Source organism: Cannabis sativa, chromosome 2, assembly GCF_029168945.1.
Source record: "Cannabis sativa cultivar Pink pepper isolate KNU-18-1 chromosome 2, ASM2916894v1, whole genome shotgun sequence".
In the NCBI taxonomy this organism is placed as follows: domain Eukaryota; kingdom Viridiplantae; phylum Streptophyta; class Magnoliopsida; order Rosales; family Cannabaceae; genus Cannabis; species Cannabis sativa.
The window spans coordinates 66,621,402-66,693,490 of NC_083602.1; the positions used below are offsets into that span (position 1 = coordinate 66,621,402).

The 72,089-nt window shown below is 33.7% G+C and overlaps 4 protein-coding genes and 1 long non-coding RNA gene across 7 annotated transcripts; 3 read left to right on the forward strand and 2 right to left on the reverse strand.

Moving 5' to 3' along the window:
- Positions 1 to 23,462: 23,462 nt before the first annotated feature.
- On the forward strand, positions 23,463 to 25,292 carry LOC115719431 (transcription factor MYB59). 3 transcript variants are annotated; one of them, XM_061110781.1, is made up of 3 exons: positions 23,487 to 23,727; positions 23,859 to 23,988; positions 24,097 to 25,292. In XM_061110781.1, exons 1-3 carry the CDS (start codon positions 23,610 to 23,612, stop codon positions 24,755 to 24,757), a joined length of 909 nt encoding a protein of 302 aa, XP_060966764.1. In that variant the 5' UTR covers positions 23,487 to 23,609; the 3' UTR covers positions 24,758 to 25,292. The 3 variants fall into 3 exon arrangements, with proteins under 3 accessions (XP_030504340.1, XP_060966764.1, XP_030504341.1); XM_030648481.2 differs by having other exon boundaries at positions 23,490 to 23,759; XM_030648480.2 differs by having other exon boundaries at positions 23,463 to 23,988.
- Positions 25,293 to 26,395: 1,103 nt separating this feature from the next.
- LOC115719383 (uncharacterized) lies at positions 26,396 to 42,707 on the forward strand. The gene is made up of 9 exons (XM_030648405.2): positions 26,396 to 26,699; positions 26,794 to 26,879; positions 26,968 to 27,015; positions 27,105 to 27,193; positions 27,713 to 27,766; positions 40,685 to 40,752; positions 41,476 to 41,525; positions 41,644 to 41,741; positions 42,391 to 42,707. The coding sequence occupies exons 1-9, from the start codon at positions 26,641 to 26,643 to the stop codon at positions 42,493 to 42,495; spliced, it is 657 nt and encodes a 218-aa protein (XP_030504265.1). The 5' UTR covers positions 26,396 to 26,640; the 3' UTR covers positions 42,496 to 42,707.
- On the reverse strand, positions 36,574 to 39,268 carry LOC115719384 (uncharacterized). The gene is made up of 5 exons (XR_004012152.2): positions 39,097 to 39,268; positions 38,711 to 38,821; positions 37,084 to 37,264; positions 36,913 to 37,011; positions 36,574 to 36,811 (listed from the first exon to the last, which is right to left on the reverse strand). It is a non-coding gene; the product is annotated as an uncharacterized LOC115719384 (long non-coding RNA).
- Positions 42,708 to 51,041: 8,334 nt separating the features above from the next.
- On the forward strand, positions 51,042 to 52,149 carry LOC133034020 (uncharacterized). The gene is made up of 2 exons (XM_061109050.1): positions 51,042 to 51,562; positions 51,818 to 52,149. Exons 1-2 carry the CDS (start codon positions 51,452 to 51,454, stop codon positions 52,058 to 52,060), a joined length of 354 nt encoding a protein of 117 aa, XP_060965033.1. The 5' UTR covers positions 51,042 to 51,451; the 3' UTR covers positions 52,061 to 52,149.
- Positions 52,150 to 66,774: 14,625 nt separating this feature from the next.
- LOC115718681 (aquaporin TIP1-2) lies at positions 66,775 to 69,669 on the reverse strand. Its single transcript, XM_030647502.2, has 3 exons — positions 69,418 to 69,669; positions 69,061 to 69,311; positions 66,775 to 67,293 (listed from the first exon to the last, which is right to left on the reverse strand). Exons 1-3 carry the CDS (start codon positions 69,542 to 69,544, stop codon positions 66,919 to 66,921), a joined length of 753 nt encoding a protein of 250 aa, XP_030503362.1. The 5' UTR covers positions 69,545 to 69,669; the 3' UTR covers positions 66,775 to 66,918.
- Between the last annotated feature and the right edge of the window lie 2,420 nt (positions 69,670 to 72,089).

The following is a 72,089-nucleotide window of genomic DNA, read 5'->3' on the forward strand; positions in this document are numbered from 1 at the left end:
TGCGTGGATTCAACGAAGAATTAATAAGTTAGTGAATTTTAGTGCTAAATTCTTGATCTACTTATTGGAAGCTCGGTTATATAGACCCATGGTCCCCACTTAGTTGAGATAATATTGCTTGTAAGACTCATGTAATTGGTTTTGATTAATCAATTATAATTCACGAATTAGACTATGTCTATTTGTGAAATTTTCACTAAGTAATGGCGAAATTGTAAAGAAAGAGTTTATAGGGGCATATTTGTTAATTATGATACTTTGTATGGTTCAATTAATAAATATGATAAATGACAATATTATTTAATAATTATTTATAGTTATTAAATAGTTAGAATTGGCATTTAAATGATTGAATTAGGAAATTGGCATTTTTGAGAAAATCAGATACAAAAGGTGTTAAAATTGCAAAATTGCAAAGCCCAAGGCCCAATCCATTAAGTGTATGGTCGGCCACCTTTGTAGCTTTTTTAAATGATTTTTTCATTATTTTAATGCCATATAATTCAAATCAAACCCTAGAGGAATGCTATAAATAGATAGTGAAGGCTTCAGGAAAATAACACACTTTCTGAATCAGAAAAACCTGAGCCTCCACTCTCTTCTCTAGCCGCCACTCTCTCTCTCTTTTCTTCCTCAATATTTCGAACCTCTCTTAGTGATTAGAGTAGTGCCCACACACATCAAGTGATACCTCAATCATAGTGAGGAAGATCGTGAAGAAAGATCATCAGCAAAGGAGATTCAGCATCAAAGATTCAGAGAAAGAGATCCAGGTTCAGATATTGATAATGCTCTGCTTTCTGAAAGGAATCAAGGGCTAGATATCTGAACGGAAGGAGTCATATTATTCCGCTGCACCCAATGTAAGGTTTCTTAAACTTTATATGTGTTTATTTTATCGTTTTAGAAAGTTCATATTTAGGATGTTAATAAACATACTTGTGAGTAGATCTAAGATCCTGGTAAAATAATTTCCAACATAACTTACATTAGAGCTAGTGATCTAATCTGATCTTTTAGCTTAACATGACAGAAAACAAATAAGAAACTGTACTTTAAAGTGGTCTTGCCGACCTGAGTACTTTGTTTCTGAAACCTTTGTGCGTAGTCTGCCCAGAAGGCCATTCATTTAGAAGCGAATGTTCATTTAGTACATTAAAGTGATCTAGCCGACCTGAGTACTTTGAAGTGGTCTAGCCAACCTGAGTACTTTGAAGTGGTCTAGCCGACCTGAGTACTTTGAAGTGGTCTAGCCGACCCGAGTACTTTGAAGTGGTTTAGCAGACCTGAGTACTTTGAAGTGGTCTAGCCGACCTGTGTACTTTGAAGTGGTCTAGCCGACCTGAGTACCTTGAAGTGGTCTAGCCGACCTGAGTACTTTGAAGTGGTCTAGCCGATCTGAGTACTTTGAAGTGGTCTAGCTAACCTGAGTACCTTGAAGTCGTCTAGCCGACTGAGTACTTTGAAGTGTTCTAGCCGACCTGAGTACTTTGAAGTGGTCTAGCCGACCTGAGTACTTTGAAGTGGTCTTGCCGACCTGAGTACTTTATTGGTAGTATTTCCTTAAATGTTCTCCATTCCAGTAACGTGGTACTAGAATGAGTTGAATTTTTTCGTCATACTTACCCAATTTGTATGCTTCGGAGTCGAGAACTTCGACCACCTGGTATGGTCCTTCCCAGTTAGGTCCTAGTACACCTGACGTGCTGTCTTTGGTGTTTAGGAATACCCTTCTTAGGACCATATCTCCCACGAAGAATTTCTGAGCTTTCACTTGTTTGTTGAAATACCGAGCTACTTTTTGTTGATGAGCTACAAACTTTAAGTTTGCAGTTGCTCGTTTTTCTTTGATTTCATCAAGTGATTCTGCAAGGAGTATGTGATTGGTACCTTGATCGTACGTCAATCTTCTTGGGAAGGTGGCTCGAGTTCGACGGGCAGCATAGCTTCATAAGCGTACGCCATTTCAAATGGTGTCTGACCGGTTGCTGTTTTTTCCGCTGTACGGTATGACCATAGAACTTCAGGGAGTTCTTCTGGCCAGTCTCCTTTGGCATCTTCGAGTTTCTTTTTTAGTGTATCCTTCAAGGTTTTGTTGACTGCTTCAACTTGACCGTTTGCTTGAGGATGTGTCACTGCGGAGAAACTTTTGATGATACCATGGTTCGCACAGAAATCAGTGAAAGATTGGCTGTCGAACTGCTTCCGTTGTCCGAGACTATTTTGTACGATAGTCTGAACCGGCATATGATGTTCTTCACTATAAAGTCTTGAACCTTCTTTGATGTGATGGTTGCGAGTGGTTCCGCTTCAATCCACTTAGTAAAGTAGTAGACTGCTACCACTGCATACTGCACCCCGCCTTTACCTTTAGGTAACTGTCCGATAAGGTCAATTCCCCAGATGGCAAAGATCCACGGACTTTGCATCTGTGTTAGCTCGTTGGGCGGAGCTCTTGGTATTTTTGAAAATCTCTGGCATTTAACGCACTTCTTGACATAGGCTCTCGAATCTTCAATCATCGTTGGCCAGAAGTAGCCTTGCCTTAAAATTTTCTTTGATAAGCTCTGTCCGACTGCATGATTTCCACAAAATTCGTCGTGAACTTCAAATAGAAGTCGTGCAACTTCATCTGGTGTGACACATCTAAGTAATGGCATCGAGAATCCTCTTCTGTACATGACCCCTTCTACTATGATGTACTGTGTTGCCATTTTTCTCATTTTCCGAGCTTCATTTCGGTTATCTGGGAGTTCCCCAGAGTTGAGATAGGCTGCTATTGGCGTCATCCAGTTTGGAGATGTGTCGATCATTTCGATTTCTTCCGTGCCAGTGATGCTAGGCTCTTCAAGGAACAAGATAGGGACCAGGTTTGCGTTTTCACTTATATTTCTGCTCGGCAATCGAGCTAACGCATCTGTCGTTGTATTTTATTCTCTTGAAATTTGTCTGAGACTGTAGCTTTGGAATTGTGTGAGCAGATCACATATTTTTCTCAGATATGCTATCATTTTTTCTCCCCGAGCCTCGTATTCGCCGGATACATGATTTACCACCAGCTGTCAATCACTGCAGATCTTAATGTGTTCGGCCTTCATTTCCTTCGCTAGTTTAAGTCCAGCGATTAGGGCTTCGTATTCGGCTTCGTTGTTAGAGGCTTTGAATTCGAATTTGACCGCTGCGTGGAGGTGTTGCCCCCCAGGCTTTCTGGATTTGACGAGCATATCATCCACGTACACTTCCATATTTCTGCCGATCTGGTCTTTAAACATCTTGTTGACCAACCTTTGGTATGTGGCTCCGACATTTTTAAGACCAAACGGCATGACTTTGTAGCAGTAGAGACCCATGTCTGTCCGGAAACTTGTATGTTCTTGGTTTGGCGGATGCATTTTTATTTGATTATAGCCCGAATAAGCATCCATGAAGCTTAATATTTCGTGCCTGGCTGTTGCATCGACGAGCTGATCGATTCTTGGAAGTAGGAAACAGTCTTTAGGGCATGCTTTGTTGAGGTCTGTGAAATCAATACAGACTCGCCATTTCTTGTTCGGCTTAGGTACGAGTACGGGGTTCGCGACCCAAGCCGGGTAAAAAGCTTCAATGATGAAGTTGTTGTTGCACAGCTTTTCAACTTCATCTTTCAAGGCTACTGCTCGTTCTTTATCCAACAATCTTCGTTTTTGCTGAACTGGCCAGATGTTAGGATCGATATTCAGGACATGTGAAATAATAGAAGGATCGATTCTGACCATATCCGCATGTGACCAGGCAAAAACATCTAGGTTTGCTCTCAGGAATTTTTATCAATTCTGATTTTACTTCGAGCAACAAACCCTTTCCAATTTTTAGCTTTCTGGCCGGGATAGTTGGATCGATCTCGATCTCTTCCAACTCTTCCACAGGTCCAACATTGCTGCTTGGTTCCCCAAGTCGAGGATTTACATCTTCATCCTCGCCTTGGGAAGTTTCCTACTTTGGAATGTTTTTTCCCTTGTCTGGGCTTTGGCTGGAGGATATTTCCTTCTTAGCCTTGGCCACTTCAAGGTTGTAACATTCTCGAGCAGATTGTTGATTCCCTCTAAGACACCCTACCCCATTTTTGGTTGGGAACTTCAGGCACAAGTGAAATATTGATGTGACAGCTTTTAAGTCATACAAGGCTGGTCGGCCAAGCATTATGTTAAAGGCTGAAGGAACATCCAATATTAGGAACTTTGCCATGATAGTTATGCTCGTCAGAGCTTTTCCAACTGTGAGGGGTAGCTGAATTTGCCCTAGAGGTGCAACTCCTTGACCGGAGAAACCATAAACAGGCTGGAGGCATGGAGTTAGATCCTTGAGCTGGAGCCCCATTTTCTCGTAAGCAGTTTTGAACAAAATGTTTGAAGAAGCTCCATTATTAATCATGGTTCTGGCCACCATTTTGTTTGCTATCTGGACTTCCACGACCAGCGGGTCGTTATGCGGGAATCTGATCTGGACAGCATCTTCATCGTTGATAGTTATGGTTGGCTCTCCTGCGCGTGGAACTTTGGGCTTCCTCTCTTCCACGACCAGGATGACTTCTTCTTACTTGTGCTGAACTGTTCGGGCATATCTCTCTCGAGCTTTGCCCGTATCTCCAGTGATATGTGGGCCTCCAATAATGACTTGCAAGTGTCCATCTATCGGTGGAGGTAACAGATCCTGGTTGTTCTGACCTTGGTTGGCCTTGACATACTTCTGTAAGTGTGGTTTGTTTTTCTTGATCAGATATTTTATTTCTCGCTTCAGGTTGTAGCATTCGTTGGTGTCGTGGCCGTAGTCTCTGTGGAACCGACAAAATTTCGTCATGTCCCTTTTGTTGGTATCTTTCTTCATGTGCCCGGGCTTCTTGTACGGAATTAACGACTGAGTTGCCATATACACACTCTCTATATCTTCAGTTAGGATAGTAAATGCAGTGTGTTTGGCATGATCACGGGGAGTCTGTCCGGACTTCTCGGTGAATTTTCGTTTCTTCCCATTTTCTTGCTTGTGGTTGTTGCCTGAACGCTTGCCACTTGAATTGCTGGAATAATTGAGAAGTTCGGTGGATGTTCCAGTGGAAGGAGCCTTCGTTTTGCCCGGATTTTGCTCGCCTTCTGCTCGTTGAATGGCTTCCTCGAGCTTGATGAAGCCTTCAGCTCGGTCAAGGAAATCACTCATTGAGTCGACCGGTCCCTTTTTCCTTATATCCTTCCATAGTTCGCCAAGGACTTCAATGCCCCTCAGTATCGCGGATAACTTTCCATCCTCGGTTACCCGAGACACCTTGGTCGCTTCCGTCATGAATCCGGTGATGTATGCCAGGAGTGGCTCGCCTGGTCGCTGTTTTACTTCGACCAAATATCGCAGATGCAATGGGAGCTGACATGAGGAAGAGAATTGTGATGGAAATTATTTTACCAGGATCTAGATTTACTAACAAGTATGTTGGATTAACAGCCTAATATGAATTCTAAAACAATGAAAATAAACACATATAAAGTTAGAAAACCTTACAGTGGGTGCAGCGGAATAATATGACTCCTTCCGTTCAGATCTCTAGCCCTTGATTCCTTTCTGTAGCAGAGCATCACCAAGATCTGAACCTGGATCTTCTTTTCTCCTTCTTTGATGCAGAAGCTCCATAGTCTTACATACTATGATTGAGATACCACTTGATGTGTGTGGGCACTACTCATTCACTCAAAGTTTCGAAATTTCGAGAGAAGAAAAGAGAGAGAGGCGTGTGAGGCTTTTTCTGAGAGAAACAAAGTGATCAAAGATGTGTGTGTGTTTCCTCAAGCCAACACTTTCTATTTATAGAAAACCTTCTAGGTTTAGGTTAGAATTGTATGGCATTAAAATAATGGAAAGTACAATTGGAATTTCCTATGCATAGGGCCGGTCATACAAAGGGTATTGGGCCTCACTTTGCAACTTTCCCATTTTGTTATTTTACATTCCCATTTTCTCAAAAATGCCAATTTTCCAATTTAACCTTTTAAATGCCAATTCTAATTATTTAATAACTTAGAAATAATTATCAAATAATATTTCCATTTAATATATTTATTAATTTAGACATATAAAGTCTCTTAATCAATAAATAAACCTAAAATCTCTTTTCTTTACAATTTCGCCCTTGCTTAGTGAAAATTCATAAAGTAGACATAGTCTAACTTTTAGAATTTTAATTGATTAATTAAAATCAATTAACTGAGTCTTACAAGCAGTATGGTCTCAACTAGTATGGGGACCATGGGTCTATATAACCGAGCTTCCAATAAGTCGAATCGAATTTACCAAGTAAATTCCCTAACTTATTAATTCCTCATTGAATCCACACTGAGAACTTGGAATTGCAGTCTCAGTCATATAGAAACGCTCTATATGTTCCACGATATAGACACGTCATTAGTTATCCATTGTTATAACCCTAATGTGATCAATGATCCTCTATATAGATGATTTACACTGTAAAGGGATTAAATTACCGTAACACCCTACAATGTATTTTATCCTTAAAACACTTAACCCTGTATAAATGATATTTCACCTAAGTGAAATGAGATCTCCACCATTTATCTTCGTTTGGTTAAGCTCGAAGGAAATCATCCTTTACTTCTATTTGCCAAATAGAAGCTATAGATTCCATATTTATGTTAGCGCTCCCACTCAATTGCATTACCGTGTTCCCAAAATGTATGTATTACCCTGACACAAAACTTGGCTTAACTAACAAATCAAAGAACACGTATAACACTCTTGAGACTGAGCCTAACCATATCAGGATTGAGATCATTTGATCTAGGATCAACAGGTGATATTGAATTGAATAAATATTACGGTAAATTTTAACATATCTAATCAAAGTTCAATATCGGTCTCTTCCGATGTACACTCCATACATCCGATACTGGTAAACTTTGCCAATGTCCTGGAAAGGACATAACACTTTTTCAAGGTGTAAGAATACCTATCGCTGATTATACCATGTCAGTCTAAATCCAGTGTTCTGACAAATCAGGGAATAAACTTTTGAACATATAATTAAGATTATATTCCACTGTGCTGACAACACTATAATCTTTAACCAACTCATATGTTTTGGACTTAAAAAGAATTCATACATTATATACATATAATCATGAAATAAATCATGTGAACCATGCAACATAAAATGTTATTTCTGATCTTTATTAATAAGTAAATATGATTATATGAAATGAGTTTTATTTAGGGCATAAAACCCAACAAATTGTGCATGGAATTCCGAAGAGAAGGTTTTCCATGAACTAAACTTTCCAGGAGCCAACTTGAAATACCATTGTTGTGCGGCCTCCGACAGAGTGGCCGGAAAGATTCTGCAACATACATCCCCTCACACTCCCTATAAATCCATTTGCATCTCAAAATACTTGAGATGAGAGAGAGGATCTTCTCTCCCAGTATACATCTTCCATGTTGGCATTTTGAACTTGTGGGGCAGTGGCAGGAGATTGATCTCTGGTGAGAAGGGAGTTCCGCGAGCATGGTCTAACTCAAGATCATTGTTACGCTGTCCGGGCATGCCATGAAACATATTCTTCGATTCGTCAAGCTGGGCCTGTACGGCTGGGCTGACTTGATTGGCGTCTTGGTCGGTTTGGATTACGTCAGCGTCTTTCTGAGCGGGGATTTGAGTATGGGCTCCGGACTGCACGATCGTTGTAGTATTCTGCTCGTCTGTCCCCCTTCTTCTGTTTAGATCGTCCCTTAGGTCGTGGGTCGTTCCCAACCTATCAAACACAGAAGAGCCTGGTTGCCTTAGCGATTGATTCACTTGGTTGACAGGCAGAATGGTTCCATTATTCTGATTGGATACGTCAGGTATGGTTCCTCCTGATGAATTGCAAGACAAGGTCTGCCCGCCTACCTTTTGGCCCAAGAGGGGAACTTGTGACCGGGGATTGGACGGCTGACCATTGGTTGTCTGGGAGGCATTCATCGTCGGGTCATCCTCCATTTCTCCCAGGGGAATGACGCTCGGCGTTTGTTGGCCTACAGTTTGGTAGGATCTTCGTATCAGCACAGTAGCTTGTCGACTACAATCTTCGACCTCTGCATGGTGAGCCCTTAATGCCTCCATCTCTTTATCTCTCCATTCAGCGAACATACGCCTCTGTTCATCAATCACGAGATTTTCTGCGGCACGCAATTCCTCCTGATCATGATGCAGAGTATTGCTATGACCCTGCATGAGTCCGAGCGCAGCACGGAGATTTTGCAATTCAGTTGCGTCTCCGATTGTCGTTTGGGCGTTGAGTCTTGGTGGAATAGTCGTGTTATGAACGCACTGGCTGTGTGCGAAACTGTTATTCCCAGTCTCTTGCATGCCAGGCGCAGTTTCAATAACAGGATTTGTCCCACCATTCACCATATGCTTCCCGTCTGTCCATGATTGACAACGGGTGGAACCCTTGAACTCCCTGAACCTACAATGTCGGATCCAGCATCTGTGAATTTGCTGGGTCAGACAGGCCTCTACGAGTTTGCACCATCGTGTCGAATGAGAAAACATGCAGTTGCAACCGATTCCAACTTGGTGAATTACTGTGTGCTCATGCACTTGCTGTTATAAAAGAGATAAATTTGAATGTTTACAACTAATATTCAGGCTATTACACAACAAAAACATGGCTTGAAACATACAGCGGCTCAACATATCCGGTACACAATCACACAACATGGGATGTACCACAAAACATAAAAGATATCATTGTTCTGCCACCAAACCAGAAAATAAGATCTGGAAGACCAAGGAAACGAAGATTTTTATCTAAATGGGATACAAAAAAACATAACAGGTGCAGCAAATGTGGTCAACACCGGCACAACCGAAAGACATGCAATAATCAAGCAATAAAATAGATGCGGATGAATTATTTGAATTGTTTAATTCTGTGTGAGAATTCACACAGGTTGATACGTTATATTCGATACATATGGGATTTTATTTTTGAAAAATTTTAAATAGGCTGGTAATAGTTGCAAAATTGTTTTATGACAGTTTTGACACTTGTTAAATATTTACTACGAAAATAACTTCTTTATTAAAGTTTTAAAAAAAGTCAGATAGGAATTTTTAAAACATAATTAATAAAGGATAATGAAACAAGGGAAAAACAGTGAATAAATACATTGATAGGGAATTAAAATTAAAAGTACGCTGAAAAGTGGACATTGTTTGTATATAGTTGTATAATAGTTTCTATATAGTTGTGCGGCTGGATATAAAAACTTTAAAAATTAGAAAAGACATAAAACTTTTGCTGATACAAACATACAGAAAAAACATATTATAAGGATTAATGTCAAATATCCTAAAATTTTAAAACCAGATCCAGAGTATAAAACCAAATATAATACCTAGAAACATAAAATCACTAACAATTGTCTGATAATAGATTCAACCAATAACACCAAATTGTCACTAAATTAAAAGACCCTACTTTTTCAATTTAGAAGCCTTAGAAGACTTGCTTTGCTTCTCATCCTCGCTATCAATGCTTTCATCAATTTTCCTTTGGCCAGATGAGAAGAAAAGGGCAGCAAGTCGAGTATGATAAACTTTGATGTCAAAATCTGCAGGAACATCTTTGCCATGGATGAAGAACTTGGCAAATGCAGCCACAAATGCTCCGCAATCACTAAAAACCTGAAAAAAGGAAAAACAGTTAAGCAACTAAAAAACAACATAAAATAAACTTAAAAGAAACAACTCACTTGTTCTGCTGAGACAGAAGACCACTAATCTCCACAATTCTTAGAGGAGCTTTAGGGTCAGAACCTAAATCAGGAGCATTTGACCTATTCTTCCAAAATCCAAGGAGATCAAAAAACAAAGGGAGGAACACAGAATAAGCCTTCATTGCATTCCTAGCTGCAGCATTCATTTTGGCAGTCCTCAAAGAATTATAAAGGAACAAAATTCCCTCATTCAAGTCAAGACGACCAAACACCCAAGGACTTTCCTTCCTGAGATTTATGATGAATAACACATGATCGGCTTCATACCAAGGCTTAGAACACGAAATTCGCTAACCTCAAATGTAATGCGCTATTGGGTGGGCAGCATGTATGTGCAACATCTTAGTTTTCATTGCCTTGGCTTTGTTGAACTTTTGGTACAACGCTTGAATGGAATCATCAAAAAGACAATCAGTTGTCGCAAAATTCAATGTTACAGTAGAAGAATACTTACCTTTTTCCTAAGGTAATAGAATATAGTGCTCATATGCTGAAACAAAAACATGACCAAAAGACAAATCAAAAGGTTGAACAACTATTTAAATAGCAACTGAAAACCAACTATCATAAACTATTGGTGAAATGCCTAGCTTTAAATTCCATGAAAGATGCTCATCACTGAAACTGAATCACATGTGCTTTGCTGACGATCTATTGGTGTTCTGTCATGGAGATTTTATCTCAATCATGTTGATGTTAAGAGGGCTGAAACTCTTCTCTTCAACTTCGGGTTTAATGCCGAATGAGCAGAAGACGGTGGTCTATTATTCAGGCATGTCAGATACTGAAGTTGGAAGAATCCTGGAAGTCTCACAATTCAAAAGGAGCTCCCTACCATTCAGGTACCTCGGAATACCTATCTGCTCAAAGAAATTTCTAATTTTGAATGTCAGATCTTGTTAGAGAAGATGGTTAGTAAAATCAGAGGGTGGAGTTCTCAAAACTTGTCCTACATGGGAAGAGTAACTTTGATTAATGTTGTACTCATAGCTATACATACTTACTGGGCTCAGATTATGATATTACCAAAGAAGTTGCTCAAGGATATTGAGGCAATATGTAGATCTTACTTATGGAAAGGAACTCAAATGACGATGGGTCCTGGTTTAGTGGCTTGGGAGCATGTTTGTCTCCCCAAAAGTGCTAGCGGACTTGCACTTAGAGATATCCAGAAATGCAATACAGCAGCTATGACTAGATATGTATGGGACATAGCTAGCAAGAAAGATTGTTTGTTTGTCAAATGGATACATAATGTATACTTGAAAGATAGGTGCTGGTGGGATTATGAAGCCCCCACCGATTGCAGCTGGTTTTGGAAAAAGTTGGTTGGAGTCAAGAATCAGGTGAAAGCTAAAATTGATCGGGCTGCCTTTGTTATGCAGAAATTCAGCATATCAAACACCTATTCATTGTTGTTTAGCAAGCCCGAGAAGAAAGATTGGTGCAAACATGTGTGGGATAGACTTGTCATTCCCAAACACAAGTTTATCTTATGGCTAGTCTTGTGGGATAAATCGAAGACTAAAGACAAAATAAGCAAGTACAACACACAAGTGGATTTAACTTGTTTGCTCTGTGGGAAAGGTAATGAATCGGTACAACACCTATTTTTTCAATGTGAATACAGCAGCAGGTGTCTTGTAGAATGGAAGGAGAGGCTGCAATGGGGGACGAAAGCAACAGAGTTGCAGAAACTGCTGCAACATATCAGGAAGCTTAAAAGGATTTCAGCAACAAGGAGAAGCATGATGTTAACTATGCTGGCTGCCTTGGTAAACCAGATTTGGGGGGCACGAAATGATGTGTTGTGGAATCAAAAACAATGGCAAATCAAGATAATTGTCAACCGAGTACAGCAGGAGAGTAAGAGAAGAATTGTAGGGGTATGGCCAAGCAAAACAAAGGAGGTGGACAAGAATTGGGTGATGAAGTTGTAATTTGTAAATTTTTAGATTTATAGCAATAAATAGCTGGTTTATGTACAAAAACTTGAGATGTAATTGATAGTTTGAGCAATACAAGATTTCCTTATTCATCAAAAAAAAAAAAAAACTATCATAAACTATAATGGATAATAGAAACTTTACCGAGTCATTGATAAACATGTCACAGGTAGCCAAATGATAAAACCATGTTTTATCCTCAACATAACCAACACCTAATCTAAAACTCGGGGAAAATTTCTACGCACCATCAACATAACAATTGTAATACCTAAAAGAACAAACAAACAACAAAAAATCAATATTAAAATGAAATTTATAATAAAAAAAACGAAAATAAAACAGAATACAAATACAGAAATAATAAAAATAGTCACCTAGGATGTTTAAGCAAGCCTTGACCAATCCACGCGTCAAACTTTGCCTCAATTTCGGGAGAGATGGGATCAGCGAATGAATCATTAAGAGCATAAAGGCCTTTCACATAAGTAACCATCTTAAAATCCCTCTCATCCCCTGCTGATTGAGAACCTAAGGACATTACCTCCATTGGAGTGCTCCTCACATCAGCCGACCCGAAATCAACAAAAGGATATTTCAATGTCGGTGCACGCTTTTTCTTATCCAATAGAGGAGTATTAGAAACAGTGTCCTCAGTTTCTTCATCAATATGAATGGCAGCTAACTTTTCACCAACAACATCTGGATTGGGTTGTGGGACCTAAAGAAACAAAGTCTGAAATTAAACAGTTACAAAACTAACATTAAACTGATAAGCAACCAAAATAAAACATAATTTTCTTGCAAACAAATTAAGATACACTTACATGGATTTTACGAACAACCTCTAAGCCAGCCAACACAAGTTTATCATCATCAATTTCAAGCTGGCTTAACCCATCGAAAAAATTGTCCCCCTTTAATTTGGACTCATTGGCCTTAAACTCCTCAACATCCTTAGCCCTCTCATCACTGCCTCCAACGGCCTCAGATGGATTCACATCCAAAGCAGGAACATCATTAACAACATTATCAGCATCATCGGCATCACCACCATCTTTAACCAACTCATCACCATCATCGGAGTCAGAATCAATATTTTCAGGATCAGGCAGTTCCTTCTCATCATCCTCAGCATCATCATCATCATCATCATCATCATCATCATCATCATCATCATCATGATCAGAATCTTGAGTTACTAACTCATCAGATGACGTTCCCTGATTCAAACAACACAAATGCAACTTAAATAAAACAGTAAAGAAACTAAAACCAAAGCATGTAAAAATAGAAACAATAAACTATGATTAAATACCTCATCAGAAGGACAACGATGAATGGTATTAACCTTTTGCTGAATATCCTTAATTACAGTCATTACATACTTGAAATTAAGATCAACAAAACACCTTAAGGATATGAAGTCTTCATCCAATGATGCCTGATTCGAAATGACCATCTCCAACTTAGATTTCAACAAATCAATATCCTTTGAATCAGATTTTTTTGAAGATGAACCACTCTCAAATGTTTGCTTTGATATACCACGATCATCAATAGATTCATTAAGAAATAAACCTTCAAGTTGAAGCTTCTACCTCTCTTCATCAGTAGGACATTTGTTTTTGATCTTTAACTGAACATCATAATCAAACACAATATAAAAATGAAAAAAAAAAACAATTAAATAACCAAAATATTAACAAAAGCACAAAACAGGAAATAAATAGTAAAGAAACTGAATTTTACCTTGTTCAACGGCAAATAAAAAATCTTGCCCTTCAAGTCTCTAAGAGTTGGATTTTTGGTCACAATGGTGTTGCTCCAATTTAGAATCCTTAGAATCCTAGATGAAACTCTTACAGAAAGTGTTTACCATGGCAGGACAACATTCATAAAATCAAACAGTGAACAATCCCAACGACCGTTATCAACAACATCTAGATCAAACCTAGATACTTCTTTATCAGGAGTATTACTAAGAAGAAAACATTGAATAAAATACAACACAGTCAGTTTCAGTCCAAGAGACTCATCCAAACCCCACCTACTACCTAAAAAAGCATCCTCAATAGCTTTGTGGTCAATGGTTTTTACACTACGGAAACAAATTTCTACCAACTGATTTGATTCCTGTGAAAACAACAACTTGTTGCAATCACCAAAACAATCAATTCCAGTAATCAAATAAAACTCCTTAGCACTAAATCGTATGCAACGACCAGCAACCTTAGCCCAAAATTCTTTAGGATTGGGCTGGTAAACTTCCCTCAATAATAGACTATGAACAACTTGGGGATGGAAACATACTCAGGCATATCTAGAAAATGACCAAATTGAGTCTCAAGGAACATAGATAGTAAATTGACAGATAAAGTTTTCTTAATATTATCAGTAACAGAAAAAAGGCTAGTGCAAACACATTTAGATCTGTAATAATCAGAGGGACTAAATTTGTAGTCCTAGACCTGCAAGATAACAAACATGGCAACAATAAATATAAATTGCAAATAATCAAGTATAGAAACTATAATAAAACTATAACAAAACTAAAAACAAACTCCCAAATAGAACAACTATACGAATATAAACTGCAAACAACTGAAATCGTATTGATAACTAAAAACTAACAACAAACAACTATACCTAATAAAAATCCCAAAACACATCAAACATAAATAGATTAAACTATAAACAAACTAAGAGGAAACTACAACCCACTGATTACACACACTAAAACGAAAACAGAAGTTTCAAAATATCTAACAATAAATTATAAACACATACAGAACATAAAACACAAACAAACACTGTAACGAAAGTAATAATGATCAAATTAAAATGCCAAACCCACAAAAAAACAAAATAAAATTGATCAAACAAAATTAAAGACCTAAAAACTCAAACAATATCAAAAGAAAGTTTAAAATCGAAGCCCTAAAATTTCACAAACTAGAAGAAACAAAAACGTTGAAACTGGAAATACAATAAAATGTTCAAAAAGAGGGGAAACGAAAATGAAACAAAAACCAACCTTGGTTCGAACATCGGCAACAACACTAGCTTTTTCCCCAGAAACTTCATCAACCATTTTCTCTTCCACACTAAGCTTTGATTTCTTCTTAGGATGTGGTCTCCCACGCTTTGTTAAAGGAGGAGCAAAATTAGAATCCTCCTCTTCAATAATTGGACGTTTACCCTTAGCTTTATTAGCTAGAGATTTCAATTCCATTTTAGAATTTTTTTTTCTGAACAGGGGAAGGAGATGAGGATGAACGAGTCACAACCATTATAAATAGAGATTGGAAACAAAAGGAAAGAGGGAAACAGTTATAGGATTGCTTTAGTGGGAGTTGAAAAATTTTTGAAGAACAAAAATGAGAGGGAAAAAAATGTTGAGGAATTGTGGGAAGTTATGCTTCAACAATGGAGGTTACTTGATCTTTCAAAAAAAAAAAACTGAAAAGAAATCAAAAATTAAATGAAAACAAAAGGAAAAAAAAGAGAGAAGTGATTGAAAGTTGATTGATGGTTGATAGGGAAGCCACACTTGTCTGTGCATGAAATTGATGTGCAAGTGGTATATATGTAATAAAAGAAAGAGGAAATGTAAAAATGATAATGTAACCGTGTGTGGATTTTTTTGTAATAAATTGTATAAATTGTATTTTTGATGTAAAAATTTCTACAATTTAATATAAATTTTGTGTATTAAATAAGGAATGAGATCAAAAAAAAATTATTAGTGGAGAGCTAGTCTCTAGATAACATTTCAATGATCTCACCCACACGTGTCATGGAGTGAAAGACAAGCTGTAATAAAACAAAAGGGTCCTTATTTAACAAATGGGAAAACCTTACAAAAGATTAAAAAAAAAAAAATCGACTCAAAGTCACAACAAAGCTGTGTTTTTTGTTATAGTAAAGCTATGCAAATTGTACAGTGACACATTGGTGCATAGTATAACAGTAAGGATGGGTAATCATATTGAAAGCCACACCATCATATCAATCTTCAACTTCGATTATATTTGCCTTATAGTGGGTGACCTCATATCCATTTTTGTTTTTTCTCTTTAGAAAAAGTAATTTGAAACCCAACCACGCGCACACCACATGTATGGTGTGTTAGACTTTTATTTGGGCTTACATTAAATTTTATTGGTTTTATTAAAACTTGGGTTGATTGGATAGTTCTTTGCTGTATTAGCCCATGTTGTTGGTGATCAATTGTTAATGGGCTTAGCATCTGTGAGTAAAGTCTAGGTGAAGCAGAAGTGTGGGCTTTTCTAGTTGACTGAAGCCTTTGATGAGCAGGCCCAGCCCAACTAGGGTTTTGTAGCTAAGTCCCCTCCCTAACTCTATAAATACATATTGTCTCATCACAATTGTATACCTTTTGATAATCAGAGAAAATAAACTGCTTCTGATTTAGAGATCTAGGGAGGAAGACTTAGTTGATAGTATTGTACTATCAAATTGGAGTAACTGCTGTGGATCAATCAGAGATAATTGCTATGGATCAATCAGGTACACATACCTAATTATTATATTTTATTATTGTGTTCTATGTTATATACAAATAGATCTTGGGTTAATTGTTAATTTATATAACATGTGGTATCAGATTGCCTATTGTATATGATTTAGAACCTATAATTAGTATAATTAATTTGTATATATTAATTATCCATAATTTCATATTAATTTCGTTATTATTTTATGTGTAATTTTTTGTTTATAAATCTTAAAACTTTAGGAATTTTATTGATCGTTAAATTCTCTTTCAATTGATATATTATATGTTTGAATTCATAGTCTATATTAAGAGAATTTTAATTTTAAAGTTTTAGGGTTTATATGATTATAATGTGAAATTATAATTGTGTATTTTGATTTTATTGTTTTTAATCTAAAATTGATTATAGATATCTCATTATTAATTGTTTATGAATGTTCTTAAATGATTAATTTTGTATTTTGATTAAGATTGATATTCCAAATCAATTTTTTTATGTTCTTTATTTTTGGATAGCTTTTCTTTAGATCTATTGTTTTTTAGCAATTAATAGCCGAAATTAGACATTTAGATTGATTAGAAATCGATTCCCGAACAAAACCCATCAAGAATCGCGTGTTTTCGTCGATTTTTTGGCCGGAAAACACCACAGACCCGACTGGGCCGAACCGGGTCGCGTGACCCGTTTGCAGGAACCGGCTGGAGGAAGAAGGAGGTTCCAGCCAGCGAAGCCCACTCGCGGCAGGTGGCGCGTGGGGCGCGTGGGGCCTCGTCCGATGTCCGTTTTCGACGATTTTTTTTTCAGCATTATTAGAATTTGATTTCTGATTTTTTGGTGATTTTTAATTAATTTTTTGACTCCGTTTAATAATTATTATTATTTTAATGATAATTATGCAGTTAAAAAATTATTAAAAATAATTTTTGATGATTTTTCAAAATCCGTAAATCATAGAAAATTTTTTGAGTTTCTTCTCGTCCCATATGACATAGTCACTCTCTTGTTTAATTTATCTTGACTATGTAATCTCCACCAATATTCTTTATTTCACATTTTTCCATTAATTGTTGTTCTAAAATTATAAAACTTGATTATTTGATATAAAAATAATGTGTTATGGTGGACACTTTATTTTTTTTTATTATCAATATAATAAAAGCAATTATATATCTCTTTTGGAAATTTGGTTGAAAATTATTAATTTTCAATGATTGTTTTATCACCAAATTTCACATGTTGAAGAAAATATTATATTTTTGGTTGACTATATGTGTAATTACTTGCCCAAAGGTAGTATTTACATATATTAGTTCACATTCCATGAAGTGAGTTAATATTAAATGTATATATTTTAATTATTTGCCCAAAGGTAATAATTTAAATATATAAATTTATTATTATTTTTTGCTTGAATTAATACATATTTTTAAGAAATTTATTTGCCCAAAGGTAATAAAATTCTTAAATGATATGTATTTTTTCTTTGTTGTTAACTTCATGAAGGTAGATCATGTGTGTGTTATATTCTCACCCCAAAGGGGAGTTTATAATGACCAGTTGATTCTACAATATTTTCTAATACATTGCTCATATTGCTTATTCAAGTTTTAATTTTTGAATTTTTTCGATCTCCTTTTCGTGAACAACAATAATGCTTCCATCCATATTTTTAATGCTTCCAACTACAAGACATGGAAACGAGATGTGGAATTTACTTTAGGCAGAATGGATATGGACTTGTGCCTACGAGAAGAAAAACCTCGCCGAACTTATCGACTCCGGTACCGCCGAGAGAACTCATCATGCACAATGGGAAAAGTCAAGTCGTCTCGCCTTCTTACTATGAAAAGATCCATTCCCGAACATCTATTGAGTGGTTTGCCGTACACTACAAATGCCAAAGAGTTTTTCAATGCCGTAGAAAAATTATACGACACCGGTGAAAACGCCGAAGCCGGACATCTTATGGATGAAATGACAACCATTAAGTATGATGAATTAAAAGGAGTGCGAGATTTTATTCTGAAATTGGTGAATGTTCAGTCCAAGTTAAAAGATCATAATATTCCTCTTCCTGACTCTTTCATTATTCATCGAGCTCTTCATGCTCTTCCTGCCTCTTTCAGCCTAATCAAGACAGCATACAACACTTACAATCAAACATGGACTATCAGCGACCTAATTTCTCAGTGTGTAGCTGAAGAAAGCAAGCTTAAAAGGGAGAAGAATGAATCTGCTAACTATGTTTCTCACCTCAAGCCCAACAAAGGAAAAGGAAAATTCAAGAATAAAAATGATGGTGCTACTAAACAGAATGGTAATGGTAAGGAGCATAAGAATAAACAGAAGAATAACAACGGAAAGTCCAAATACTCTAATGTGAAGTGTTACTTTTGTGAAAAATTGGGGCATCGGAGAACGATCGTCACAAATTTAAGACTTGGTTAGAAAAGAAGCAAGCACAATCAGGTAATCCATTGGCATGTGTTTGTTTTGAATCTAATCTAGTTGATGTTCCTATTGATTCTTGGTGGTTAGACGGTGGTGCTACTGTTCATGTTTCTGCTTCCTTACAGGGGCTAAGGGATCTCAGGAAGCCAAGTGAGAGGGAGTCCAAGCTTAAAGTGGGCAATGATGTTGGAGTTGACGTTATCTATGTTGGAACATTTATTCTTGAATTACAGTCTCGTGATAAGATTATTCTGAACAATACTTTTTATGTTCCTACTTTTAAAAGGAATTTAGTTTCGCTTCCGCTTTTGGTTAAACAAGGATATTCTTTTCATTTTGCAAATGATAATGTTGACATTATGCTTGACTCTCGAATTATTGGAAATTGCTATTATTCTGATGGTCTTTATAAGTTGTCATTGGCTCCTTTAGATTCCTCTTTTAATGTTGTGAATTTTGTGGGTAAAAGAGCTTATATTAAGGAAACATCCTTATTGTTATGGCACAAAAGATTGGGTCATATTTCCAGAGAAAGGGTTGACCGTTTAATTAAATCTGAAATACTTCCTCCTCTTGATGCTTCTGATTGGGATACTTGTGTTGATTGTACTCGTGGAAAATTGACTAAAACAAGAAAGAAGACTGCAAATCGCAGTCAATCTTTATTGGAAATTATCCACACAGACATCAGTGGTCCTTATTCCACCACGTTGTGCAGAAACAAGTATTTTATCACTTTTATCGATGATTTTTCTCGTTATGGATTCACCTATTTAATTAAAGAAAAATCTGACGCCCTTGATAAACTCAAAAATTTTCGAAATGAGGTTGAGAAACAATTAGGAAGAGTCATCAAAGTTGTTCATTCTGATCGTGGAGGAGAATATTATGGTCGTTATACAGAATCTGGACAACACATGGGGCTTTTTGCAGAGTACTTACAAGAAAATGGTATAGTTGCTCAATACACTATGCCTGGTTCACCTGAGCAAAATGGCGTTGCTGAAAGGAGAAATCGCACTCTCATGGATATGGTTAGAAGTATGATGAGTAGAACAAATCTTCCAGAGTTTTTATGGGGTGAAGCACTTATGACCGCAACTTATATTTTAAATCGTGTTCCCGCAAATCTGCTCCCAAGACCCCTTTTGAGTTATGGACCGGGCGGAAGCCTAGTCTTAATCATCTTCGAATATGGGGTTGTCCACCGAAGTAAAGATTTATGATCCTAATTTGAAAAAGTTAGATCCGAGAACAAATCGCCGTTATTTCATTGGTTATCCAATGCGCTCAAAAGGCTATCGCTTTTCAGTCCCACTCGTGGTACGCGAATTGTTGAATCTCGCATCGCTAAATTTACGGAATTTGATGTTCTTGAAAAATTCCTTCAACATCTCTTGAAATGGGGGAGTCATCTAAAGGAATTTGTATTCCTATGTCATTTTCAAGAGATGATAATAGTAGTCTCCATCCTACTCTAGTTGGTAATGCTCCCAGTGTTGATGAATATATTGCTCCCGATATCGAAGATGATGAAGGTCCTATTATTGATGAAGGGCTTGTTAATGATGAAGCTCCTATTGTTAATGAGAATCCTGTTATTGAAGAAATTCCAGTTGTGGAAGATGTTATTCAAAATAATGATCAACAAAGAGAAGTTATTCCGTAAGTACCTCCTCTAAGAAGATCTCGTAGACAAAAGAAGTCAACAAAGTGTCATGATAATTTTGTTTATCTTGGAGAAGGAGAATATGATATTGATCATTTTGTGGATCCCGTCACTTTTAGTGAAGCACTTAATAGTCCACAATCTTCAAAATGGTTAGCAGCTACGGATGATGAGATCGACTCCATGAAGAAAAATGGTGTATGGGAGCTAGTGTTATTACCTGATGGTTTTAAACCAATAGGTTGTAAGTGGATTTTAAAGGCTAAAAGGGATAAAAAGGAATGATTGAAAGGTTTAAAGCGCGTTTAGTGGCTAAAGGCTTTACTCAAAGAGAAGGTATTGATTACACTGAAACTTTCTCACCTGTTTCCACTAAAGATTCATTCAGAATTATTATGGCCTTAGTTGCGCATTTTGATTTAGAGTTGCATCAAATGGATGTTAAAACTGCTTTTCTGAATGGAGAATTGAATGAGGAAGTCTATATGTCTCAACCTGAAGGCTACAAGGAGAATGGAAAAGAACACTTAGTTTGCAAGTTGAAACGATCCATTTATGGTCTCAAACAGGCATCTCGCCAGTGGTACTTGAAGTTTGACAAGGTTGTGACATCGTTTGGTTTCGTAGAGAACAAGTTTGATCGTTGTATTTATATGAAGATCGATGGGAGTCGTTATATTTTTCTTGTTCTTTATGTAGATGACATTTTACTTGCCGGCGGTGATTTGTCACTCCTAAATGAGACCAAAAATTTTACGTCTTCCAATTTTGATATGAAAGATCTTGGAGAGGCATCCTATGTTTTGGGGATTGAGATCCATCGTGACAGGAATCGAAAAGTTCTTGGCTTATCTCAAGAAGCTTACATTAATCGTGTGCTCAAAAGGTTCAACATGGATTTGTGTAAAGCTGGTTCTGTTCCTATTCTGAAAGGGGACAAGTTCACTAAGCAACAATGTCCTAAGAACGATTTGGAAAGAGGAGCAATGAAGAACATCCCTTATGCAAGTGTAGTAGGGAGTTTGATGTATGCCCAGGTTTGCACTCGACCTGACATAGCTTTCGTAGTAAATGTTCTTGGGAGATATTTATCTGATCCTGGCCTTGATCATTGGGTTGCAGCCAAGAAAGTTTTGAGATATTTGCAAAGAACGAAGAGTTTTATGCTTGTGTATAAGCATGTTGACAATCTTCGAGTTGTTGGTTATTCGGATTCGTATTTTGGTGGTTGTGTAGATGATTTAAAGTCAACTTCGGCTATATTTTCACCTTGGCGAGTCTTGCTATTTCTTGGAAGAGTGTCAAACGTACTTTGATCACGTCATCTACTATGTATGCCGAGTTTGTTGCATGTTATGGGGCATCTTTGCAAGCTTTGTGGTCGAAGAATTTTATTTCGGAGATACGAGTGGTTGATTCTATTTCCACACCTATGCTAATCTATTGTGATAATAATGTCTTTGTTTTCTTTTCAAAGAATAACAAGATTAGTAGTGCTTCTAAACATATGGAAATAAAGTATCTCACTGTCAGAGACTTGGTCAAGAAAGGAGACATTGTCATTGAAAATTGCAAGACCGAGTCAATGTTAGCTGATCCTCTAACCAAAGGGTTAAGTGCCGTGCTGTTTAATAAACATGTTGTTAATATGGGCATTTTAGAATCTTTTGATCTTTTGGGTTAGTGGGAGTTTTGTTTTCTGTTTGTTTTTAGAAATTATTATTTATAATTTTCTGAATAAAGTTATGAACTACATTTTATGTTTCAATATTTTTTATTATTGAATGGATATGTTTTCAATTATGTTTTGTTATATTCTCGAGAATGATTGAATTGAAAGCATGTGGTTCATATTGTTGTGATCATTGTCTATTAAATTTATTTGCTTATTGACAATGATATGTTATTGGCTTAATTCTTTAAGCAAGTTTAGTGACACTTACTTATTTTAAGTGGTGTATGTTTAATTTCACTGGCTTATTTATTAAGCATCACGGTATCAGTGAAATTGAGGACTGATAAGGATATTATGTTATTTTAAATTGATCACATGTTGATCAGAATCCTCCTCTTCAATAATTGGACGTTTACCCTTAGCTTTATTAGCTAGAGATTTCAATTCCATTTTAGAATTTTTTTTTTCTGAACAGGGGAAGGAGATGAGGATGAACGAGTCACAACCATTATAAATAGAGATTGGAAACAAAAGGAAAGAGGGAAACAGTTATAGGATTGCTTTAGTGGGAGTTGAAAAATTTTTGAAGAACAAAAATGAGAGGGAAAAAAATGTTGAGGAATTGTGGGAAGTTATGCTTCAACAATGGAGGTTACTTGATCTTTCAAAAAAAAAAACTGAAAAGAAATCAAAAATTAAATGAAAACAAAAGGAAAAAAAAGAGAGAAGTGATTGAAAGTTGATTGATGGTTGATAGGGAAGCCACACTTGTCTGTGCATGGAATTGATGTGCAAGTGGTATATATGTAATAAAAGAAAGAGGAAATGTAAAAATGATAATGTAACCGTGTGTGGATTTTTTTGTAATAAATTGTATAAATTGTATTTTTGATGTAAAAATTTCTACAATTTAATATAAATTTTGTGTATTAAATAAGGAATGAGATCAAAAAAAAATTATTAGTGGAGAGCTAGTCTCTAGATAACATTTCAATGATCTCACCCACACGTGTCATGGAGTGAAAGACAAGCTGTAATAAAACAAAAGGGTCCTTATTTAACAAATGGGAAAACCTTACAAAAGATTAAAAAAAAAAAAATCGACTCAAAGTCACAACAAAGCTGTGTTTTTTGTTATAGTAAAGCTATGCAAATTGTACAGTGACACATTGGTGCATAGTATAACAGTAAGGATGGGTAATCATATTGAAAGCCACACCATCATATCAATCTTCAACTTCGATTATATTTGCCTTATAGTGGGTGACCTCATATCCATTTTTGTTTTTTCTCTTTAGAAAAAGTAATTTGAAACCCAACCACGCGCACACCACATGTATGGTGAAGATTCAAAATCATTATACTATGATCATCAAACAGTAACATCAAATAACCAATCTTAGTGGTATAAATATTAGTCGAGTACACCTAGCTCTTCCATATGTACTAGAAAGGTAGTTTAGTAAGAGAGACATAACAAAAAGAACTCCCCCTCCTTACCCTCCCCACCCCTACCCCAAAAAAGAAGAAGAGAAATAGAAAAGAAAATGGTTCATCAAGAAGAAGCCAGGAAAGGTCCATGGACAGAACAAGAGGATTTCAAACTAGTCTGCTTTGTGGGACTATTCGGAGATCGAAGATGGGATTTCATAGCAAAAGTTTCAGGTTTGAAGGTGGAGGGAGACAAAATAAAATAGGTATGGTTATTCGGAGATGGCGGATTATACAAAGGAGCAAATTTTTAACCAAGTTTTGCTGCATATTTTTGTTTTTGTTTGTTATGTTTATATTTGTAGGTTTGAACAGAACAGGCAAGAGTTGCAGGTTACGTTGGGTTAATTACCTTCACCCTGGCCTTAAACGTGGCAAGATGACTCCTCAAGAGGAACGCCTTGTCTTAGAGCTTCATTCCAAATGGGGAAACAGGTTTGATATTACATAATTTATATATTGATCTTGATCATGAAACCACACCCCCAACATATATTTGTTAATTTCTATGTGACGATGATTTTATTATTAATGGGTACGCAGATGGTCTAGAATTGCTCGGAAATTACCGGGACGTACGGACAACGAGATTAAGAATTACTGGAGGACCCATATGAGAAAAAAAGCTCAAGAGAAGAAGAAATCAACAACAACAACAACAACATCGAATTCATCATCATCATCATCATCTTCATCGCCACCACCTGATCATGATGTGTCGTCTCCATCTCAATCTTCATCCTCATCGAACATTACGACCGTGGAATCCTTACCCTTCCCTGACAGCACCACTGGAGTGGAGAGCTTCTACGACACCGGGGGTCGTGTCGTTTCAGCCTATGATAATCGTGGTCACGACAAGATGAAAACAGAGGCCAAAAACCATATTGAAGATGAGCAACAAACCGCCGCCGCCGCCGTTGCAGGGTGTTACTCTATGGATGATATATGGAAGGAAATTTCTTTGCCTGAAGAGGGTGTCTATAACTGCAACAATCTTACCTCTACACCTTTAATAGCGGTGGCGGAGCCCTCTCCGCCAGCGTGGGATGAATATTACTGCTCGGACTCGCTTTGGATAAATAATTTGGATGAAGAAGTGAGTAATAAGTCCCGAGGTTTTACTCAAACTACTGCTACTGCCATTAATGACCCATTCAATTACGCTTGCTTCGACTATGGAGGAGCGTTTCTAACAGGCTGATCTTTAGGATTTTATTTATTAAGATTTGTTAATATAATATGTAAAATAATAATAATTAAAAAAAAAAAAAAACACAGTATCGATCGTAAGTAGCAAGGTCTAAGTCCAAGACTAGTACTAGCTAGTACTACCACTACGTCGTCGTTTCAACTCTCGAACTGTCATATTATGGGCTAACCTCTATATGGGTTTTCTTTCTCAGTCATATGATAAACTCTGTCAGCTTAGCTTGGCTTCTTCTTCGGTTCAACGCAGTGGGCAAGTGGCATATGCATAGTAGTTTTAAGCAGTTTAAATTCTCTGTATTCGTATCAACATTATGCTTTATTATTGTGTGTACGTATTCAGTTTAGTATTTTTTTTTTCTTTTTTTTCCATAGGGGTTTTGTTTTAGAGAAGGGAGAAGCAAGTTCTTTCATCAAGAAAATCCCATCTACTAGTTTGGTCTATAAATATCAAAACTTCATGTAACATTGTATGATACACGTCCTTTATAAGTTAAATCTTAATGTATAATTATCTTTTTAGTTTAGAATTATCTTCTTCTTTTTATTCATTTATTTTTTTTACTAAAAAATCATATTTTTTTTTTTTTATGTTAATTTAATATGGCCAATACATGTGTTAGAATATTCTTTAAACCACTAAGTTACTGATAATGAGAGTATATGCTAATCCTTTGACGAGAATATTTTGAAAAAATATATATTTTTTATTGAGGATATTTTGTGAGTAGAGGTAAATTTCTTCTTATTGGTTAAGGCTGCTTAAATAAAATACTGTTTGTTTGCGCATGCAAATAAATGAATAATCAATTAACTTTATATGTTTATAGATTTAACTTTGTATGGGTGGCAGAGCAAGTGTTTTATTTTATTAATTATTTTATATTTTATTTTTAAGGGACCAGGAAAAATGATTTAAATGGGAAAGGGATTTGTGTAACAAAGTTTAAAAAGTCTCAAAGAGAGCTGAACTTATATTCCATGCCCAATTAGGCCGATTCCACATTATTAAATAAACAATCCAACTATTAATATTCTTTTATTTATCAAAATAATAATAAAGCTAACCGCCCAATTTGATAACATCTTCGTGATTGAAATGTTTATCTACTGTATTTTTAATAAAGATTTGTACTTAATTATTTTTTTTAAATGTATGATTAAGAACCTTTTCAGTGATTAGTTATTGAGTTTACTTTATTACAAAAACAAAAATGGGAACACTAAATGCTGACTTGGACGTATTGATCCAGCAACGCATCGCCCATAACGAATAACTCGCTCTTTAGTGCTAAGGGCAATATAAATTTCAATAATAAAAATATTGAAAAAAAGTTTGGTACAAATTTTTTCATTAAATAAAACAAAATAAACCCTTAATGCCATTAGATACAGAATCAGTTGAGCTAAAGTTGCTTTTAAAAAATGAAATTTAATTTTGAATAATCCATATCATATGAGAAGTAGGTGAAGAAGAAGAAATGAATTTAATGGAAAATTTTAGATTGGAATGGTTTGTCACAATTGGAATTGGTCCCGCAATTTATAGCGTCGCTCAGAAATAATTGATTGCTAATGCTGGTGAAGTTCTTTTTTACGGTTCATTCTAGAGAAATAACAGGAAAAATAATAATGGACACAACAAAGCAAATAAAATGAAATATTAACCAGTAGATTGACATGGAAAATCATCGTAAAATACAATATAAAACATATAGAAAAAACACGTTATTTGAAAAGCTTTGGCAACCAATTTCAGTAGCTTTTTTAATGTTGGGCTCGTGGCCCAACCTAATTAAGGAATAAGGGCCTACAGAACTCCTCATTTGAAGTCCAATTATACCATCGAAGCAAGGTCATCAGAACCTTCATTTAGAGATGCCTCCACCATCGAATCTTTATCTCTTTGGTTACAATTCTCTTCAGGCGTTTGGATGGTAAAGGTTTTACTTACTCCTTTTCCCCTTTTTCTCTCCTTTTCTTATTCTTGATTCGAAGTTCGCTGAATTTTAAAATTTATGTAATTCACAGGGCAATTGCTATCTTTAGAATCCTAAGCAATTTCATCTCCACTGGCTCCTTTTATGGGGGATACGCTTCCGCAGGAGACCTAATCTGTCAGTGTTTTATGTTTTTTTTTTCCTTTTTTGCTGGGAATTTGTTTGGATGCCAAGAAATTATTTTTCTATTATTATTTATGTGCAGGTTTGCTGCAAAGTGTAGCGTTCTTGGAAGTTATCCATGGAGCAATTGGTGGGCTATTTAGTTAACTTTTTTTATATAATTATTTATTTTATCAGATAAAGAAAAAGAGATTAAAATTAGTGGCATTATATGGTCAGGTTTGGTGCCAAGTGGAGTGGTGCTTCCCTTGATGCAATGGGGAGGGAGGACTCACTTTCTATTGGCCATTGTTCGACAAATCGATGAGGTTCGTTCATTTACCTCACTTAATCCTACGAGCTTTGGTAGAGGTGGCGATTATTGGTTAGCTATATTTTATAAAGTTAATAATAAATTAAATTATATTAGACCGACTCTGAATTTTAATTATGTTAGAAGCTACTACACACTATTATTATTTTTTAGTTTTTTTTTTTAATCTATTTATCAATGTTTTTAAGAATTTTTTTATTTTTATACTTTTAAAATTTTATTTTATTTTATTTTTTTTGGTATTTTTATAAAATTCTATATAGAAATTTCTATTACAACGACCAATGCAACTTAAATTCTAACAAAAAATCGTATAAAAATCTTTATTGCAACTAGCGCTGTAACCATTCTAAAAATTCAAACCGTAAATTTAAAAAAAAAAAAAAAAAATATATGGGATAATTTCCCTTTTTTTATTTATTTAGAGATTAAAATTCAATTCGCTTAGTAATTTAATTGATACTAGAGTTTTTTTCTATATAATTATTTTAATTATATAAATTTATATATACAGGTACAAGAGTTACCGGCAGTGTTTATTACCTTTCTTGCATGGAGCTTAAGCGAGGTAATTTTTATTCAATCAATTTTACCTTTTCAAATTCGTATGTATAGTGAATATTGTCTATATATAGTGAGAGAGCATCACTTAGTATCTTGTACTTGTAGAGGATAGGGGCACCTCAGCCTAGCTCAAATAGCTGTTGGGTGTGTGAAACACACTAAAGTTTACTTATTTAGCATACGAATAATTAAACTAAATAAGTGATACAAAATTAAAATATAATTTACCTAATAAAGAAAAATATGTTCTAATAATAATTTACTAAAATGTGATATAAATTTAGGATATAAAAAATGTTTGTGATAAATATTTATACTGTACGTTAATAAATTATATAGGTTTTGGCAAATTAGTTCTCAAATTTTATTTGGGCTATTTTTAAAAATATGGGAAAAATTATTAAGGTTATGATAAATATGGCATAAAAAGTAAATGCCACTAAATATGGCATTATCTAACCAATCAAACTAAAAATATGATTTTTTTTTTAAAAAGAAACCATATAAAACATTAAAAAGAAATCTGAATTTAAAATTCATACAAAAAAAACTTAATTAAATTACCATAAAAAATATTAAAATTCCCTTCATATTTATTTTTTTTAAAAAAATAAAACAAATAAAACTATAGTGATTGCCGAAATTGTCACTCATGCTGGAAAAGTCACTAGAGTTTACTATCGGCACCGGAAAAGTCGTCGCAGTAGTCGTTGGTGCCGGAAAAGTCGCTGGAGTTGCTGCCGGTGCCGAAAAAGTCGTCAGTATTAGCATTGTCGCTGGAAAAATCACCAAGAAAGTGATTTTTTCATTAAGAAACTGGTTTCTTCACCAAGAAAGTGGTTTGTTCATCAATGAACTAATTTTGTTACACAACAATAATAAAGATTATGAAAACAAAACAAAAATGATATACACTGAAAATAATTGAAACCAGTTTCATCAATCAACCAAATAGAGAAAAAAAAAATACAAAAAAAATTGCCAAGAAACCGAAAAAAAAAAAACTAATTTCTTGGTGATTTTTCTGATAATTTTTCCGGCAACAATGCCAATTCTGACGAATTTCCCAGAGTTTACTGTCGGTTCTGAAAAAGGTCACCGGAGTAGCTGTCGGTGTATTAGTCGTCAGAGTTGCTACCACGCTAGAAAATTCGTCAGAATTGTCATTGTCGTCAGAAAAATTACCGGAAAAATTACCAAAAAACTGGTTTCTTCATCAAGAAACCAGAAACCAGTTTCTTGGTAATTTTTCCAGCGACTATGCCAATTCTGATGACTTTTCTGAAGTTTAATGGCGGTGCCGGAAAAGTCGCCGGAGTAACTGCTAGCGTCAGAAAAGTCGTTAGAATTGGCATTCTCAACGGAAAAATCACCAAGAAACCGGTTTCTTAGACTTCAAGAAACCGGTTTCTTAGTGATTTTTCAGTGATTTTTTCGGCGACAATGCCAATTTCGACGAATTTTCCGGCGCCGACAGCAACTCCGATGACTTTTCCAGCACCGACCGCTACTCCGGCAACTTTTCTGGCACCGGTAGCAAACTCCATTGACTTTTCCGGCATCAATGACAAATAAAACTTCCAAGACAAATAAAAACATTAAATATGGGATTTAGAAACCTAATTACATATATATATGGCATATCAAATACCATGCAAAAACCTAAAAACAATAAATACCATATAAATTGGCCAAACTTAAATGTGCCATATTTATCATAAGAACTTTTAAAATCCCATACTAAGTGTAATTTCCTCATTTTTTTGGTAAGTTAGTCCTTAGGCAAATTGGTCCTCAAACTATATAAATTTTGGCAAGTTAGTCCTCAAATTTTATTTTTTAGGGAATTGGTGTCCAAACTTTTATTTTCTTAGAAACATAAAGTCTTCATTCTTCAATGATGGTATTTTATTTATTTTTTTTAATTAATTTTGTATTAATTTTGAATATTTTTATGTTGATATACATTATCAAATTAAAAAAAACCAAATTTTTTGTTTACATGTATTTTTTAAAATATGATAAATTAAGAAGGAAAAAAATAACATATTTTTGTAAGATACACCAAAATAAGAAGAAAAATATATATTTTTATGTTTATTTGTATTTTTTTTTAAATCAATTAAGACATATTTTAAACATTACAAAACTATAGATATATGTGAACTACTAATTTATCTTTTTATGAACAACACTTACACAAAATATTTTCGCTACTGAATAATTCTTTTGCACTTCAAGTAAATATTCATTCTCATCAAATAGTTTCTTAAATATATGTAAGAACTTAATATGAAACCTATTTATATATGTAGTAAAATATGATTTTGTGTTGAACACCACAACATATGATAACATAATGACTTTTATTATTGCAAAAGTAATTACACGAAAACTTGAATACAGTACTGTTAGGCCTTAGGATAAATAAAAAAAAAAGAGTATATGGGTAATTGTAATTGGAGTATTGAGATTGTATATATAGGAGAGTAGTAGAAGGGTTTTGGAGACAGGGGGAATCATTTTAGTTAAGTGAGCTTTAATTCTTGGGAGAGAGTTGGGTCTCTCGAATACCCAACAACTTGTTCTTTTTTCATTTCAATATCAATATATCATTTACTATTTTCTTCTTTGCTACTATTTATCCTAAAGTGCTAAGAAATTCAAGTGGTCTCAGAGCACGTCGATCTATGGGGCGATGTATGATGGAAATTCGATTGGAGTTTCAGCAAGCTCCCAACCAATTGGAACTGATGAATTCAGCTCTCGAGGTTATGATTGATCCCATCGTGAAACGGTTGGACCTGATAATTGATCGGATACAGAAATTCGAAGAGGCACGAAACACCAATGACACCTTAGTGGCGACCAAGGACGAACATCTAGATGATGCTGCTAAGGTTGAAACAATGGTGACTTTAGATGTAAAACTGGTGTCAAGTGTAGTCCCAGCCAAACACCACGAATTGGTGTGTCACATGTCGTCTCCGAAGCCCAATCGTGGTGCACCATAGATGGAGAAGAAGGAGATCGATCCACTACCTGAAGTTAAGGAGATGTCACTTCTTGATGGCAAACATCAACGAACTTTTCCATTCCAGCACCAACCGGAAGAGCCAAAGTTACGATGTGGTCGCGAAGAGAGTGAACCTCACCAAGTCCTCATAAGTCACAGGAAGATCGTACGGCTTGGTGGTGAACCACCGCTGTTGTCCATGGTGGTCGATCAGAAAGGGGTGTAGCAATTCTTCTTCCTCTACCACGATGCTTCTGCGTCCCATTCTTCATCACCTGCCTTTTCTGCATTTGACGTGGTGGTATTTCCTTACATAGTTTTCTTCTTGAACCAACAATTTTTAGCCATGTGGCCATACTTTCTACAGTTGTAGCATTTTTCATCAAATTTATTATTATTCTTTGATTGGCCACCCCGTTTGTCTTTCTTCTGAGCTCCCCCTGTTTGGGAGCTTCCATGATGACTATGCTTGTCATCATGTTTTTTAGAATTTCTACTAGCATTCAGTCGGGGTCGACCTTTCTTATTACTACTAAATAGTGCTTCTTTATCACTCTTTAATGAGACTCCAGATGTTTGCTTAGCTAACGGTTCTTGGTTCGCTAGCAATTTTTCTAATTCAATAAGAGATGGTTGGCTTGTTCAACCTTATATTGCAATAATAAAAGTTCTAAATTCTAGCCTTATCCACGAATAGTTATTCTTCTAATTTTAGCATCTGACATACCAACAACACAATCTAATGCAGAAATTTAGCGACAAAGAGATTTTACCTTGGTGAAGTATTGGTTGATCGCCATGTCTCGTTGCCTGATTGAGAAAAGCTCGTTCTCCAGAAGCTGCAATCTCATATCATTCTTCTTGGTGAATAGTGATGCGAAAGTAATGCTTCTTTTGGTGTCTTTGTTGGCCTGATGTGCTCCAACATTTTATCTTTGACTGTGGTCCGAATTGCAAACATGGCTTTGCCTGCTTTAATCTTCCATTTGTTCAAAGCTGATGCGTCCTCTGGTTGTGTGACTACACTGCCATCAACAATCTCCTAAAAGTATTGGCCTTAGAGATATGCCTCCATATGCATCGACCACGGGTTGTAATATTGGTTGTTAAGTTTCGTAATTCTACCGGCCACTTGAAGGTCACTCTAAGAAATTCAACAAATAACTCTTTCGGAACGAATTCGATTTGGCTCTGATACCACTTGTTGAACACCACAACACGTGAAAACGTAATTACATTTATTATTGCAAAAATAATTACAATAAAATTTGAATACAATACTTGACCACACTACACACTATAAGTACTTTTATTTTTACAAACACTTAATGCTCACAGTTAAATATTTATACACACTCTTTTGAGCACTTAAACTACCCACTTTACTATATGAGACACTTGGTTTTGGAACACTTACTTGAGCACACTTCCTTGTGCACTAAGATTTTTACTCAACTCACCACACGCATCACAAAGGACCAAGTCCGTATATATGTGCTTAAGGTCAGTTGTGATCGGTTAAGATTTTGCTAGAAATTTCTAGCATTTTCTTAGGATCAAAACCTTCCACGCCCCATGCTGGATTTACAGCTTGTACCCTTCCCGTTAGTCCATAAGGATCGGATAACCATATTCCAGGACCATACAATCCTGTTACATGAAAAGCGCCAAAACCAAAGCAAGCCACCCCTGAGAGAAATAAATGAATTCCAAAGATCTTGGGCAAATCCAAGGAGGGTTTTCCTGTACGTTCATCAGAAAATATTTCTAGATCCCAATACACCCAATGCCAGATAGCTGCTAAAAAGCACAAGCCAAAAAACACAATATGTGCACCAGCTACACCTTTGTAACTCCAAATACCCGGGTTCGTTATAGTTCCCCCTGTGATACTCCAACCACCCCACGAATTGGTTATTCCTAAACGAGTCATGAAAGGTATAACGAACATACCTTGTCTCCACATTGGATCAAGAACAGGGTCAGAGGGATCAAAAACTGCTAATTCGTATAGTTCCCTCAAGTGCTAGAAAGCACATAGTATATCTTGATTTTTCTAGATTTTTCAAAAGAGTTGGTGGTGACTTTCATTTTGTAGCCAAAATATTTTTTTATACATAAATTACCAAATAAATTATACTCAACGACAAACTTATAAAATTTTGCCAGCGTTGATACAAAGTTTAAATAATTAATACATACAATTAAAAAATTATGAAAATTAATATACTATATATTTATAAATCAGTAATAAAATATACTATCAATACTAAAATATAAAAACGTGAGGGGACTAAAATTTCTTTTAGGTTTTATATGGATTCGCCAGTGTTTACTTTTTTCTTATTAATAATATGTATAAAGAAAGTATATTTTAAATATTTTGATAAAAAATTAAATATTATATGAATACGTAAAATATGAAAATGAATAAATAAAATATATTAATAATAATTATTTTATCAAAATATTAAAATTAAAAAAAATAAAATTATTTGAATTTAACAAAAAATAAATTAAAGTAAGAAAAATATATAGAAAAATAATAAAAATATTAATATTTAAGAGTGAAGATTTAATGTTGCTAAAAAATAAATGTTTAAGGACCAATTTATCAAAAATTAAAGTTTGGGATAAGGCCAAAACGTATATAGTTTAGGAATCAATTTATTAAAAAATAAAGTTTAAGGATCAACTTGCCAAAAGCTATATAATTTAAGAACCTGCTGTAGAAATAAATTTAAATATTTTTCATGATACAAAATTTATGTTACTATAAATGCATTATTTTTTATTTAGTTTTATTATTTTATTAATATATTTAACTATAAAAATAAAATATAGATAGTTTATATTATTTTTAGGGAAATCACCTTGCTGTGCACGGGTTGGGTTGGCCGGGTTGATGGTATTTCAACAGGTCAACCCAATTAGATCGGCCTAAAAAATTCTAACCCATTCATATCATATTTTATGCACAACCCAACCGAACCCAATATATTATGGGTTGGGTTACAACCTTTATTTTTTACATTAAATTTTTTAGATCTAAAACGCATCATTCTTAAGTATGAAAATATCATTACAGTAATTTAAAGTCTTAAAATTATAAATAAAAATGTCTATAATACAATACTAATTAAATAGTGATTACAAACTTGATCAAAATAACATCTAATAGTCTTCTTCCTTTAGTGATTCCTTGCCTCAAGTTTACTGCCAACAATTCAAAACAAAAAATTACTCAAATTATTAAAAATAAAAAAGCATAAGACAAGAACAAATTTATTCATCACAGTTATAAACATACCAAAACTTCAATAATTAAATAATCTAAATAAAATTACCACATATATGTATAAACACTTAAAAAATAATTATATATCTACAATAACAGTGATAATATATATTATTATTATTATAAATATACATGTTGCATATGAGAAGAGAAATAAAAGAATTTGTTAAAAATAAAATTGAATTAATATAAACAGAGATCATTTCAGAATATATATATATATATATATATATATATATAGAAAGGGAAACAAAATGTTCATAACAAATATACCACAAGATGTCAAGATCAGTTTAGGTCAATCACAAGGTATTTAAGAATCAATAAAATCAATGATATAAATGAAGAGTCAAACCTTCTTAATCTATAAACAGGGTCCAAATATATAAATTAATTACCATAAAAAAATAAAAAGAAAAAAGAAAGAACACTTGTTTATAATACAAAGAAACACTAATATTTAAACATGAATTTTACAAAAAAAAGAAGCCTTGAAATCAAATATGTCCAGGTCTTCAGCAAATCTTCACAACTTCTACCAAGTGCCAAACGAGATGAAGAGAAAAATGATAGGAATTTCCTATCATTTCGGTACAAACAGTAGCAAAATAGATATAATAGAGATGATATATTGATATTAGGAGATAAAAGAACAAGGTTGCTGGGTATTCGAGAGAACTAACCACAGTCAAGTAAAGTCCGTTGGTAGCTCACTTAGAGCAAACTAACTAACTGACGATAACGACTTATAACTGCCTAACAAACTAAACTAACTATCTGATAGTTAGATTCTGTTATTCTTGATTGCTTAATATTCATACTGAGTATTTCTAACATCACCAAGAGTTGTCTTGAACACCGTCACCTTATTTTTTTTTTGACAATGAACTTTCATTGAAAATACTCAAAAGTTTATACATAGAGAAAAGATGAAAAATCATCTATCCAAATTAGTTTATCATCCACCCTGAGTGCACGAACTGCTAATTCATGTGTACAATAAACATGAATCAGAGATGCCTCAGGAAAACTGGATAGCAAACTAGCAAAAAAATCTAGGAAAGATCCTACTTTAAAACAAAGAAGAAGGATCTCCTAGAATATACAGTAACTGAAAATAATCAACTAGACTCAAAAGATTTATTAAGTAGCCCAATGCAAGAGACCAATCCAGTGCAACCACTAAAGCTACATAAGTTTAGCTTCTGCTAATCTGCTGTGAACCTCCCTACAAAACCAAAGAAAAGTAAATAATAATTAGAACATATTATACCAATGAAAATAATAATAATAATAATAATGTAATAGATAAAATAAAAAAGATAGAAACTTATCTCCAACTCGAATACTTGAAGAGAGATATTGTTCAAACTCGTTAAATTTTTGCCAACTCCAAAACATAAAATCTTACGTAATAAACTAACATAACATAATAATATCACCGTACAAAATAACACAACAATATATAAAAAATACTAACAATATTAAAACAAATAAAAAAACTTATTAAAAGAAAAATTGGATAAAACTTAATGACATAAATGAAAAATTGTAAAAGTGTCATAAGAAAACGAAAACTAAAATAAAATTTTGAAGACTAAAAATTGAAGCAAAGAATATTTTCGCAGCATTTGAGTTTATATTTTATCCTCTATCCAACCACTAAATTAAAACTATATTTGAAAATATTAAATATAAATCACCAATTGAAAAATAAATGATAATTATAAATAATTGATAAATAAAATAATTAATGCAAAATTACACCAATTTATAATAATTAATTCATAATAAAAAAACCAAAAAAAAAAACATAATACTACTATAATATAACTGCTAAAAAAATAAAAAATAAATAAAATAAGAATAATTGATATTTATAATTTTCTTAAAAAATTATAGAGGGTAGTTAAAAACAAGAATTTAAAAATAAATAAATAAATAATAATTAAAAATAAAATAACTGCAAAGGTCAATATTACCATGTTACCATATGATAACCGCAACCACCACATCACCATATAGCTTCCGTCAACCACCATCACCACACCAACTACACTATATTCACTACTAGAAAATTGAGTTTTAGTGACACTCCACACGTGTCACTGAAACCTTTTAGTGACACTTCAACGCGTGTCACTAATGAGGCTGACTGGAAAAGCAGTTTTTAGTGACACTCCACACGTGTCACTGAAACCTATTGCACTCATTCTTTGCGCGTCACTGTAGGGATATAGTGTCAGGTTTTGCCAGACTAAAAAGGTAACAGCCACACACAAAATGTGTCACTATATCTTATTTTTCTTTTTTTTTTTCTTTTTTATTAATATTTTTAGAGTTATAGTGACACACCAAAAGTGCCACTATATTAAATATTTTTTTAAAAAAATAAAATAATTAATTATTTTAATTCAAATTTTATATATTATAAATAATAATTTATATTAATTATATACAAATACAATTAAATATAACAATAATAATTTTAATTGACTAAATAAAAAATATATAAATTAGACCATTATAATAATTCACATCAACAAAATTAATAAATATTACATATTAGTTCATTATACTAATAAATCCATAACTATAAAATTAAATAATAACTATTGGTCTATTAAAACAAAAAACAACTAACGTCGGTAAGTTTGAATAACCGATAACATCTCACTTGCCCAATACTCTTTCACTTCATCAATTTCTTCTTCTGTATACTTTGCATCGTTTAACTACAAAATTTAAAGATAAATAATATATTAAATAAAGTTATCATCATATGCATTCTTAATAATAATGTATGACATGTTTATATAGTTTGTATGTTATGTACCTCGGCCAAAAAGTGTTTCCGATTCGAAGCTTGAATTAAATCTTTCATCATCTTCATTACATAATATCCACATTCGGTGTCTTCCGGTTGATGTAGACACTAAAGATTTTTCTTTAAATTAATAAAGATCTTAATAAAATATAATTGAAATTTAAAATAAAGAATACGTACAGTTGGGAGTCGAACTTTTAGCTTCGGTGGAATTTCTTTCCTTATCGCCCTGTAGTAAGTTTGAAATGCCAATGTGACCGTTTCTCTAATATCAGGTCGATTACTCAAGTGTGAGTTTTTAGGATCTATGAAACATAACCAATAAGAGTCGGGCACCAATAATATCAACATCCAATGCTCACTATGTAATCCAAAAAAAGAAAACAAAAAAAAGTTAATTAGATTGAGTATTAGATCACTTTTTACTTAATAACCGAAGTTATAAGTGTTAGTAAATTTTATTTTCAATTTTTTTATTTAATTAAAGCTGAATATTATTTTCAATTTTATTATTATTATATATATTTACTATGTTATTCAACTGAATACTCATTCGTTTTCACATTTTCTTACAAAGCTTGAAGCTCTTGCCTGAACTATAAATTTTAATATATTACCTTTGTTAGAGTCACAAATGAAACATCAAGAACATTAAAGCAACAAATATTAACGGCTAAAATATTGTAAAAAAAATGAAGTATCTATCAAACTATAAGGGTTTTTCTTTCTTTCTAAATTCCTTCTATACTCTGATCACTGAGTAACTAACTCTAAATTTAAGGCTAAAGAAGCAAATTTACAGTGAGCTATAAAAAGACAACAACATTTCACTTATATGATATGAATGAGAGCTACTGCTATTGGTAACTAGCTATATAAATGCAACTCCATACTTGTCATCTTCTAAAAGTTAGGCTTGGCTTTGTTTCACAGAAAAGAAAGTTGAAATAAAAAAATAAAGGGAAATCTATGATCTAACAAATTTGATGATAAATACTCTATATTTAGATGTGTATTTGGAAGAGAAAAAATAAATAAATAAATAGAACAATGTAGATGTACTAGAACGGCAGTCCACAAAGACAGTCTCTTTATCCTTAGTTTCAGAGTTGTTTTTGTAAAATAATTAATGAATCAAACAAATTAATCTTAAATTGTTGAATCTATATTGAACCAAACCAATTTCGGACCATTATTTTAGTCATAAATTATCACTAAAATCAACTATGAAAGTTAATGAAAAGAAAAGAAATTTTGAACCATTATTTTAGTCATTATATATAGAACAACATTTATGCAGAGATGAGAAGAAATTTTTTAAACAAAAGGGTATAGTACATTTCTAATTGCTTTATTCATTTAATGTTATGAAGAAGTTTAATCTATAATTGTAAAGAGTAGAGTGCAGATGCAAGCTAAATGATACATTGTCATATTTCCTTGATGCATGAGAGAACTGAGAGTGCTACTAATAGTTCTCTATCGTACTCGAATTAATTAAGCATAACATATATAGTTAAACTTGAAGAACTATAACACTATTGTGGCTGAAGAAAAACCAGTGTAAAGAGCATGGGATTTGGAACATCACTTCTCTCTGATTTCTCTACAATCACAGCTTAAAATTATACAAGAAACTTTTAACCAATTTCTTACCAAGATAGCTATGAAGCCAAGAGAATAATACCTAAGACATAATCATGGAAGTAAACTTAAAGAAAACTATATGATTCTGAGTAATGTTACATACTCCAGTCTCATGTTTGACTAAAATTGTAAAATCGAATCTACAGGCCATTGAAGTTACCTTCGATACGTCGTCTGCTAGGAAGAACTTTAAGAAACTCGGCTCAAAGCTTCTCGACGTTAATGGCTTTCTCAATGTCACTCAGCCTCATGCTCTCAATAAACAAGGACCCTAGAATAGAATTTGGATTAATTTTTTTAAAATATAAAACACAAATACCCATTGTTTAATATTTTTTTTTAAAAAAAAAACCCATTGTTTAATATGATTATTCTCTGCATTTTCTTAGAATCCCATGAATGATTAAAACATAAGAGCAAATAAGAAGACAGAGATGTGAAAAATTGCAAGGCATCAACAACTACGGTACTAACGACGACAAAAGATTAAGCTGCCCAAATCTTAAAAATTAAGCACCAAAATGAATATAACGAATCGTTGCTCACCTGGTTCAGCCGTCGAGTCTGCTGCGCGTACGGAGAAGCACCGGCCTCCGCCTGAGAGGGAGGACCTCGCGCCAGCCTCAGATGGGGAATTTTTTTTGGGTCTGGTTGGGGTAATCGCACGAGAGAGAGGGGTAGGTGTGGGCACTGGGGAAGAGGATGAATATTGGGCTGATATATTTTATTTTTTTAAAAAAAATAAAATGGCCTATGGTGACGTGCAAAGCGTGTGACCAAACAGGTTTGCCCACGCTTTCTGCGCGTCACTAAACGTGGCTTTAGTGACGCGCAGAAAGTGTGGGGAAACCTGTTTGGTCACACGCGTGGCACGTCACCATAGGCCATGTTTTCTTTTTAATTTTTATAAAATTATATATTTTGGGTTTTATTTTTAGTGACACTCCATATTTTTAGTGACACACATTCCGCGTAATAAACATAGAACATTTAGAGTCTAATGTTGGGTGTCACTAAAACTCACTCTTAATTTTTTAGTGACATACACTTTTATGAGTGTCACTATATAGTGTCACTAAAGGCCTAATTTGTAGTAGTGATTAGACAGTAACCACTAGTAACTGTTCCTTGAGTAACTACCCTGCCCACTGGTGCCATGCAAACAACCACCAAGAGTTTCACATCCCATAGCGATTTGGTGATCACACCTTAACAACAATAGCACCTTTGATTGATGGCTACATAATTCTTCCCGGCCGACACAGAAGACTAAGCCGCACACAATCAATACTCCGACTTTGCTTTCACCGTCGACCGTGGAAAACATACTACCTATCCATGACACGCGTTAACCGCCTCTTTCTCTTCTATCTTCACAAATCTCAAACTTCTTCTCTCTCTTTCTCTCAATCGCAAGGGGCACGAGAACTGGGACGGGATGAATTCGGGATGACTTTTTTGCTCAACGATGGCGGTGAAGACAGAGTTTGTGGTTGATTTGCAAGTACCAAATCCAACGGCTGGAATTGAACGACCAGTACTGGAAAGCTTAAACGACACTGCGTTTTTAGCATCTTCATTTATCAAACTTGCATCATATAAAATTGGGGTTTTTAGAAATCGAAGCTGAGATATTATATGCCCTTAAGCCATTAAAACAAGCTCCTCAGTCCCCACGTCTACCATGCCTAATACCCTCAAGCCTGCCTGCCACAATCGCTTACAAAATCAACACCGTCACCTTATAATAACTTGAAAAAAACACAATATTGTACTTACACTTTTAAAATGCGCTGACATGATATGGTTGAACATTGCTTAGGCTGCCATAGAATTAGAAAACTTGTTTAAGTGTCAGAAAAAGGTTCATGTACTTAATGAATCAAATATGGAATTTCATCATGCAGTCGCTTTTTTTTAACACTTGCATCTAGAAAGCTGATACGAAGGTTTCGCTGGCTTTCTCAACTTTTATATTCCAAACATGTCAAGAAAGAAAGTACATACAAGAGAAAGAAAACATGTTGACTCTATTAATTAAAACTCTGAGAATCTGTAAAATCATACTAGCCAATGAAAATATAACAATTTTATGGTAAATTGTTCCATTTATTTCTGCTTGTTCTGCATGCAGGTAGTTAGATATCCCCAACATGCTTTTACTTGTATTGGAAGCTGTCCATATTGGATTACGTATCTCAGGTTGTTTGTCTCTTTTTTAATTCAAAATTTGTTTCATATATTATTATTTCACACTCATATAATATACTTACCCAATATTCTAGTTTGGAAATTAAGTATGAATATATTAGATTTGGTTAGGTAATTACTTATTAAAAAGCACATTAAAAATTAATAATCTACTGTAACTTAGTCCTGTTAAAAAATTTCCTTCCTAATTTTTACTTTCATATATAAATTTCATTGACGAAGTTCGTGTCTAATTTGTTTTTCTCATGACTTATTATTACTGACAAATTATTTAATTTATTGATTGTAAATACTATTTTGGATCTTGTGTTTTGTAAAAGTTATAGATTGGAGCTTATGTTTTGTTAAATGACAAAATAGATCTTATATTTTCAAAATGGTAAAAATAAGACCTTTAAGCTTAATTTTCGACAACTTTTTTTTTTTTAATATAACCAACTTGAAGATAATTCTTAACACGAACTGATACAGAAAATGTAAACAATTTTGTCATAACACATTTTGATCGGATTATTATTAAATTTTTTTTGTTATTTAAAAAAATAGAGAGTCTAATTAGAAACTTTTGCAAAACATAGAGTCCAAAATGATATATACCGTTCTTAATACTATGGTATATCGTTCACTTAAAACGTGATCTAGAAAATCAAATCGGACTCTGGAGGGAAGAAACAAATTGTTTTATGTAATTATTCTTATGTTTGTGTTCACCAGGTACACTGCATTTATTGTGCTTTATCCCGTGGGGTTGTTTACTGGTGAAAGTAAGTCCTTACTAATTAATTTTGAGCTGTAAATATATGCTATGACCTATGATGTTTAAACATTCTCCAGTTTGTATTTTTTCATTTCTGATCAATTGATTGGTCCAATTCCATGCAGTGTGGCTTATGTATGAAGCAGTTCCATTTATAAAGAAGAAGAATCTCTACGCAGATTTCTTCTCTGCATTTCCTTTCACTTATTATACTTTTGTTAGGGTAAGTTTGGAACTTTTTTTTCCTTGAGGTGATCAGGGCACATTTCCTATTCTAAATCTCTACACTACATTTTACTCTGTTTGTTCATTACTCACAACACATTCATTTGTTGGTCAAATATGTGATGCATATTCTCTTCTAGTTCAGTTTTACAATATTTCTAAGAGTTTGACTCTAATTTTCGGATATGATTTGAATTCATCATGTACTTATCTTTTAATGTGGTACTTTTTTTAAAACTATAACTACACAATTCATTATTGCGCTGCTTTGTTTGCCGTTGATAGACAGATTTAGCATATTTACATCTGTAATGGTTTTGTTATAACATATGATTTCCCAAAGGCCCAGACCGGCTTCAGTACCAATTTTACTTCTAGGATAGGATGTGAAGTGGGATATTATAACTTGTATGAGAGAATATTTTCTGAACATTCCTGTGAATTTGCATGTACTTTTCTTGATAATGGCCGTACCCGTATCTCTCTCATTTCTCTACTCTTATATGTTTACTCTTATGGCATCCTTGTTTTGCTCATCATGCTAGCTAGGTCCCATTTATTTACCTCATAAAGATTTCTCTTATTTGTTTATGACAGACACAGTATAAATATATGTAACCTTAATTCTTTTTTTATTCCTCTGTCAGGTTTTGCTAGTTTTATACCCTTTCCTCTGGTTGAAACTGTACCTGCATTTGTTCAAACAGCGACGATCAAAATTGAGGAAACACGATAAGAAGAAGATGAAGTGAAGCATTATTACTGTAATAAATCAAAACGTATTTTATTTTCCATCAAATTTATTGTAGATGACTATGCTCAGTACCCTTGTTTATTCTGCTGTACTGATACGACTATGGGAGCCAATCCATGCGCTAAGTTTTAGTTTTCTCGTCATACAAGTCGATACAAATTGTTCATACCATGAATTTGATGAAGAAAAAAATGTGGTAATTTGGTTAAAGATATTCACTATTAACAGTGTTTCATCCGCTGCTAATTCATGAGCCGAGAAAACAGATCCTTTAACGGTATCACGTTATTCATATGAAAAAGGAATGGTTGTAAAAATTAAACGCAAGAGACAGAGATGGAGAGAGAGATTTACACTCGCCCATTGTGAACCTTTTAGTTCTATCTGAAGGTGATTAGTATTTTGAGATAGATTACAAGAGTAATTTTGTCTTTACCTTGGGTTTATTTCTCAGCCTTTATAATGACTTCATTTTCAATCATTTCAGGAAAAAATATGAATAGAAGAGAGAGATACAAATCATTTGTAGAGAGAGAACTTTAAGAGCCTGTTTAGTAGGTTCTATTTAAGTTGAATTTTATTAAATAATAATACTATGGATAAAATATTTTATTTTATTAATTATTGCGACTATAAATTTTAATACAACGTGAGTTGTATTATTTAATATATAATAAATAATCCGTATTAGCTTATATTATAAAGTTTACAAAGGGTTTGCGGTTAACCCTTGGCCCTGAACCCAACCCTAGACCTTAGACCCAAACCCATACCCTTATAATGGACCTAGACCCGAACCTGAACCCTAGCCTAAATCTCGACCTCGAACACCGAAACGACTTGAACTTGGACCCCAGACTCGAGACCCAAATTCGGATGTGGACCCAGAACCAAACTAGGACCTGGACTCTAGCTTGGACCCCAAACCTTATACCCGGACTCGGACCTAGATGTGGACCTGGACCTCAGAACTAGACCACATCTGGACCGGGACCAACATTTGGACTGGAACCTATAACCAGAGCTGGACCAGGACCTGACCTTAGACTCGGATTCGGACCCTGGACTTGAAAGACAACCTGGACCCTAGACCTTAGACCTTGATTTGGACCCGGACCTTGGACCTGAACCACGACCCAAACCTCAAACTCAGATCTGGCCTTTGCTCTGCACCCAGATCAACCCCCGGTCTGGACCCGAACCCAACCCCTACTTTGAACCCAGACTTCGAACCCAAACTTGGCCCCAGCCTCGACTTTAGACTCTGAACCCAAACCCGGACCCGGACTCGGGATCCAAACCCTAAATTCAAACCTAGATTTGGGTTTGGGACTTGGGTTTCGGTTCGAGGTCTAGGTTCGAGTCCGAGTCTGAGTGTTTGAGTTTGGATCTAGGTATGGGGTCTGGGTCTGGGTCCGAGTTCAGGTCCGTTATCCAAGTTTGAATCCAGGGTCCGAGTTCGGGTCTGGGTCCAGGGTCTAGGCTGGGTCACGGGTTGGGTTTGAGTTTGGGTTCAACGCATGTTTTGGGTCTGGGTCGGGTTGGGGTTCGGGTCCGAGTCTGGGTCTGGGGCATGTTTTAGGTCCAGAGTTTGGGTTTTAGTCGGGTTCTGGGTCGGGGTCCGGGTCTAAGTCCTGCCCGTGGTCGAGATTGGGGTCGAGTTTATTGTAAAAAATTTATAATTTTACACAATTTATTAGTACAAGTCAATATTAAACAAAACATTGTATTAAATAATACAAATCAATACAATAAATTCCAACACAATACAATACATCATGGTGTTCTAAACGAGTCCTAAGAGATTGTGTTTGTAAAATACTTGGAGAGAATTTATAAGGGAAGTGTTTGAATCTTGAACAAGTGTTGGTTCAAGAACTCTAGAGTGAGAAGAGTCTCATGTTAAATGCATAAATATTATATATTTAATAGTGTACGTTGACCTCAAAAAGTGATCGATCGACAGCAGGGTCGTACAATTCTGATGCTTGCCACGTATTTGCACAAATAAGAAATGAAAAATAATAGAAAATAAAATTTGTTATAGAGGTTCGACCCCCTTGTGATAGCGGGTAATGACCTACTCCCCTTTTAGTTGTATTATATCAAGGGAAACACTATCTAGATCACTATAGGTGAGTTCCGCTATGACACTCTTAGGATTACAAGGTATGAATCCGTATTAGCAAAACTCAAGTGTTGAGATGTGCTAGGGTAGGCGTGTGTGAGAGAGAAAGTGAGGAATATATGGTTTATCATACAATTAGAGTTTAGAAGCAAGTTTCTAACTTGGAGGCAACTTAGGTTTTCAGCCTGAAGTTGAGGCCTTTATATAGGAGGCCTAAAATCCTAGGTTTACAGTTTAAATCCCTTAGTATTCGTATAGTTTGTTAGATATTTACAAAAGACCAAAGCACCCATAATTCTAGATGTTATTCAACCATTCTATTGGGCTTTTAGGGGTCTGATTCACAACCCATAGCTGTTGTCCACGTGTAGAAGTGTCTAGGAAAGCCTGCAGTTCACTCCTTGACTGGCCAGGCCCCTGTGGAGGCCAGGCTGGTCGGCCATGGTGATGTCCAAGGCTGGCTGGCCATAGGGGTGGGCGACCAGCTCCTAAGAGAGGGGGTTGGTCTGTCACTTGATGCCCGTTTGAGTGTACGGGTTTTCATTTGTTTAGATGCTGACTTGGCCTTCTTTTTGTGAGTTGTACTACCACGTGGTACTTGTTCTGTCCACGTAAGCATGCCACATCATGAGAAAAAAAATTAGGATAACATTTTCCCCCCAAGTCCCTGTGCGGATGTCTGTACAGATAGGAACTTTACAAGTTATGTTGATATTGTCGGGACTATCGTAACCCTTGCTGAATAAAAGTTGATGCACTTGTTGAAGCACTTTATCTTGACTGTGTAGTCTCATTGTAGTAGAGAAATAATTACTTTCGTTGCCTTTATGATGTGTAGTAGGGGTGTACATTAAATCTTTCAAACCGCTCAAACTGCCCGCACCACAAAAAAAATGCGATTTGAAATTATTTGCGGTTCAAACCGCGCAGTGCAGTGCAGTTTGCAGTTTTGAATTATTAAACCGCGATTCAAACAGCACCGCACCGCATGCTTTAAAATTTCAATTTTTATATTTATTTAATTAAGCCCATACATATGAGCCCAACCCAAGCCCATAAATCTTAGGGCAAAATCCATAACTCTTCACAAACTCTCTTTTCTTAGCAACAAACCCAAGCCCATACATGTGTATTGAAATTTGGAGTTGGAAGTTTGTGTTTGTTTTATTTTTAATCTATTGGTAAAATTATGTTAGTTGTACATTTATATTGTTGTTGGAATTTAATTAGTTTCAAGTTTGTTATTTTGATTTAGGTGTGTTGCTGAAACTTTAAAAAGATTATTGACTTATTGTTGTTGTTATAACTTTTATTAATCTCAAGTTGGTTGTATTTTCTTAAATTTTTTGGAATAATTATATTAATGATAGTTTAATTATTTTATGATGATTTCAAAAAAAAAATTATGATAGTTCAAACCGCAGAAACCGCACCGCATCATTTTTTGCGGTGCGGTTTTTGCGGTTTTTTAGTATCGCAGTGCGGGTGCGGTTTGGAAATTAGAAAAACTGCATGTGCGGGTTGGTTTGAAAAAATGGTTAAAAACCGCACCACCCGCACCGCGAACACCCCTAATGTGTAGGTGAGGTAAGTGAGAAAAAGGGACCCACATGCACTACATAAGTGACTTTTGGGGGAAACTCTTTGTTTTCACTTTCATTTTTTACTTTTACACTACTACAATATGGGCCTTTAGCTTCCCTTTTTTTAACCCATTTTATAAAAAGAGAAGCTAAAGGGTGTGAAAACACCCATCTGATTCGAAATTGACATTTAGAGGAGGTTTTTTGGTAAAAATCGTAGGTATATATATTAATAAAACGTATCTCGTCGGTTGGAAATCGGGAAATTTTGAGGGCTTTGGTGAAACCCTATGCCGTCAGTTCCTAGCAAAGAACCGACGGCATAGGTGCACACTTTATTGACACGTGTGCACCTATGCCGTCGGTTCTTTGCTAGGAACCGACGACATAAAAGAACTGACGGCATAGGGTTTCCCTAAAAAATCCTATGCAGCGTCTTCTTCTTCCCCACTTCTTCTTCTCTAGCATAACCAGCCACTCTACAGCATAGAGAAACCCACGAAAACCCTCGCCAACCACCTCTAAAAACCCCAATATCTCTCTCATTTCTTCACCATTTCACCCCATTTTTGTCTTAAAATTTTCTATTTTCAACATCTAATCCCATACACTAAAAAAGTTTTGTTTTTTCACCCATTTACACTGTACCCGAACCTATTTTAAAAAAAGGTGGTGGTTTAACTCCGGTCACCGATTTTAGCAGAGAAAACGTTTGATCTCAACGTTCATTAAGGTATAAATATAATTTCTATTCATTTTATTAATGTACATTGGTATTATTTCGTTTTTATAAAATTTTTTTGGGATTTTTTCATTTTATTAATATTATATTGTGTGTGCTATAGGTGGCTGGATTTTTGGTCGCAATTTTTTCGTCGGATTGCGTTTATAAGGTAAATATTTATTTACTTGATATATATATATAGGTATATATTTTGTATTTTATTATTGAATATGTGTTTATATATATGTTGTGTGTATATATATTGTGTATATACTATTTGTGTATTTTGTGTATTTGTATTGTATATATATTTGTTGTAAATGAGAATGAAAGGTAGTAGGAATTTAATTAGTTTAGAGTTAAAGTTTTTAAATTAATGGTAGTGTGATATATAATTGATTATATATGTATATGTTATTTTAAAAAAAAATTAACTATGGAAATTAGTAACTAGTAACTTGCTACTTTGTTTAATAACTAGTAAGTAATTTAATAATTAAAATTTTAATTTGGTTGTATATTGCATTATGTTATAGGTTGTGTGCTAATATTTGAGGGTCGACATATTTCGGTGTTGATCGGATTTGCAATAGGTATATGTTGGAATTTATTTTACCAGGATCTTAGATCTACTCACAAGTATGTTGTTTAAACACCCTAAATATGAACTTTCTAAAACGATAAATTAAACACATATAAAGTTAAGAAAACCTTACATTGATGCAGCGGAATTAATGTCTCCTTCCACTCAGATCTCTAACCATTGTATCCTTTCTGTAGCAGAGTATAATCAAGATCTGAGCCCGAATGTCCTTCTTCTTCAAGTTTGATCCTTCACAGTCTTCCAATCTATGATTGAGTTACTGCTTGCTGTGTGTGGGCACTTACTCTTTCACTAGGGTTCGAAATTGATGAAGGAGAAAAGAGGAGAGAGGGTTTCGGCTAGGTATAGAAAGTGGGAAAGGCTCAGTTTTTCTGAAGAGAGAAATTTCTGTCAGAAAACTTATGAAAGCTTATATTTTGACTGAGCCATCACTTTCTATTTATAGGCAACTACTAGGTTTAGGTTACGAATTATTTGGCATTAAAATAATGAAAATATTAATTTGAAAAACCTCATTAAGTGGCCGGGCATGGTGTTGTAGTGGGCCCCACTTGATTTTACAGTTTTATCAAATTTTTTATTTCTATTTTCTCAAAAACGCCAATTTTCTAATTCTAACCTTTTAAATGCCAAAACTAATTATTTAATAACTAAAATAGATTATTAAATAATATTGTCATTTAATTTAATTATTAATTAGACAAATAAAGTCCATTGATAAATAAATAAACCTAGAAACTCTTTTCTTTACAATTTCACCCCTGCTTAGTGAAAATTCATAAAATTAGACATAGTCTAACTTTAGAATTATAATTGATCAATCACGAATCAATTAATGAGTCTTACAACCAGAATGTTCTCAACTAGAATGGGGACCGTGGATCTATATGCTGAGCTTCCAATAAGTGAACCAAATTTACCAAGTAAATTCCTACTTATTAATTCTTCGTTGAATCCACTCTTAGAACTTAGAATTGCACTCTCAGACTTATATAGAGCATATTGTATGTTCCACGATATCAATATGCTATCTCATTTAACCATTGTTATAATCTTATTGTGATTTAAAGATCTTCTATATAGATGATCTACATCGAGATGGGATTTCTTTACCGTTCTCACCCCTCAATGTATTTTGCCCCTTAAAACACTTAGCTACCTGTAAATGGTGTTTAATGATCTAATAATTAGTCAGTTAAACAAGAGCTCATCCATTTACTTCTATTTGCTAAGCTCGAAGGGAATCATCACTTGACTTCTATACACCAGTAGAAGCTATAGATTCCATATTTATGTTCAGCACTCACATTCAATCATACTATCATGTTCCCAAAATATACGTATCACCCTGACCTAAAAGTAGGCTTAACTAATAAATCAAAGAACATAAATAGTACTCCTGAGTTGAGCCTAAGCATATCAGGATTTAGATTCTTTTAATCTTAAGATCAACTACTGATATTGACTTGGAAAGATATATATAACGGTAAGTTTGTAATATCTTAACTTAGTTGCAATATCGATCCAGTCCAATGTATACTCCATACATTCGAAACTAGTATACTTTACTAATGTCCTGGAAAGAACATAACACCTACTCCAAGTGTACACATCATCGCTGATTATCACATTAGTGTAAATCCAATAACACTGATGAAACATGGACTAAGACTTTTGATTCATATGATCACAATCACATTCCACTGTGTTGACGATACTGTAATTGTGAATAAACATATGATCTGGATTTAACTGATCTGTGCGTAAATGTAATAAACATATTTAAACCATTAGCATGTAGAATTCATGCAAACATCAATCACTTCAACTTTCTTATATTGATAACTAATCAGATTGTAAAGAGTTTTATTTAGGGCATAAAACCCAACAGTAGATCCATCCGCTAACATTTTGTTATTATAATTAATTATCAATGCATGCTTAGTTGAGTTTGAATATCTTAAATATTCATCCGTAGTGAAGTAGGTTCTGAGAATACATGTACAGCGATCGGATGGGTGGATAAATTTTGTATTGTTTATGTTAGTTTCTTTGTTATGTATTGTTATATTTGTTTTGTTTGTTACTTTAGGCACTTTTAAAATTTTTGGGAACGTCCAATTACAGCCGTTATGCTGCCAAAATTTCGGTAGAATTTGGATCAAATTTTATTATAAAAAACATAAATGTTAAAGGAAAAGTACATAACATAAATAACTAGGTTATTACTCACTAGTTGTAAGAAATTAGGTGACATAACACATTCATATAAGCTTGTCGTGTATAATCTAATCGATGTGTCCATGCATTTATTATACTTAGTAGGTCTTTATATTTGACTCAAAACATGTTCGTGTTAGTAGCATGATTATCAATGTCAAAGTTCATATTTGAAAGGTTCTCAAATTTTGTTTGTTAATGGTGTAGATATGGCCAACTCGGGTTCAGGATCTGATTCAGACCTAGAGGCAGAGTGTCCAACAGTAATACCTACAAGAGGGCCTACTCAAATGAATGAAATATCCAAGCTAATGGATCAAGGAAAAATATTGGCCCTCGAGGTTAATGACAAAGGACAATACTGCGGCAAAAGCTATGCCAAGCTCGTATCAACTTTAGGAGTCAAATGCTGTCAGACGATAGGATTGTCGTATAAAAATTGGAAAGAAGTCAACCCTACTCTGAAAAATAAAGTTTGGACTGATATCCAAGTAAGCAGTTATTTGTTAGAATTTTTTAATTAGTTTTTTTTTTTTTTATTAATTCAAATGTTCACTCTAACCGTGTTTGTTTCCCTTCAAATTAGACGGGGTTCATTATGCCGAATTCCTTCAAACAGGATTGTCTCATCCTAGCTGGGAAGTTAATGAAAGACTTCAAGAATAGGATGACAAAAGACATCATAATGCCCGCTGTGAAAGAGAAGGATCTGGGACGACTGACACAAGTCCCTGAAAAGCACCCCGAGATCAACCATGCTGATTGGTGCACTTTTGTTGAAAGTCGACTAACTCCTGAATTTCAGGTACGCTAATTATATTTGTACTAAGATAAACTCTTAAATATAAGTACATGTATCTAATGTATTTTTTTTGGCATTGTAGGAATTGAGTAAGGTGCAACGTGAACGTTCTTCGAAAATCCAATCCAGACATCGAAGTGGTCAGAGTGGAATGGTGAACGTACGGGAAGTTGTTGTAATTACAGAGAAGATAGTAAGTATATATTAATCCTTAATTGAGTTCTACTAATGAGTTAGTGTATATAATTTACATACTAATTGCTTGAATATATGCATGCATTAGGCTCAATTAGAGGAGAAGCTTAGTCATGGAAAAATTCAGGTCTAGGGCCAAAACGATATCCTGACGCGGGCGCTCCCGACACTAGAGCATCCTGGACGTGTCAGGGCTGCTGGGTATGCTATTACTTGAAATGTTATTTATTTAGTTACACAAATAACATCGTAGCTAATTTTCATTTTATGATTTGCAGGTTCCTAACCAGGGCATCTAAACTGTTCGGCAGGAAGATTGGGAAGTGTCTGATGTTGTGGCTCGGCAAGCGAAGGAGATTGAAAAATTAAAAGCTGAAGTCTAATCCCTTAAGAAGAAGAGAAATGTTGCCGAACAAGAGGAAGAAGGAGAGGTGGCTGGTGAGGCGTATGTTCCACAACCATATGCTCGTGAGGATGATGGACAACCACAAACTTATGCTGAGGAGTTTATTTCCCTCAACGACCAAGGTCTCCTGTACAATTTCGATGACCATGCGACCCTTAATCGGCAAGTATATCTCTGCTCTGACAACATCGACAACATTGTGGCTCGAGCGTATTTGTACGAGCATGTTGCTAAAATCACTATTCACTGCACGGACTACAATGATTCACATGCCCGGATTCTGGTTTCGGAAATGCTGCAAGAGGACGCTGAAATCCCAATCCCAATTGAAGGGTGTAGATATGTTAGGGACGTATCACAGATGTTCCTTCCTTGGCCTAAACACTTAATTCTAACATCCGAGGTAACTTCTCTTATAAATTAATTATTAATGATTAGTGGAGTTTGAATATCTTCAATATTCAACCATAGTGAAGTAGATTCTGCGAATATATGTGTTGCGGTGGGATGGATGAACAAACTACTGTTATATATGTGTTATTTGTCGTTATACAGGCATGTTTAGATTTTTTGGGGGCATTCAATTACAATCGTTATGCTGCTGAAATTTCGGTAGAATTTGGATAAAAATTGATATATTATGTTCTGTTTTGTTTAGGGTCCACTCGCTCAACCGCCTTCAAGACGTGATGCGTCGAAGGTGAAAGCTCCGATGCTTTCTCCACCAGGCGGTGGTGCACGGGAAGATGCATTGTTCTCAGAAAAGAAGATGAACTTGATCCCTAAATCGCTAAAATGGATGGTTGTTAAATTCCTGAACCTCAAAGATAAACGTGATATAATCACAATTCCTGTATCCCGAGGATTCATAGCACCGTGTACCCAGATCACGTTATCTTGAGAGGATTTGCAGCAGGTTGCTACGTGTGACTTCATCGGCAACCAGAGAATGCTATTTGGAATGATGTATACTCTTCTTTAATCTAATTAACCTTATATATCAAATATTAGTCAAATTATTATAAGACACTAATACTTAACAATATTTTTGGCAGGCACATCTGGGAGAGCATCAACGGTATGAGAAAAATTTTCAAATTTTACGACCCAGAGCTTCTCGTACTGCATGGGAAAACCGATGAAGAGAAGAGTCAGTCTTTTGACGATGCGGGAAGATGATTGGTTGATTGGTTATTATTGATGAATAACAACCACCAAATATTCTTTATTCCTTGGAATATCGAGTAAACTCTATTTAATTCTTTGGTGCTAATTGTTCATTTCTATATTATGACTTCAAATTATTTTTATACTATCTTACTTATATTCCAATATAATTTTGTAGTGCACATTGGACGCTAGAGGTCGTTACGCCAAAAAAAATTATCCATTTAGACCCTATACGTGGCCGCCCAATTCTCGAAGAAATTAATCAAATGATCGGAAAGTAATAATTTAATGACTTCTTATGTAACAAATTTAAATTAACTAATGAATTGAAATGCTAATATAACTTTTCAAAACAGTGCATTCAGATTTATAGGGGACGCACATGAGTATCTTGACCCGTGGCAAGGAATTTCACTAGCAAATTGTCCAAGACAACCTAAAAGCCAAGAATGTGGTTTTTATGTTTTGAAATACATGACTGACATCGTCACATGTGCAAACCCCAACCGTTACATACAAGATCAAAAAGCTGTAAGTTTTAATTATTGATTATAGTATTTATTATAATAAAAAATATATAATATACATATATATCAACTAATATAAATTTTTAATTTTTTTAACAGTTTCGGGGTAAGGGGAAATACGATCCAAAAACTGAATTGTTACCATTACAGCGAAAGTGGATAGAACGATTGATGGCGCTGATTCACGATGACGATTGAGGTTGAAAGGCCCAACAATTTTTCTTCAATATGTAATTTTTTTAGATTAACTTGTAATTAGATTTATTAACTTATTAATATTTTGGACTAATTTTACATTAATGTTTGTGTAATATTTAATTACTTTTATGAAATGAAATTATGTATTTTAGCCAATTTTAATATTAATTTAAATAATATTTAATTTACATTTTAAAAAATAAATATGTAATTTAAATTGAATAAAATCATATATAAATATAATTAAAATAAATTATATAAAATTAAAAGAACTGAAAAATGCTCGTTTTTGGCGTCGGTTATTAGTTAGGAACCGACGCCATATATACCCCTATGGCGTCGGTTCCTAGATAATAACCGACGCCATAGGAGTATAAATGGCATCAATTTTTAAAAACCCTTTAGTGTCGCCTTGATCAGCGTCGGTAGTGAATTTTGCCAAAACCGACACTGAAAGGGCTTAAAAACTGCCTCTAAAGGGGGTTTTTGTAGTAGTGTTACTTTCTTTCACTAGAAATTTGCTCTAGCAAAAGCTCCTCCTTCTCTCGAAATAGTCGAACCCACAACTTGTGCCGACCCTAGGCATAGGCGGGCTAGCCCCGCGCCTAGGGCCCGCTCATTTTAGGGGCCCAAATAAAAAAAATACCTTTTAAAAAATATACATATTTTTTAATAATTTTTAAAAAAAACCATTTATCTTTATAGTAAGGGCCCAAATTTTTTTTCGCCTAAGGCCCATTTTAACTCAGGGTCGGCCCTGCCTACAAGCACTATTCTTCTCGAGATTTCTGCGCTATTTCAACGATCCAAGCTTCCCACCTTCTTCTTCATCGAAATCTTATAGTGGGTAAGCTTTCTATTCCCGATATTCATTTGGTTTGATTGATTTTGCCATGAATGCATGAACATTATTTCTTGTTTTGAATATGTTTTGATTCTTACGTTAGATTGTAGTCCATTCGCTATTTTGATCTGCATGATAGCCTTAGGATAGAAATTGTGTGATTTCTAGACAAAAAAGAACTGAATCTGACCTTCGTTGTGATTATTGGCTCTTTGAGTCACGAAGAACATGCTTGAGTTCTTGATAAGACATGTGTTCTAATCCGTAATCCATGCAAATGCTGGCCAACCAAGGAGGCTTTGTTTGAAGCCTAGCCTGCATAGGTGGCCTTCATGGGGTTTGGCCGGCCATGGGGACTGTGTCCCTAGGCTGGCCAGCCTATGCCTGGAACTAGGGTTCCTGGCCAGCCACTGGATTGGGCCTTGGGGTCTCGTCATCCACTAGGACCTGAAACCCTAACCGGCCAAGGCCAAGGCTCCAAGTGGGCAGCCAATTTTTCTCCCTCTTTTGACCTCGACTAGGGGCTCATGACGGCCTTAGAGGCATATACAATTGTGGCCTTATGCGTGGTTTCTCTTGGAAACTCTGTATAAGGCTAGGTGGTGAGTTCATTTTTGTAACGCCCTAAATAATTAGGCACGTTACCCAAAATACTTATGAAACCCTAATCCCCTAGTTGGGATTACTAATCAAATTAGCGCAGAATTTAAACTTTTATATTAAACCAAATGAAAATAAACTTGCAATACATTTAAACTTTTAAACAGTTGGGATCCCAAAAATATTTACAAACTTTATTACAAGTCTTTTCTTTCTAGCTGACCTAAGCGGCAAAACAGAATTTCAAAAGTTCGACACTGGTAGACCCTTAACCCACTTGGTCTGATATGGCTCGAACATGTACATTCTTCACCCTGCTCCTGAAACTCATGGCTGATCAGCTAATGCCTTACCCTTTCCTGCACAATAGAGCACCTGTGAGCCAAGCCCAGCAAGACAGTATAAATCATAACAAAGGTAATATGCTCATCATACTATTTAAACAAATATGCCATTCATATATGTATGTATGACACAGACCTGCATATCATACTGACATGCCCATTTATGTCTACGTGGCATAGACCTATGTGTTGCGCTCACACATCTATTTAAATCTACATGACGTAGACCCATGTGTTGCTCTCACACGTCTAAATACATTAAGGCCTTAAAATTGGTTCATCTGGGTTATGCTTACCGAGTCCAACCTGATTATGCCTTGAGCGCATAATCCCTAAATCTCATTTCAATTAACATAGCATGGCATTTATACACATACATCACTAGGGTAATAACCCTAGGCTATTAGACCGTTCCTATTAGGGTAATAACCCTAATCCCGGTTACTAAACATTCATGCATATCATTCTCAATATAAGCGCCACTACGCGTACTCTACGTGCTAATCACTATCTTACTTGTTGTCCAGCAATGTCAGAGATTCTGAATCCCCGGGTGCTCCTGATCAGGTGTCGGTAATCCTAGTCACACAAATCTGAGATATTTCACACTTAGGGTTAACTCCTGGTTCCATACTCATAAAATTCAATCATGGCATTTAAAATTCAGATAATCATACAGAGCTTGGAACGAGCTTTCCAATGATATAAAGAACTCCCAAATCGGAGTTCGGAATCAAAAGTTATGAATTTTCGAAAGCCAACTCGAAACTGCCCAAAAACACGAGGGCGGACCGCGGTATGCCCAAACCATGTCGCGGCACCTGGGACAAAACCCAGGTTCCACCAAAAGGGGCGGGCCACGGCATGCTCCAGAGCATGCCGCAGCATCTGGGTTCCAAACCCAGAAACCAACAAGCCCTTCAACGAATTTCAGCAAGAAATATCAATCTTTTCACTCCAATTTCTCAACCAAACTTTCAAATTAACAAATAGGATTACTATCAATTAATAGATGCTCAAATAATTCACTTCATGCATCAAAATCCTCATAACAATACCAAAATTTAGATTGCTCAAAACAACACAAATCAAGCTTAAACTTATCAAGATTCAAGTTTAAGAACATGAACTGAAACCCAGCACAAATCCCTTAAAATCCAGCAGCAATCCTCATAAAAACACATGATTCTAAGCTAGAAATACCCTATTGTCTTAGTCCATGCTCAACAATAAAATTCTCAACCAAATCATGCAATAATACACTCAATTCATCAAAATCACAACAACACTTAAGAACATGCAATCACAAGAGAAAAACACAATTCAAGACATGCTTTTACCACAATAAATTCAGCAAGAAGTCATCATTAAATTCTACATAAACTTAGCAAGAAGTTACCTAAACCCCAAGCTCAAGAATCGACAATTCCAAAGCTTCAATCAACAACCACTTCAAGCAATTCTTCAACAACTCAAGTTGAAAATCAAATAGGGTTAAAGGGGGAGAGAGAGGATTCGGGTGAGAGGGAGAAAAATCCAGAAAATTTATCTATTTTCATAAAAAAAATCAACTTTTATTAAATGTAACTCAAATATTGTCAAATGACCATTTTGCCCCAAGGGCCAAAAAGCATACTCTTTAACACACAATGGCAATTTAGTCATTTTATACTCAAATATTTCCAAATAAATTTCAGATTATCAATTAACAAATAAAATTTCAACTAAACCAATCCCATTTGCATTTCGGGCCCGAACTCGGTTCGGCCCGAAATTCCCGATTGTGACTATACCGCGCCAACCTGTCAGAACACACCTGAAAGGACAACACAGGCATACTATATAATAATAAAATTCCATTAAGCACATAATTTAATTAATTTCATCATTTTACCCTTCTCGGGTCATAATTACCAAAATGCCCCTAGCTCACCAACGGGGTCTTAACATATTAAAATTCATATTAATTCATATATATTGAACTATATAATAATATAATTCTTCTATTATTCATAATTATTTAATTAGGGTTTTGCTAATCCATTTCTTAATTCCAGGGTGTTACAATTTTAGTCAATTGTACAACTTAGGACTCACTGCATGTCTTAGTGATTGTATCTAAGATAGTACTTGGTCGATTGTCGACCTTCTACACTTTATTTTACCTAGAAGATTCCCTTGGGTGTCATTGACTTGAATATATTTGTAGCTTTGTCAGGTTGCTTACCTCCCCTTATTCCATCCATGCAGGTAGTGCCGAGTGTTAAATTGGGGAGCTGACAAATGCGTAGGTCTCTTATTTACCTTGTAGTTATGGTTGATACAAAATAGAGTAATGGTAGAGTGACCCCGCATAACCATCATACGACCAGATTGGTTGTACAGGGTCATATCAAGATTGTCGAAGGGGTAACCTTGCCTCATGTTGACGTTAGCTCCAAAACTAACCAAGAGAATGAGAGACTCGTGGCTGAGTTCAATCGTGAGAAAGTTGTACCAGTTAAGAGGAAGAGACGCATGCCTTGTGTCATCCTTTCCAATTGTCCTTTACGTCATTATGATAGCGATGGTAATATGTTGAACAGGCTCGGTGAGCCTTCGGTACTCGGCTTGGACCAATCCCTTCAGCCTAAAATTCTCAATGCAAGTTCACAAGGAGACATGTGGAATTCCCCTGTTTAATCTCTCTCAAAAGACAGTTTTGAGAGAATGCAAGCTAATGGGCTAGTGGGCGGTATCCATTGTAAGATACCTCCTCTAGACCAACTAGCGCATAGGTTGGCTCTCAATTGGATGGCTTGGTCAGAGTACCACATCGATCAAGGAGCCGTACTACCTTTTCATTTATACTTTCGTGATATTGCCGCTTATCTTAGGTGTTGGATTTTGTGCCCTAAATAAAACTCATTTTAATATAATCAGATTTACTAATTAATATAAGATCAGAAATCATTCTATGTTGCATGGTTCACATGATTTATTTTATGATTATGTTTAATGTATAAATTCTATTAAGTCCAGTATATATGTAAATATATATATTTTTATTATTATAGTGTCGTCAGCAGAGTAAAATATAATCATGATTATATGTTCAAAAGTTTAATTCTCATGATTTGTCAATTCACTAGATTTAGACTGACACGATAATCGACGAGAAGGTATACTTACACCTTGGATAAGTGTTATGTCCTTTCCAGGGCCCATGGTCCCCTCACTAGTTGAGATAATACTGCTTCCAGACTCAGTTAATTGAATATAATTGATCAATTACAATTCTAAAATTAGACTATGTCTTATTATGAATTTTCACTAAGCAAGAGCTTAATTGTGAAGAAAAGAGGTTTTGGGGTCAATTTATTAATTAAGAGACTTTATATGGTCTAATTAATAAATAATATAAATGGTAATTATATTTAGTTATTAATTATAACTATTAAATTGTAACAAAAACGAATAAATATATTAGATCATTAAATTTATATAACAGTATGATATATTGTACCACTAAAAATTAATATACCGTAGTAATAAAATTAAATACCAAAAGAAAATTTTAACAATATTAAATTAATACTCAAAAAACATATATCACGTCAATAAAATTATATATACCACTATTAAAATATGTATACATATCAAAAAAATTTATATATAATAAAATAGAAACTAAATATCTTCTTAAATAAATGATATACTATAGAGATCAAAAACCATATACCATACAATAAAATATATGTACCTACAATAAAAAATAAAATAACATAATATAATATTATTAAAAAAATTATATATATCATATGAACAAAATTATATATCACTTTTATATATAATAATATAAAAAGTAAACATGCATGATCTAAAATAAAATAATATACTATACAATAAAACTTATATACCATATAATAAAAATATATACCTTACAATGGAAATATATATCTTTATATATTAAAAGTGCCTATCTAACGGCAATTCTTAGTTTAACGGTGTTTTAATTTTTTATACTGTTAAACTTAACTGAGATTAACCCTTCCGTTAACTTTAAATTTCCAATTTCAAAATTCAAACTGAAGCGTATGAATAGAAAATTTTAACTCGATAGATCGATTCAATGGTGCATTCTATTTTTGAATCAGAATCGATTTAAATTTGTTGTCGATTGATCACCTTCAGAATGGTCGATTGAGGCAAACACCGATTGGGTCGATACGATTGAAATACTCGCAGCACCGTCAATTCTTGCTATCTTTCGATCTCCATCTTTTAGTCTCCGTTCACGTCTCCATTGGCCCTTACAAGAGAAAACAGTCGGTGAGAGAGTGCAACAAAAAAAAAATCGTAGAGAAGATAGCTGTTTACAAATCTTGATCAAGCCTTGTGTCCCAAAAACTCACATCTTCGCTAGAAGGTCAGACGAATTCTTTGCTGTCAGATCAAGATCATCATCTTCATAATCATCATAGTCAGAGCTTTTTTGAATCAGAGAAAATATCGAAGCGTCCTGGTAGAGGTCGGCCTCTGGGTCATGATTCGATAGGGGATAAGATCCAAAGGTACAGAGGGATTTTGTTACTCGAATTTGTGCCTTTGCTTCTCGTTAAATTTATTGTTTACATGATGCCTGCAGCACTTAAATCTAAGGCTTCTTATAACGTTATTTTTTGATGTTATTAGCACAGGTAGGTCTATTCACGTATTTCATTTTGATGGAAACTTTGATCTGGTCTCCATTGGTGGCAATCTTGAGCTATTTTTACATGTCTTTCTTTGTTAGTATATTATTGTTTGAAAATTGGAATTTATGTTTTTAAAAAATTAATATAGTAAATTTCTCAAATGCAAATTAAACCAGGACTAAGTGCATATGCTGATAATCCTCATTATGTTGCTTAATCTTTGATTGGTCTTCTTGATAAAGTACAAGAGGCAGTTCCGATAAAGCTGTGTTCTTCCACTCCAGTTTGAGTTGGGGTAAGTTAATGACTACTAATCCATAATGGAATTGAGTTTTCAAAAGTATGAGAAAGATTAGAAATATGTTTTCCACATTTGAATACTTATTAGATTTTTTACTGAAATACAGGCAACTACTGGCTTGAGATCTTTGCCCAAAGATACGTCTGAACGCGTCTTGCAAGAAGTAATTTCTGGTCCTTAGTCTTATGTATCTGTTTATCTTTATTATTTGTGTAGCTTACTATGTGTTTAATTTATTTTAATAATATTCATAGTAATTCCTTAATATTTTTTATAAATAAAGTCTTAATTGTGGTTCTTAGATGTGATTCTTAATTAATGAAATTCGGTTCAGTATTTGCTAATCGAAGGAAAATTGACGAATTCTGGAAATCTGATTCTCAAAATAGCGATTTGTATTCGTAGGGGCTGTTCCGAATAAATCGAATTTTGAAATGATTATAGCTTTTCTTGCAATAACAATTGTGAGAATGGAAGATTCTCCAAATACGATAGACACTCCATAGTAAGGTTCTTAGCTTGTTCTCCTTCCCTATTTTATTTTTATATATTCTAAATTAATTCTTTTCACTATATATAATATATAAAGATATGTATTTATATGCGTGAGTTCGCATCTGTTTTTCTACTGTAATCGATGTGAGTAATTCTATGGTGAAATGGGACTTGTGAAAATGGATATTTATAGTGGATTGGATGGTAGAATGGAGAAGGTGGTTGAGGAGTTCGATAAGTTTTTGGAAGGTGTTCTTTATGACCATAGTCTCTGTGTCAATTTTAATTAGTATTTATATGTATATAATTTTTATGAGTTTTTTATATATGTATATATTTTTTTAGTGTTGTTTTGGAGGTAATAAAGTTGCATAGATTGGGAACGCTCCCTAGACCTTTGATTCCTCAACTGGTAGGTATCTTTTATTTTTGAACTCTTTGATATTATGAGGTTATCAATCATCCAAAAAACCTGGAGCTTAATTTGAAAATCTTATATGAACTCTCTTTTTGTGAAATTGAGGGCTCTTGTCCAAACCACAAAGAGGTGCCAAAAGGTATTAAAGAGGGTTCTATTCTATTTTATTTTATGTTGTTAAGATTGTTACTTGTTAGTCTTTATTTTTTAAAATTTACATTTTCTCTTTCTATATATACATTGTGTAATTATTCTTTTTCGTAAATTGCACTATGCTCTTTTTGGTAGAAAAGAAGATGGTTCTATTCTATTTTATTTTATGCTGTTAAGATTGTTACTTGTTAGTCTTTATTTTTTAAAATTTATGTTTTCTCTTTCTATATATACAATGTGTAATTATTCTTTTTCGTAAATTTTACTATGCTCTTTTTGGTAGAAAAGAAAGAACAACAAAACACTTGAACTTCAAATTTTATATATTATGAGAGCAAGCTTAATGGCTTAAAAAGTATCTGTGTGGCTTGAACTCTATGAATTGGGTGTTGTTTTTGATAGAGAACAACAACATGTTGAGTTGCTTGGTAGAGAAAAAATGATAACATTCATGAAAAATACAATGTATAGCTCTCATATCATGACTCTTTTCTTCACTACATTAATCAATCATCACCATTACTATTTTTCAATAGTCATTTTAGCCCTCGTATTTTCTTTTCTTCACTATATTAAAATGCCCGCAATACCGTTTCTCTATATATTCATGTATACGATTGAGCATTCGATTTCGATTTGTTGTCGATTGATCCATTTGAGCTTCGGAATGGTCGGTTTAGTTGAACTATTGGGTTGACACGATTGAGCTGTCTATATTTAATTCAAAATCGATTTCTTGTTGATTGGATTGTGGATTGGGTAAATTTGATACCAAACTGACATAGTAATGTTTTTCTTGCAGGCAGAGATGACTCTGAAGCAACTAGAAAACCTTAGCCCTCATAGCATTGCACTCATAGCTGTGGGAAATGAAATGTAAAAATGGACAAAGGATTTATGATGAATATTGGCCAATATAGGCGTTATAAGTTTGCCAATATTTGAGACTTGCTAAGAGTAATGCGAAACAAGTTGAATCACAGGGAGCTTTCAAAAGAAATTCAAGTTTATATTTTTTGCAAACTTAGGTTGATAGTTATTATGGATATACCTTGCCTTTCATTAACCCTCTCATTATTTTTAGACTCTAATTTATATACTATTATTAAGTCTTTGCGTGTAAGTGGATATGCTGGTGATTATGAGAAACCATATTTACAATATGTTAGTTCATTGCTTGTGTGTAAGTGAAGATGTTGCAAAAAATATATTGTCATGTACTACAGTTCAATTAAAGTCGTATTTGAATGTGATAAATTTTAACGGTTAAATATATATAAATTTATATATATAATATATTTTCGCAAATAAATGAATAATGAATCTTATCTTATTCTCATAAAAATAATATTAAACATTATTTTTGTAGAAACATAGATTGTTTGTCTAAAAAATTACGGAAAATTATCAGCCAAAAATAGAGAATCAAGTTGTATGTAGATACAAAACAAACGATCAATCCAAAATACAATCAATTCACCATTTAGAGAGCCGACTCGATGGAAGATTAGAATAAAGTTTCACTATGCTTTGATTAATTTTTCATAAGGTATTCTATATTAAGACTTTATTTTTTAATTTTTTTCCTCTATTAAGGTGCCACTTTTTCTTTATTTTTCGCTACATAATGTTTCTTTTAAATTTTGTAAAATATGTATACTGTTCCTTTGAATTTTTCAGAAACAAATAATAACTGTTAAAGTCAGATATTGGTATGACTTATCATAAATTATTTCTTCACATGAAGAATAACTACAATATTAGTATGTAAATATTAAAATTAACTTATTTTTTATTATTAATAACAATGTATATATCATAAATTTGTAGACACAACTATGTTTTATTAATCAAATACACGGACACAAATTTAACTTTTATAAAAACAAATCGCTCAAGATATTCATACCACTTTAAGTACCTAAATCTAAAAAAAAACACCAAACCTTAAATAAAACTAATATTTACGTAACTCGGCACGTAACTTCCATCTAATATATATATATATATATATAACAAAATATATACTAACAACATGATAAAAATGTGTATAATATACTAATCAAATTATATCCAACAATTAAAATATATATATATACCATGACAATAAAATTATATATCACTTTTATACATAATAAAATAAAAACTAAACATGCATGATCTAAAATAAAATAATATACTATACAATAAAACTTATATACCATATAACAAAAAAGAATATTGGTGGTTAAACCACCTGAACTTTATAGTTTGTAACAATTAACCACAAAACCAAAATTTTGGCGGCATAACTACCTAAACCCTGGTTCTGTTTTGCTCTACACACCTCTGTCCAAAAATTACAGTTAAGTGCCACGGTGGACTGTCCACGTGTACACACTTGTACACGTGGCAAGTTTTTTAGTGGTCAACGTAATATTAGCTTTAAAAAATAATTATAAAAATTTTAAAAAAAAATTAAAATATTTTTTTTTACTTTTTTTTTCTTTTTCTTTTTCTTTTTAAAAAAATAATTCAAAAATTACAAAAGTTAAAAAATTATAAAAATAATTTAAAAATTATAAAAATAATAAATTATAAAAAAATATTTTATTTTATTTTCTTTTTTTCTCTTTTTTTTTTTTTAACACTAACCCTAATTTTATCTCCTTTCTTCCAATCTCAAATACCTAGCACCACATCCACCCTCATCAACCATTAACCAGATCCACCACATCGCTCCTTCAGTAGACAATTCACCCACCAATCATCCCTCGACCCACACAAGACCAACCTCCGCTTCAGTTTCGGCAGGAAGTCCTCCCTAACCCCATTCGCTGGAGTCCATCCGATGACGATAACAAGCTCTCCGTCCCGGAGAACCTCGATTCCACCATGCAGCTACTCTTCCTCGCCTGCCGTGGCGACACGAAGGGCGTCGAGGACTTGCTAGACGAAGGCACTGATGTCAACAACATCGATTTGGATGGCCGACCTGCTCTCCATATTGAGAGAGAGAGAGAGAGAGAGAGAGAGAGAGAGAGAGAGAGAGAGAGAGAGAGAGAGAGAGAGAGAGAGAGAGAGAGAGAGAGAGAGAGAGAGAGAGAGAGAGAGAGAGAGAGAGGGGTTGTGCACCATGAGAGGGGGGTTGAGTGCTAGGGTTTGCTAGGATTTTTTTGTTAAGAAGAAGAAGAAGAAGAAGAAGAAAAGAAACAGGAAAAAGAAAAACAAATAAAGAAAAAATAAAGAAAAGAAAAAGGAAACAAAAAAAAAGAAAAAAAAATATTTTTTTTATAATTTATTTATTTTTTATAATATTTATAATTATTTTTTAAAAGTAATATTACGTGGACCACTAAAAACTTGTCACGTGTACAAGTATGTACATGGGAACAGTCCACCGTGGCACTTAACTGTAATTTTTGGACGGAGGTGTGCAAAGCAAAACGGAACCAAGATTTAGGTAGTTATGCCGCCAAAATTTTAGTTTTTGTGGTTAACTGTTACAAACCATAAAGTTTAGGTGATTTAGCCGTCAATATCCCTAACAAAAAATATGTATCTTACAATAGAAATATATATATATAATAACAACAAATAAAAATAAAAATATATAGAATGTTAATAAAATTATATATCATGTCACAAAAGTACAATAAAAAATAAAATTTAAATGTTATTTAAAAATATAATATACCGTATAACAAAAAATACATATATCATTCACCAAAATATATCCTAACGTGTATAATATACTAACCAAATTATATAAAATAATTAATATATATATATATACTATGACAATAAAATTATATACCACCATTGTATATAATAAAATAGAAACTAATTAAATATTATTTAGAATAAATAATATATTATACAATTAAAATACATAAAAATAATAATTAATATATGTAGCATGCCAAAATTATATACATACATTAAAATTTTTGTATTATACTAACAAAATTACTATACCACTATTATACGTAGCAACATAAATAAAATATCATCTAAGAATAATAATATACCATTCAAAAAAAACAGAAATATATTGTACAGCAATCCACAACAACTCATAAAAAATTAAAAAAAGCTACATAACTTTCAAATAATTTTTTTAATAAAACTAATATAGATATACCATAAGTAATTTGCTTTTAATTCTAAAAAAGATAGGAAAAAAATAGTATTTTTTTATGTGACAAAAGATAATATAAATAATAAATAGTCTAAAAGTCATTTCTCTACAAGTTTTGAAATGAGAATATTTACTAATATAGTCTTATAATTTGGGATCATTTCTTATAATTTCCTTATAATATATCATAATTTTAATCTTAAATATTGTATTATTTAATAAATAATAGAGTAATTTACGGCAAAATCCCCTCAACTATCAATTTACTTGCAAAAAACTATCCAGCTTCATATTTTGGTTGGAAAATCCTCCAAATTAAGTACTGTTTCGTTTACATTTTTAAGGTGTCGTCTGTCCAGCCTCGTTAAGTCATAATTTTGCCCATGTGGTAATGACAGGTCAATAAAAAATTATCTTACGTGACCATATTTTACAAAATAAAAATTGAAATGAGTAATTAAAATAAAAATAAAAATTTTAAGAGTAATTTGCGGTAAAACCCCCCCAACTATCAATTTACTTGCAAAAAGCCATCCAACCTTAAAGTTTTTTGAATATTAAAAACCCAACCAGACCAATAAATTTCTCAAACCAAACCAAACCAAACCATTAAGAATGGTTGGTTTGGTTCGAAACCACGGTTTAAGTAGAATTTATAATTATTCATATTGTTTTAAGTAATTGTACTATTTTTATTAAGTAATTTTCAAAAAACTATCCAACATCATATTTTGGTTGGAAAATCCTCCAAAGTACTGTTCCGTTTACATTTTAAGGTGTCGTCTGTCCAGCCTTGTTAAGTTATAATTTTGCCCACGTGGTAATGTCAGGTCAATAAAAAATTATCTTCCGTGACTATATTTTACAAAATGATAATTGAAATGAGTAATTAAAATAAAAATAAAATTTTTAAGAGTAATTTGCGGTAAAACTCCCCAAACTATCAATTTACTTGCAAAAAACCATCTAACTTTAAAATTTTTTGAATAAAAAACCAAACCAGACCAATAAATTTCTCAAACCAAACCATTAAGAACTGTTGGTTTGGTTCGAAACCACGGTTTAAGTGGAATTTATAATTATTCATATTTTTTAAGTATTTATTAAGTAATTTGCGGTAACCCCCAACTATCAATTTACTTGCAAAAAACCATCCAAACCTTAAAGGTTTTAGATGGTGTTTTGCAAGTAAATTGATAGTTGGGGGGTTTTGCCGCAAATTACTCTTAAAGCTTTTATTTTTATTTTAATTTTTATTTTGTAAAATATGACCACGTATGATAATTTTTTAGTGACCTGTCATTGCCACGTGGGAAAAATTAGGACTTAACGAGGCTGGACAGATGGAACCTTTAAAATGTAAATGAAATAGTACTTTGGATGACTTTCCCACTAAAATATGAGATTGGATAGTTTTTTGCAAGTAAACATAATTGAGGGGATTTTACCGCAAATTACTCTAAATAATATCACTAAAAGTCGGCAATCACTTATTATTATAGTTATTATTAGTTATTTTAATTTATAAAATTTGTCGTAATTATAGTAGTTTTGAACCGAAGTTAACTTTAGTGGAGCAGTTGTAGCGCCGAAAAAGTGTCCAAAAACACCAATATGGCCACCAACTATTTACGTAAGGCCATTTATCTCACTAGACATTATGCACCACTAGCCTTTTGTTCAATTAAATTTTCTATCGACGTATTTTAGTGTAGTAGGGATACTTCGTGAACATTTGAAAATGAAGTTGAACAAAAAGGAATAGAACATAGATCAACTAATTTTTCAATTGAAAATGAGACTTAAAAAAAATAAAGAAAAGACCAGGAAGATTCTCTAGGGAATAACCATTTAACAAAATCCAAATACAAACAATATCAAGAAAATCCAACAACCAAATTTTCTACAACAGCTTAGTACTCTGTGGTTGGGAGTTGTTCGTGTGTGGCTGGGCAGATGAAAACGATCTCGTAAACAAGGGCAGCAATGCCAGCGCCCACAAATGGGCCGAGCCAGTAGACCCAGTGGTTGGCCCAAGTCCAACTAACGACAGCAGGCCCAAACGAGACGGCTGGGTTCATGGAGGCCCCGTCAAATGCACCACCAGCCAATATGTTGGCTCCCACAATGAAACCTATGGCAATGGGGGCAATAATTCCAATGTCACCCTTTTTGGGATCTACTGCGGTCGCGTACACCGTGTATACTAGCCCGAAAGTCATCACTATTTCGAACACAACTGCGTTCCATGCTCCTACTCCGGATGATAGAGCGAAAGCCGAGGTTTCCTGCATTAACAAAAGTAGAACTTAAATACTCATCTCACTTACGTACTAATTATGACCTTAACATATGATAATTGTTTTTACTACCATAATTATTTAAGAGTGGTGCCTATTATTTTTGTATGTGTCAATATTGTTATTGATCCAATTAAATGTCGGGTTTCATAGAATTAAATATTAATTTTTAGAGATTACTGCTAACTAATCGCAAGATAACATGTCAAGAGGTGCTAGACGATGCCCAAAAACAATGCTCATTATTTAATGGTGTAAGAATTAGGTAAAACTTATCGTTATTTAATTTTTTTAATTTTTTAATTTTTTTTTAGAAAAAAGTCAATGGTTTATTATATATATAAACATAACACTTATTAATAGGTATTAAAAATAACTATAAATATTAATTATAAAAATAATTAAACTATTAGATCTTTATTCACAAATAATAAAAGAAAATTTTAAATTATATGCTTAATTTACAATAAACGTATATTTTATTATATTCTTTTTTTATTTTGACTATGCATATTTTTAGTTGTATATAATTAGTTCTTTTTGGATGTTATTTAATAAATAATATCATTTTTTATATTAAAAAAATATTTAATTTAAGTATTATTTATAAAAAAAAGAAATATAAATAATATTCAAAATTTATTATTAATTTTAATTTTAATTTAAGCGTAATACTTTTAATATTATAATACTTTTTTATTTTTTAGAAATATGATACACTGTTTCTATTTCTTTTAAATAATAACAAAAAGTTATTTTTTGAAAAAAAAAAAGAATAATAATAGAAATATAGTTTTGAGAATTTAACACTTGACAATTTATTTTTGATCTAATTATAAATTATGACTTAGTCAAGTATAATAATAAGGTTTTTATTTATTTGGGTATGTTTCAATACTCTCATTTATACTTTTCTTTCTCTCTCTTTTTCCCCTTCTCTTTAAGGTTACTACTTTATCTCTTTCTTTCTCTCTTAAACTTTAAAAATAATTTCTGGTGACATCGCTATTCGGATGAGGCTAAAAAAATATTATTGTGATATACTATTAAAAGTAAATATTTCAAAATGTGTGAAGCATATAATTTTTTTTTTTTTTTTTGCTATTTCTAAAAAAATAAACCATTTCATTACTAATATAGTAATTAGTTACAATTTTCTGATTTTTTAATCTTAGTTAACATTCATTTTATAATTTTGTTAATTGATTTATATTATATTATACGATAACTATTTAGCTTTCAAAATAACTAAAAGGTATATAAAATAAACAATATATAAAAATAGTAGATTGTTATATTACATGACAGCTCATTAGTTTCGAAATAATTTTTAAGGTTACCTAAATGTATTTTAAATTAGTCTATCATAATATAACTTAAAAATAAATAATTAATAACTAAAATGTATTCAAATAAATTTTAGATGTAACCAAAATATATCTCAAATTATATGATATAAAAAGGTTACTAATTGTATTCTTAGCAACACTATTAGTAACTAAAAAAATACTTTTAAACATAAAAAAAAAAAAAAAAAAAAAAAACCAAAAAATATCAAGAAAAATATTAAATTTGACTGAAGTGGCACGTCAATAATAATAACGTTATTATTGTAAATTTTCTGAAATTTTTTTTAGATATATGTAATAAATTTAAATTCTAATTGCAATATCAAAAAAAACATTTTATGTTATATAGTGACATTTCTAAAAGATGAACCAAAACATATATGATATATACTTGGTGATGACTTACCAATCCACCAGTTGCGAACTTGAGAAGCAAGCATGCAACAACAGAGCCAAGCAACTGAGCAATCCAATACAAGACACTCCTCATGAGAGTGATATGGCCACCAACAAACGCACCAAAGGTCACGGCCGGGTTGACATGGCCACCCGAGATGTTAGCTCCGACTGACACCGCCACGAATAGTGCAAATGCGTGAGATAACGAAGCCGACACCAATCCGGCTGGCGTCGCTGAGCCATTGTTGGTCAACTTGTCTGCGCCAAATCATGATCATACATCAATACAACTTTCATAACTTTCATCAATTTTTTAAAATTCTTTAAAACATAAATACGTAGAAAAAAAAACGAGGACACTTACTGTATGCCATGCCGGAGCCTTCACCGGCGAAAACGAAGATCAGCATTGAGATAAACTCAGCCAAAGCCGCCTTGAGTGAGTCGGCTTGGCTGATCTCAGCCGGACTACCTATTGCGATTCTACCCATTTCCTTTGTTTATAATAATTTTTAAAGAAAAAGAAAATTTAGCGCTGATAACTTGAGCTCTTCGTGGTTTGATTAGCTTTAGTTAGTGGCAGTTATATAGTGATGACGCTGATGAGTATAAACGAATTATCTGACCGGATTAGCCGGTTTGGACCCATTATTAAGGTTAAAATGAACGACAAAAAGTTAAGACCGGTCAAATAATGTTCGTGGTTGCCACCTGTCAATGTCCGGAGAGCCAAATAGGCGGGCCTCCAAATTGTTTTCGTAGCGCCACGTGTACGATCTGATGACTTGTTATAGAGTGGGGTGATGATTGAATGGAAAAAGTTTCGATTGGAGACTGTCGGCTATGAAAGTGGGGTCCATCGGTGGATAAATGATTGGTTTATGGTATTTGCTTCACCGACCATTCGATTTGTTTATGGTTCCACTGACGTGGACCGCCACGGTTAGCCGGTCCCATTATCATGGACTAATCCACTATTTATGTAATTAATTAATTTTTTTTATTATTATTAGTAGAGTTGGTGAATGGGTAATGAATAACTCCAAAGTATTTATATAAATAATATTTATTATAAAATATTATAATTTTTTGAAAAAATAAATAGGGAAGAGAGAAAATTTTGGGTGATGCCCTATTTACATACATATGAGAGTTAAAGATTGAGAATTAAGAAAAATAGAATATTATATACAACTACGGGTAATAAATAAACATTTGAACATCCATATATTTATTAATATTTATAACACTTCCTATTTGATGCCCATAATAATTGTCTCATTAAAAATCTGGCTGAGAAAACACTATTAGAAAATTGAGTTTTAGTGACACACATTGAGTAATTCTAAAAGTGTATAGTGACACTTCAACATGCGTCACTAATGAGAGTGGCTGGAAAGACAATTTTTAGTGACACTTCATACGTGTCACTGAAATCTTTTGCATTCATTTTCTGCGTGTCACTATAGGCATATAGAGTCAAGTTTTGTTAGACTGAAAAGGTAACAGCCACACACATGAAGTGTCACTATATCATTTTTTTTTTCCTTTTTTATTAATATTTTTTGAGATCTAGTGACACACAAAAAGTGCCACTATATCAAATATTTTTCTAAAAAAAATAATATTTAATTTAATTTAATATAGATCTGTATTAAGAATTTAAATGGGTATACTTATCAATTTAAATTACAAATTATATAAATACATTCAGATTTTATTTAAGTAATATAAATACATTTAGATTAATTACCAAAAAAATACACAAAATAATTATAATTATAATTAATAACATTAATACTAATGAGTGGTTTTAAAGAAAAAAATAACTAATATAAACTAAATAAAAATAAAAATAAAAAATCATATACAAATCAATATATGACTACAAACTCAAAAATTGATATAAAAAAATCAAAAATTGATTGATAATTAAAAAATCCAGAAACGGGTAATGACTTCTAGTAAAAAAATCCAAAAACCATAGCTTCTTCAATCATAAGCCATGAACCACGAACCCTTAGAACCTCAAACAACTACCATCATTGTCAACTTGCAAACAAGAAAATGAGTGGTTTTAAAGAAAAAAAAATACTAATCTAAACTAAAAAAAAAAAAAAAAAAAAAAAAAATCATATACAAAGCAATATATGACTACAAACTCAGAAATTGATATAAAAAAAACCAAAAATTGATTAAAAAAACCCAGAAACGGGTAATGACTTCCAGTGAAAAAATCCAAAAACCATAGCTTATTCAATCACAAGCCATGAATTCCGAACCATTAGAACCTCAAACAGCTACCATCATTGCCAACCTGTAAAGAGAGAGAGAGAGAGAGAGAGAGAGAGAGAGAGAGAGAGAGAGAGAGAGAGAGAGAGAGAGAGAGAAAGACAAACAAAAATGAACGAAGACCGGAGAGGACCTAGTTGGTCTTCGTTTGAGCTACCAGTGATGGGAAAGTCGGGGCTTGGCTATGACGCATCGCATAACAGAAATGAGAGAACGTTGGCCATGATTATCGACGACGACGGGCTGACCAAAACCCATCTGGTTGTTGCATCCACGGAGGCAAGAGGAAGCTGGGTAGCCACTTTCCAAGAGAAAGAAAGAAGAGGCGAGAAGAAGAGAGAGAGGGGAAGAGGCGACTTAGGCGAGAAGAAGAGGGAAAGTTATTAGAGTCTTTTAATGAAAGAGAAAGAGGGGTTTAGACCCCAATTTATTTTTTTTATTTTTTTTTCTTTTTATCAATGAATATTTTATATTTTTTTGGTAAACTTTTATGGAAAAAAAAGCTTTAGGGTTTGAAAAAGGAAACCGTGCCACCTTTTAATTTTTTATTTTTTTTTTCATAATTAGGACTGATTATTAATTTTTTTTTTTAAATAAAAGGGTGTATGGTGACACGCTATGCGTGTGAGCAAATGTGTTTGCCAACGCGTTATGCGTGTCGCTAAAGCCACGTGGCTTTAGCGACACGCATAACGCGTTGGCAAATAGATTTGCTCACACGTGTGGCACGTCTTTATAGGCCAT

Excerpts from the sequence above, each read along its gene's own strand:
- LOC115719383 (XM_030648405.2), top strand. The coding sequence starts at position 26,641 with ATGCCTCCACCATCGAATCTTTATCTCTTTGGTTACAATTCTCTTCAG. Across the intron at positions 27,767-40,684 it reads TTGCATGGAGCTTAAGCGAG|GTAGTTAGATATCCCCAACA; the intron begins GTAATTTTTATT and ends TTCTGCATGCAG. Across the intron at positions 40,753-41,475 it reads TATTGGATTACGTATCTCAG|GTACACTGCATTTATTGTGC; the intron begins GTTGTTTGTCTC and ends TGTGTTCACCAG.
- LOC133034020 (XM_061109050.1), top strand. The coding sequence starts at position 51,452 with ATGCTGCAAGAGGACGCTGAAATCCCAATCCCAATTGAAGGGTGTAGA. Across the intron at positions 51,563-51,817 it reads ACTTAATTCTAACATCCGAG|GGTCCACTCGCTCAACCGCC; the intron begins GTAACTTCTCTT and ends TGTTTTGTTTAG.
- LOC115719431 (XM_030648480.2), top strand. The coding sequence starts at position 23,642 with ATGGACAGAACAAGAGGATTTCAAACTAGTCTGCTTTGTGGGACTATT. Across the intron at positions 23,989-24,096 it reads CATTCCAAATGGGGAAACAG|ATGGTCTAGAATTGCTCGGA; the intron begins GTTTGATATTAC and ends ATGGGTACGCAG.
- LOC115718681 (XM_030647502.2), bottom strand. The coding sequence starts at position 69,544 with ATGGGTAGAATCGCAATAGGTAGTCCGGCTGAGATCAGCCAAGCCGAC. Across the intron at positions 69,312-69,417 it reads AGGCTCCGGCATGGCATACA|ACAAGTTGACCAACAATGGC; the intron begins GTAAGTGTCCTC and ends GATTTGGCGCAG. Across the intron at positions 67,294-69,060 it reads AGTTCGCAACTGGTGGATTG|GAAACCTCGGCTTTCGCTCT; the intron begins GTAAGTCATCAC and ends TTGTTAATGCAG.